The sequence below is a fragment of the Dreissena polymorpha genome, chromosome 8 (genome assembly GCF_020536995.1).
Source record: "Dreissena polymorpha isolate Duluth1 chromosome 8, UMN_Dpol_1.0, whole genome shotgun sequence".
NCBI lineage: Eukaryota > Metazoa > Mollusca > Bivalvia > Myida > Dreissenidae > Dreissena > Dreissena polymorpha.
Window position 1 is genome coordinate 86,693,206 of NC_068362.1, and position 72,089 is coordinate 86,765,294.

The 72,089-nt window shown below is 34.2% G+C and overlaps 3 protein-coding genes and 1 long non-coding RNA gene across 8 annotated transcripts in view; 2 read left to right on the plus strand and 2 right to left on the minus strand.

The window, feature by feature from the left end:
• Positions 1-8,614, minus strand: part of LOC127841570 (uracil-DNA glycosylase-like) — a 29,221-nt gene extending 20,607 nt beyond the window's left edge. For both annotated transcript variants that reach the window (XM_052370490.1, XM_052370489.1), the window contains exons 1-2: positions 8,449-8,614; positions 339-596 (exon numbers count right to left, since the gene is read on the minus strand). In XM_052370490.1, the coding sequence (XP_052226450.1) occupies positions 339-596; positions 8,449-8,562 (372 nt within the window). In that variant the 5' untranslated portion in view covers positions 8,563-8,614. The remainder of the gene's footprint in view (positions 1-338; positions 597-8,448) is intronic.
• A 19,513-nt stretch (positions 8,615-28,127) lies between these two features.
• LOC127842212 (uncharacterized) lies at positions 28,128-31,850 on the minus strand. The gene is made up of 3 exons (XR_008031512.1): positions 31,683-31,850; positions 30,063-30,180; positions 28,128-29,641 (listed from the first exon to the last, which is right to left on the minus strand). It is a non-coding gene; the product is annotated as an uncharacterized LOC127842212 (long non-coding RNA).
• A 184-nt stretch (positions 31,851-32,034) lies between these two features.
• LOC127842019 (zinc finger protein 502-like) lies at positions 32,035-45,307 on the plus strand. Of its 4 annotated transcripts, none has more exons than XM_052371330.1 (2): positions 32,035-32,105; positions 38,737-45,307. In XM_052371330.1, the coding sequence occupies exon 2, from the start codon at positions 38,738-38,740 to the stop codon at positions 41,696-41,698; it is 2,961 nt and encodes a 986-aa protein (XP_052227290.1). In that variant the 5' UTR covers positions 32,035-32,105; position 38,737; the 3' UTR covers positions 41,699-45,307. The 4 variants fall into 4 exon arrangements, with proteins under 4 accessions (XP_052227290.1, XP_052227287.1, XP_052227289.1 ...); XM_052371327.1 differs by having other exon boundaries at positions 32,040-32,112; XM_052371329.1 differs by lacking the exon at positions 32,035-32,105 and adding an exon at positions 32,142-32,268.
• A 22,483-nt stretch (positions 45,308-67,790) lies between these two features.
• Positions 67,791-72,089, plus strand: part of LOC127841383 (golgin subfamily A member 7-like) — a 23,009-nt gene continuing 18,710 nt past the window's right edge. Inside the window, exon 1 of the mRNA XM_052370191.1 lies at positions 67,791-67,936. Within this exon, the coding sequence (XP_052226151.1) occupies positions 67,933-67,936 (4 nt within the window). The 5' untranslated portion in view covers positions 67,791-67,932. The remainder of the gene's footprint in view (positions 67,937-72,089) is intronic.

Sequence of the window (72,089 nt, forward strand, 5' to 3'; positions counted from 1 at the left end):
GTTAAACCAATCGAATTTTATTGTTTTACAACTTACGGCAAGGTGTTTGTTCGCAAAATTGAAAAATAGATCTGCAAATATCAAGAACCGCTTACGATTTTTTTTTATAAACTGTCAATTGGCTTCAATAATTTACATGCCCGGTGGGCCACAAACGTGAATTTTTGTATGTGCCCGGCAGTAATTTTACTCGCCACGGGCGATCGGGCGTGTGCTAATTTCGAAGACTGACTTTGTTTTAAACATTACCCACAATAAAAAATAAAAGAAGTACCTTTCCACATAGTATGAAGAACTCTGCATGCAATAAAAACATGATAACATATCTACACATATACCTCTTCAAAATATGGTTTCCCAAATTCAGCTTCTAATGCACGTTTCCAGCTTTCACCAAAGTTGACAAGCAAACTTTGACTGGTTTCTAATTTCTTAGCCTGTAGTTTTTCAAATGCTTTCCGTTTGTTTTCTTCTATCCTCTGTTTTTGTTCTGGACTCAATTCCACACTGGTTTGAATCTCGATGTTTTCCTTTCCAGGGGATGCATCCTCTTGAACAACCTTTTGTCTCTTCACTGGATTGTTTTCTGTGTTTAACTGAAAACATCAACAGGGTTTTTTCACATCTTTTTCTTAAATTTCATTACATTTGTTGTTGTTTTTTTAATGTCACCTTATCCATAAAACATGTTTGTTTAAGGGGTGTTGCGGCAGTTTATTTAACCGAGGATATATTTATAGCAACACCGATGCTATTCTCACAACCCAATAGTTTTGTTATCAGAATCATCACAAATTAATGACCGAGTAGGTTCATAATAGGTACTCAGTGGTTCGATCCCAGGTGCAGTTACCTTTTTTTTCTTTCTTTTATTTCATTCTTGTTTTTTTTTCCTGGAGCTCTTAAGTCCTGTTGTTTACATTAATCAATTAAAAGCATTTAATCACAAACTTCAAAACATGCCGAAATTTGACAACAAGTCCCTGTTATTGATGATTAAGGTTGAGTTTGATACTGTATTGTCTTATGTTTGTGATTAAATATTGAATTAGTGTTGCGTTTTTTTTGTAAACTATTGTGATCCCAATTAAGATTGTAAACAATCAATAATGTTTATGCATATCTCTAACAGTCTATGTTCCAATACTTGTGTTTCGCCTAATTGCTGTATTTTATGAAATTTGACATAGATGGTAGGGATAGTTGAACAAAAAAATCTCTGTTAAAAGTGCGGTTACCCCCCTTTTTTATTTTTGTTTTATGATAACAATACGTAGATGAACATATTTGAGCAATTTCGCAAAATGTTATTAGATAGAACTTATTTTAATTCCATTTTTGTGGTTAAAATAGTAAAAAATTGACGTATTTTGGGGTGACATAAAAATTATAAAAAACTAAATTTCTTAAAATTTAACTTGTGTTCTCCATCTTTTTGGTAGTTTGTGGTTTAATAAAATGGTATATGATATATCTTAGCTTATATAATGTCTACATGTTGCCAATTTCATAGGTTATTAATCATTTTTATGCAATTAAAGATTTTTCAGTTTAAAATGAAAAAGTTCATGTTATATAATGGTGAATAAAATCAAAACAAGGCCGGTGACCCTATGTTTTTATTTCATTTTTCATTTAATATTAGTATGTATTACTCAAATATAAATTTAGAGCAAAAGTTATTAGATGGAAAAAAATCAGCAAAACTGCAGCAACACCCCTTAAATGTCATTGTTTATCTTAAAGGGATTGTCAACCACGACGACGAAGAAAAGAAAAGTTGTAAAATACCGTATTTTTTACAATTATAAATTAATATTGATTAAAATATCACGGCTGGTATATTACATTACTTGAAAAAAAGTTGTTAAGTTTTCATATTTTCAGTATATTCGGTAATAAATTTTACTGGGTATGTCTACCAGGTAACTACCAGTTAACTATAAATAACGCCAGTAGATTGATCATAATCATCACGTGGATAACCCAGGAATGCGAATTGTGCATGCGTAGTGAATTGAATATATTTTATATATAAAATGATCAATCTTCTTTCGTTTTATAGTGTGTATATCGTTATGTCACCTATTTTCGCGATGTACTTTCGATTTCACATAGCGAAATTTTATCACCCAATATACTGAAAATATGAACTTTTTTTCAAGTAATATAAGTTACACGGTTAGTAACTTATGGTGTATGGGATATACACCCTCAGTAATTTCATACCATACGAGAGCGAAGCTCCAGTATGGTATGACATTACTGAGGGTGTATATCCCATACATCATCAGTTACTAACAGTGTAACGATTATATCTCACCGACTGCCTTTAAAGTATATAATATATAATATAATATGTAATATATAATGTATTAAATATAATATATAATATAATATATATAATATAATATAAAATATAATATAATATACAATATTATATCTAATATTTTATATAATATGTAATATATAATATAATATATAATAAAATATACAATATAATATATCATATTTTATATATAATATAATATATATACTATATAATATATAACATTAAGTATATGATATATCATCTATCATATCTCATGTATAATATATGATATATCATGTATAATATATTATATATCATATAGAAACTATCATATATATATTTTATATTTATTATATATTATATATATTATATTATAAATATAATGTTATATATTATATACTATATAGTATACATTATAGAGAATGTATTATATATTAATAACAATACTTATCTAGCAGTTTATCGAACAGACGCCATTTTTTACGTTGATAGAAGTATGGAAATTACTCGGGTTGTATGGAAATTACTCGGGGTGTATGGAAAATACACCATGGGCACGTGACCGCTCTAAGCCAATCGGATAAGGTCATTTTTGTAGGAGGTGAGATATTGTTATATACCAGTCGTAATATTTTAATCAATATAAACTAATAATTGTAAAAAGATGCAGTATTTTAGAACTTTTCTTTTTTCGTCGTTCGTGGTTGATAGTCCCTTTAAAATGTAATTTAACACATTTTTTAATAAACCTCAACATTTTCAATGTTAAAGTGTTAAAAGAACATGTAAAATAGCTTAAAATTAAAATCACCAATTTCCCTATTTTAAGCCAATTTGCTCGTTCCAAAGGAGAAAGCCTTTTTTTTAACTTACCGGTACTCTCTCATTACTACATTTGTTCATGTTTGCACTATATTCATGGCCTTTATTATAATGTTGTATATTTGACACTCAAATTAGACTATAATGTAATGATGAATTATAAAGTAAATGTCAATATAACAAGAGCTTGTCACAGTAGTGCCAAATCCTCGCCAAAATATGTTTGCTTGTATGACAACATTTGTTTTAGAGAGTAGAATAATATTTGTAAAAACAAATAAAGGGAGATAATTCATTATGCTCCGGACAAAAATTTACTTTGAAATTAAATAAAGGGATATAATTCAAACTCTAAGGTAGATTGAGTTAAGGTTCTTAGTCACTGCACTTCCCCTACTTGCCATATGTTTAAGTTTCAAGTAAATCCCTTCAGTAGATTTCGAGTTATGCTCTGGACAAAAATTTACTTTAAAATTATATAAAAAGGGAGATATTTCAAAAACTAAGGTAGATAGAATTATGGTTCTTGGTCACTGCATTTCTCCTAGTTGCCATATGTTTATATTTCAAGTTTCAAGTAAATCCCTTTAGTAGATTTAGAGTTATGCTCCGGACAAAATGTACTTTAAAGTTATATAAAAGGGGAGATAATTCAAAAACTAAGGTAGATAGAGTTATGGTTCTTAGTCACTGCACTTTTCCTACTTGCCATCTGTTTATATTTCAAGTTTCAAGTAAATCCCTTCAGTAGATTTAGAGTTATGCTCTGGACAAAAATTTACTTTAAAATTATATAAAAGGGGAGATAAAACAAAAACTAAGGTAGATAGAGTTGTGGTTCTTGGTCACTGCACTTTTCCTAGTTGCCATCTGTTTATATTTCAAGTTTCAAGTAAATCCCTTTAGTATATTTGGAGTTATGCTCCAGACAAAAATTTACTTTAAAGTTATATAAAAGGGGAGATTATTCTAAGTTTAAAGTAAATCCATTTTATAGATTTGGAGTTATGCTCCGGACAAAGTTTCAGCCGGACGGACAGGACCAATTGGCAATTACTATATCCCCTCCGAATTTTTTTTCGGCGGGGATAATAAAGAGGTGAAATTGTCTGCATTTTGCACGGACTGTTGATCAAGTTTAACATGTTAAATCTCCATTGACTTGTCATCACAGTTATCTAAGTGGTGCCCTAGATGCTCTAACAGGAAGAGCCCCGAGCCCAAGCTTATGGTTCTATTAGTCTTTCTAGTTGCAATTTCTGATCAGAACAATGCAAAATATTATAAACCAGACCATCCGTAACACTGCATGTGTATTTGCCGTTTTATATAAATGTTAGAATGAACGTTGAAATTAATTAAAATCAACAAACCATATGGTATCTGAAAACGAATGCCCAAAGTCATATCCAGAAATGTTTTTTGCACATGAAATAAAATATGCAGATGGTTTGACTGCAGAAATTGAAAACCAGTAACCTAGCAAATACCCAATCAATATCTAATATGGTTAACATAATGTGTTACAATGATATTGCAGTGCTTTACTTTGCTAATCAGTTATTTAAAATATCAAGATGGCATACATTTGCACAATTTCCTAGAATTGTAAGATTTTCAAAAAGTAGCGAAGAGGTTTCGTCAGTTACCTTTCATGCCTGTGCCAGCTCTTTCTAATCGATCAGAAATTTCCTTAACCCCAAAAAGCTATTACAATAATCTTTCTCAAAAGATCCCACACTTAAGACTTAAACGGCATTCTGCAAATTTGCGCTTGGTACCAATAGAGTAACCCTGGGTTATATCTGACACCTCCAGGAAAAAGACAGCATAATCTTGATGACTCACTATTCGAATCAGAATGCTTTTGTTTTCTTGGTACAGTAGCTTTCATGCAACAGTATGGAATATCAAATCTATTTTAAACCTTTTAGTCAACCAATGAGATTGCACTTTATAAATATCGACTCATCAGGGTAAAACCGGATGTCCCAAGGCTTGTATCGGACACTAAAAAGGCTTAAATCAGACAGTTGTTGGTTGTATGAATTTCTGTTGTTTAGCTTAATCGTGATGATATTTAAAGTGATATTATGGGCATCTAACAGTATGTATGGGTCTATCGCAACCACTGTTAATTTTGGGTGTTTTCACCAGGGGTGTGATTTAAGAACCATTTAATGGGAGGAAAATGCCCTATCCCCCTTAAAGGATTTAGTTAAACTCTTCATTTTTATATAAATACAGCAAAGTTACAAACTACTGGTGAAATAAGTTTACGATTGAAAGGGAGGAAATCAGCTGAAAGGAGGAAAAATCACACCCCTGTTCACTTCATATACACTTATATTTGTTAATGCAGCATCAACATACTAAAACAATATCCCGGAAAGAGAAAAATAATCCGTTTGAATATCAACAGTACTTTTGTTTTGACAACTGTCGACAGAAATTACTTGATGTATGATGCGAGTCTAAATGTAGTTTTGATGCAGATTTGTTCATACGACACAAAGACAAAATTTTGTTTTAAGGATCATTTCGGCTTAGAGGACTGGGCGAGTCATGTAAAATATTGAAAATAATATATATTTTTTATAAATAACTGGTAGCAAGATGAGTTGAAGATGATTGGTCAGTTACCACATTTTAACTAATTCTTTTGACCTGACAATTCTTTTCAGCTCAATTCAACAGTGAAAAATACCCATATCACTTTATGCTGTGAAGTCTATAAATTGGTGAATTTGTATTTTGTAGTTATACTTTACGTATATATTTGTGAATATATGGTATATTTACATCGCATACCTTTTCCCTGTTTAGGCATATCTGAAAAGTGTGCATATACAAGATATACATTGTTATTTATTTGTATTTTAGATAATGGTCCGTTTCTTCCAATTTCTGTATTTTGCAACAAAGCCGATTTATTCCATCACCCAATCGGATGATTGGTTACATAATACTATGAAAACGTATTTATAGAATGTAAACAAAGCTCAAAAGGTTGAATGCGAGGTTGTTTTGTATGTAAATATTCGACTTTTTGTGGTTGCCTGATAAACACTGTGTGTCCTATTTAACCCAGGGTTACTCTGTTATGCGCTACGCTGTTTTATTGCTTTTTTTTCTAGGGGGAATCTTTCCAGCAGTAGGAGAAAAGGTTACTCTTTTTAGCCAAACAAATTGTTCTTGCTTACAATCAAGTACATGTAATTCTACTATTAGAAAGCTACAACTTTATTGATTGACAGAAATATGTGTACAAGCAAAGCATGCTGATGAGTAAGTTAACAAACATCTACAAACAGAAAACTTATTTGTTTTTCAATATCATGCAATGCGGTGCATTATGTGTATGGGTTTACAGTCAACTCATACCTAAGTCAACTCGCAGGTTGTATGGTGAACTCGCACCGAAGTCAACTCGTAACTTATGAAGTCAACTCCTACCTTATTCAAACTATTGATGTGTTAATGGGTTCTAGATGAGTATGCATAAACACAAATGAGAAACACTTTCAGAGTTAAGTTCAATACTTTTTATTGCAATATTTACACAAAATAACACATATTTTCTTTTACAAAATATTTATTTCCTTAGCGCAATTTTTGCCTCTTCACGTCAGACAGTAGACGTATGAGAAGGTACATGGGAGGGGCGGTCCCTGCTTTCCATTGAGACGTTTGTGCCAACCTTAAGTTAAATTTGAATGAAAGTTAATGTTTTGTCTGTACTTAGCAATGTATATGAACAATTACAAAATCCACCACAAACTCCTCTACCTCCATTTCTCGGCACAACATAAGGGCCAATTTTCTGAAGACAAAAGTAACACATGGCAGTATTTAGAAAATGTGGGCATTACTTACATTTTAAAGGGATCTTTTCACGGTTTGATAAATTGACAAAATTGAAAAAAGTTGTTTCAGATTCGAAAATTTTCGTTTTAGTTATATTTGTGAGGAAACAGTATTACTGAACATTTACCATAGTCCAATATAGCCATTATATGAATCTTTTGACGATTTGAAAACCTGAAAACTATAAAGCGTTGCAACGCGAAACGATTGAATAATTTGGAGAGTTCTGTTGTTGTCGTTTAAATTTACGAAACAACCAAGACTGCTTATTTAAGGTATAAAAAACTTTAACAGTGTATACCTGGCGGAATAGCCGAGAGGGCTAATGCGTTTTTACTTCAGACTAACTCCAAGACCCCGGGGGTCACTGGTTCAAGCCCTGGTACCGGCTACTTTTTTTTACTTTTTTTAAATTTTATTCTTGATTTTTTACTGGAGCTTTGAAGATCCAATGTTTACATTTATCGATATAAAGCATTTATTGACAAACTTCAAAATATGCCAAAATCTGTGAAAAGGCCCCTTTAAATTACGTTTTAATTTACTTCAATTTTCATCAAATTTCACATAATGTTTACACATACGAGGTGGGTCTGTTTGCCAGTCGCCTCACGCAAGCGTGCACACTCATCAAGTACAACTGATTATCATACCAATAAACTTTAATTGATTAATGTTTGGCCATTTTAATTATTGTTCATTGTATTTAACACCTTTCACACCTCTTACACACATACATATAACTGTGAAAAACACCAACCACAAATGTAAAAGAGATATTGTGACTACTGTATACTTAGATAATCAAACAAGAGCACCGCATATAACGGGTGCCACGCTCGGCTGCAGTTTTAATAAATGAAAGCTTGTCAGATTTTTTTTTTCAGTGGTCAGTGACCATGACCTTTGACCTAGTGATCCAAAAATGGGCCTGGCATTTAGAACTCATCAAGGTGCAGCTACATATTAAGTTTCAAAGTTGTAGGTTGAAGCACTTTGATTTAAGAGCCAATGTTCAAAACCTTGATGCGGACGACACGACGAGCTGGCTATGACAATACCTCGGGTTTTCACCGAAAACAGCAGAGCTAAAAAAAACAGCATAGCTATGATTTATACTTATTATCAACTGATCATATTATATCATACATCTATTTCTGAATATCATTTGGGGGTGCGAGCTGACTTCAAAAAGTGCAAATTGATAAAAAAAAAAAGACGTGCGAGTTGTCAAAAAACTAGTTGCAATAATCCAACTCCCAGCTATTGACCCTCCGGGTCCTGGGCTGTACGTATGTACTCATAAAAGCTCAGAGCATTCAAGAAGAACTAGTCAAAAAACGTGTTAGTTGGCTACCGTCGGTAGCACCGTGCGAGTTGACTTAGGTACGAGTTGACCGGCACCCTGTGACTGTGTATGCGATCAAAAGTTTAGAATGTAAAGTTACATTTTCAAGTTTATTCTTTCCCTTGGGTGTGAAAAAGGAAGAAATTTTGGCCTGTGCACTCATGTTTATGATGAAAACCTTGACGAAGTCGTGAACAATTCTTGCGGTCTGCATTAATTTACACGCTCTTTGATTGTAAACATGATTAAGCGTCTACCGACTGTGATTTTGCCGCGAAAGTGACGCACAGTTTTTACAATTCAACCTAGGTGAAACAAGTACCACGTAAAATAACAGTTAACGCTTTACATTGTGGGAATTTATGCAAGGAATCAGGCGTCTTTCTCCCAAAACTGTAGAGTGTTACCCTTAAGTCTGTCTGGGACTCACGAGTGTTGTGACAATTTTTGTTGTATAAATTCGATTCCTTCTTTTTATCAAATTTTGGTGTGGTCTTATGTTGCAGGGGTATGCAGGGGTATTTACCCATTGATGCCTAGTGGACTCTCCCATCCTTCTAAATTAGATCAATTTATTTCCAAAATTAGGGATGTCTAGTATATTATTGATATATTTATAATATTTCTTACATAAATTCCTTTGAGCATACAGCGCAGACCCTGATGAGACGCCGCTGGCTCTACGATGTTTGCCTTTTTTTGATGTTAGGCATAAATGGGTTAATTGTTGCTTCTGAACTGGTCACGTTGGCAAATCTTTATACATTTTTATATGAAATAAAAACGAATCAATTATAATCTTCGCATTCATTTATTGATTATTTCATCAAACACAAATAAACAAACACCGAGCATAGCTTCCTCAGCAAATAATTCAGTTACAAAATAATTGTATTTACAAGTCAAACATAATAATGATTTTTAAGGCCCTGGTTTTCTTTCAATTGCAAAATTTGTATAATTTACGTAAAAATGTTAAAATCAGTGGTTTCCCGATTTAGAAACCAAATTTCCTGATCGAGAAACTATCAGAATTGACTGAATTGCTGTTCATGCTTGTGGACTTTTGCTCTTTTATACGAAAGCCTATTAGTACCACTTAAATTTTAAATCAAAGAATGCAAAAACGTATTAACACGAAAAAAGGCGTTTCTACTCAACTAAACACGTAATATCGAAAAACCAACACATTATAACGCTAATAAACGTGTAATAACGCAAAATAAAGGCATAATACTGCGAAATAAAGGCGTACAAACGCTAAAACAGGCGTAATAACGCAAATTTAAAGGCGTACAAACGTTAAAAAAAAGTCGTAATAACGCCAAACTTAAAGGCGTACATACGCTAAAAAGGGACGTAAAAAGGCAAAGTAAAAGGCGTACAAATGCTAAAAAAGGCGTAATAACGCCAACCTTAAAGGCGTAAAAACGCTAAAAAAGGCATAATAACGCAAAATAAAAGGCGTACAAACGCTTTAAAAGGCGTAAAAACGCGGGACGATTTCCAGAAAGACTGAAATTGTCTTTACAAATTCAATAAACTCAACTGTATCCATAACGTTTTGGTTTGATTTAATGTCTTCAAAGATGCCATCACTTTATATTGTACAAAAAAATGGCGTTATTACGCCCCTATTAAGTGTTAGTACGCCTTTAAGTTTGCGTTATTACGCCTTTTTTAGCGTTTGTACGCCTTTTAGTTTGGCGTTATAACGCCTTTGTTAGCGTAATTACGTCATTTATAGCGTTATTACGTCTTTTAATAGTTTGTACGCCTTTCAGTTTGGCGTTATTATGCCTTTTTTAGCGTTATTACGCGTTTATTAGCGTTATAATGCGTTTGTTTGCGTTATTACGTGTTTGTTATCATAGTTACACCTTTATTTGCGTTATTACGTGTTTGTTATCGTAGTTATGCCTTTATTTGCGTTAATACGACTTCGAACTATCTTTTTTTTAATTCAGTGGTACTAATGGGCTTTTGTACTTTTCTGATGTTAGTTGTTTGGACAATTTTCTGATTAGGCTGAATTTTTCAGTATGAATGCATAGAACTAGTGCCACATTGTTTAGGAAAACGGCCACCTTCAACTTTTGATGCCATGTTTGTGTTTATGTCTAGAAATATTACATGTATAAATTAACTATGTGTACTTTTTCCTGATTAGGAAACTATGTTTCCCAATCAGGAAACATCTGAAACTGACAATTCCGATAGTTTCCCGATCAGGAAATTTGGTTTCTAATATGGGAAACCACTGATTTTACCATTTTTACGTAGATAATACAAATTTTGAAACTATATTGAAAGAAAACCAGGGCCTTAAAAATCATTTTGCACGGTAAACATTTAGATATGTGTTTCCTCTACAGAAAGGCAGTGTTGAAAACAGATTTTTTGTATATTAAAGTTTTTTCCCCAGCCCATTTTCTGAACCCACCATAAAATTGCTGTTTTATTTCCCGATCGGGTATAAAAATGCACATTTTGTCCATGAGTTTCCCGATCAGAAAACCAATATGGGGATTCCTCTAGTTTCCCGAACAGGAAGTTTCTTCCACTTTATGAGAAGGTGACGCGTTTCACCTTATCCTGATAATCTTAACCACGCATGTGCAGTAATGTGGTTTCACAGGATACCAGTAAACGCTTTTAATCCACAATGGCGACATGGTCTCGCTGGGAGAGAATGCGTTTGTGACTTTATCGCCGATGTGTATTAAAGATGTTTATTGTTGTGCTTATATTGATTATTCGTAATTAGTGAAAGTAAAATCAATATATTCGTTTCCTGTTGTTCATGTTTATCTTAAATTTACACTTTATTTGGAAAATTTAATAAAGAAATAGATCAGTTTCGGAAATATAGAGAGCATCACCGGAACAGTTTTATATAAAATCATTTATTTTAGTTCAGACTTTAGATTGATAGATTAATTTTAAAATTATACGTAATTACAAAAAACATACATAAAATTAAAGTTTAAGGCAAAGGCGGATATGAACTTTACAATAAAGAAGTCTGCCTCGGCCTGAAATCTTTCCTAGTTTCTGTCATGAATATCTTTGGAACTAGTTTAGTTAAAATCGCATTATTAATTTTCGGCTATAGATTTTATTTAACCTCTAAATCGATAAGAAAATTTTCATCGTCCTGATATGTTACAAAGTTTCGTTAATGAATATCTCCGGAACTATTTAGGTTTAAATAACAAAGTTTTAATATGGCTATGAAATTGTATAGTACCTTTAAAATGTTACTAAAATGACAAGTATTAATAAGAAATAATAAAGTTTTAGGAAACGGCAGATATATACTTGTACAAATTAAAAAGTTCCTCTATTTAATGTCTCTGGAATTATAAAAGTTAAGAGCATAAAGTTATAGACTAAAGATTTTGATATCACCTTTATACCTTTTCTTTATTCATTTATTTCCAAAAAGAAATAATTAAGTTTTAGGCAAAGGCGTATTATAAGGTGTCCGTTTAAGAAGGGAACTCTGCCTTAAATACTATATTGGTTCAGTGACACATATTTTCAAATGTTTTATGAAATATATGTATATCACTTTTATCATATCAACGATGTCATAAATATTGAAACTTTGTTACATGTTCCACTTGTTTTCAGTTCTACTGTACGAAGTCATAACATCTTGTTTAATGAATCAAGCGGGCGTGCACGCGTGATTACGCCAAATAAAGATAACACGATATTATTGATAGATCTTTGGACATCATACTGCTACCAGATATTCATTTGATCTCTGATATGTGATATAAGCGGACGTACACTTCTGGAAAAAAGCTGGTTATTAAAAAAAAATCCCCGGGAATATAGTGGATCTGGTTCTACCCAGAAATATAGACAATCCCAGAAATTGATAACTCCCGGATTACCGCCCCTGAATACTCGCGCGCGCCTCCAAAGCGGTACTGAAGAAAAAAACAGGGACATATATGTTTGTATAGGTTACAATATACTAAATCATTTTTGTGTTCAATGCTTTACCCTCTAAAGAATGGAACGTCATTTATTTGAAGACAAAATTCTCTGTATGGGCACATGCCATGACTTTATTTTTGAATATTTCTGTGTGCATGTGGTAGGGAAAACATTGTTGTATACTACAAATTCAGTGTTTTGCTTATAGTTTGGAGACTACATGAGATTTTGACAGATGGCGGGAAACACTCATCAACTGGAGATCAGCCGGTAAAAAGGTGGCCTTAAAACAGTGACCGTTGATTCGCGTCGAGTTCTTTCTTACATATTGGATGACCTATCTTTTTTATTGTGTAAATCCATTCGGCTTGGCATGCTCTTTAAGAAAAGGTATGGGTATTGGGGTGTCTACGCGCAAAAATTTGACTTTATTTTTCGTTGAAGTTGTCGGTTTTACATTGAATTTGTTAAGGAAATCTTTTGGTATATTGTGACCTATAGGTCCCTGAATAAAACAAGAAGGCGAAACGATTTTATCGAATATATTTGAAGATTTTAATAGTTTCTGTTATCGATCTGATTATCAAATAATAGTTGGTGTTTTTTAAGATCTGTTATTACGTAATTAGTAGAAAAAAGATTCATCTGCATTCATTTAGGAGTAATAAAACTCAGCATGAACAGGGACCTTTTTGAAAAGGTCCATGGCAAGAATAAGGTCTTGATTGTCGTTTAACATGTTATTTAAAGGCGACACGTGATATGTTATCTTAATTGCGGTACCTACACATATGCAGACATGTGGTGTCACGGGCATACCCATAAAGGCTTTTAATCAACACATCGCCTCCCATTGAGCGAATTCGTTCGCTCCTTTATGGCTGATGTTGTTTTTTTTCAAGACCTTTATCTTACTGAAATTAATCATCCGTAATAAACGAAGCAAAATCACTTATTTTTTCTTGTTTTTATTTTTTAATCGTAACTTTAGACTTTATTACGAACATTAAATAAAGGCACAAGTTTAGGAAATCTAGAGAACACACTTGGAACTATTCAAGTTTATTTAAGGCTCCATATTTTTCATGTTGAACATGTTTATCGTGAATTAAGATGTTATTAAGAAAATTTAATAAATAATGAAATCAGTAAAGAAAATATTGAGAACAGTCTAAAAAGTAGTTTTTTTCAGATTAAAAATTTTGATATAACATGTTAAACGTTATTTAAATAATAATATAAGAAAGTTATAGGCTATGTTCTGACATCTTACACCGTTTTGCAAATGAATAGCTCCGGTACTTGTTCAGTTAGAATCACAAAATTCATATCCGGCTAGTGATTTTTGTATTAGCTTGAGAGCGATTTTTAAATACAAGAAATTGCTAAAAAGCACTTTAGTTAAAGACTCAACCAGATACATACATTTAGTTAGAAAAATATTGCCTCTACCTGAAATCTTACAGAGGTTCGCTAATAAATATTTCCGGACCAATTTTAGAATCACAAACTTCATTTCGGCTATAGATTTTGATATTACCTTTAAAAGGACACTTACAAAGGAAATATTAATAAAGAAATGAAAATGTTTAGACAAACAAAAATATGTACTATTAAATAAAAAAGTCGGCCTCGGTCTTTAATCTTACACGGTTTCTTATTGAGTATCTCCGGAATTATAGAAGTACGGCATTTTATAAGAAATAATACAGGCTTAAACAAAGGCAGATATCTACTTTTCAATAAATTGTTCTACCTCGGTCTGAAATCTTTCAAAGTTTCGCCAATTAATATTTCCGGCACTATTTACGCTAAGATCACAACGTTTACTTCAGACTTTAGATATTTCTATAAACTTTATAATTGTCATTGAATAATGTTATTCCATAAAGAAACCATTAAATTTTATACAGAGGCATTTCTTAAAAAAGCAAACTTGGGGGATTACGTGTTGTCACTGAATATTGTTGCAGAGACACATATTTAATAAATCTATCGTATTTAAAATATTTTTATTTGACTTATATTGATTAACGATGTTTAAAAAATCGACACTTGGTTTCATGTTTGAATTGTTTTCAATACTACTGTGCGAAGTCATTAAGAACTGTTTATTGGAAAAAAGCGGGTGTACACTATCACGGTGATGAGGCGAATACCACAACTATTCCGCTCACCGTCAAAATTTTATATTTCTGACAAGAGCACCGTATCCTTCTGACGGAAAGAAACATGGCGGACGAAGCAATATCAGATAAGTGGGTGACAAATTGTTTTATTATAAGACAGTGCAAAATAATTGCCACTTGCGAAGAACTCTATCGAATTTCTGAACCAATATGTCGTCTATTAAAAAGTTTACCAGTCATGAATTTTAGCATGAGTTTGAAATAGTGTTTACAAAAAGTCGTGTTTCGCTCGACATCATTCGTACTTGTGAGAAAAATGTTATAATCAGATGATTGTCGATGTGTCAGACCTGATGTGACAAACTTAAATCACTGTATATATAAAAAGAACATGCCATGCGAACCTGTTCGTTTTAATATCTGTTAAAGGCCTAATTTTTTGGTGAAAACATGCATGACTTACATAAATATCGATGCACCGCGCAACACTGATTATAAACACCGTATTATATTCCGCGTCACTGAAATTCGTGGCACCGCTAACTTCTGCACATGGTTTTAAATATTAAGCTAGAACGAGCCATCGTGAGCTGAATTTACTAACGATTATCTTCCATTTATCAAAGTTACATGTCCCAGAATTGATCTTAAATATGATGGCATGCTTGCACCAAAAACGGTTCACCGGGATTGATTGTCTTGCTTTCAAGTACGTGGAGGGTAAAATACAATCATTAGTGATAATTATTATTAATTGATTTCAGATTCATTATCCGTAAAAAGATCTCCAGCTTCGATTATGGAAAGGTATAAGCAAATGTTGGTGTAAAACTAACCGAAGGAAATAATAAATTCAGTTATGTATAGAGTGTACAAAGTGATGTTGCATTTATTAAATTTACTGCAATATGAATTTGGTGTTTGTGGCCAAAACCAAAGATATATACCAAAGATGCTCTCGACTACTTATATCAGAAATAAAGGGGTTACAATTATTAAAAAAACTTTTTTGAGACTGTCTATAGAAGCTTGTGAGTGCATGTCTTAGATAGGACGTTACAGCGCGGTCCGTTTTAATGAGATGTAAAGGGGTTCGAATCATATATAGTTATTTCCGTCCAGTGTTAAAAAAATAAGTGAAAACCAAATATTTTCAAAGTACATTGTAATATTGCTGTGAAACCGTTTTTATTCTTGTTAACGTCTCTTCCTTCTGAAAGAAAAATATCAGAATAAAGCGGTGCCAAAAAATCATAAAGAAGCGGTGCTTTTACGGACATTGTTGAGCGGTGTTCATATTTCTATAATGTCAGTGTTGAGCGGTGCATACTTGCTAACACGTGTAAATGTAAAAATCGCAGTTATATTCAATAAAGCATGCCATAATGTGTTGTAAATTGATTCTTTTACCATAAAATACCGTTAAACAAAAAAATCTTTCATTTAAAATGTTTAAAATCTGCAAAAATACGATTTTTCGCGTCATGAAAGTCACTTCTTTCACGACATGCTCATATTGTTTTCACTATTTTGAAGCGAGTCAATTTTGATGCGGTAAACGGCAATTAGATGTAAAGTATATACTTCGTTCGATGGAATATCTTTTTATTACCAACTTGCCTTCTTTTCTCGTTTCTGTCTTTTATTTCTGGTCTCGCCAAAAGTTTGCGGCCATGTTTTTGACAGAAGGATACGGTGCTCTTGTCAGAAGTATAAAATTTCGCCGGTGAGCGGAAAAGTTGTGGTATTCGCCCTATCACCGTGACTATGATTACGCTGTGATCTGCCAAATTCTTCAGTACCGTCAGGATCAGCGGGTCACGTGAGAGCCAATATGGCGGCGGTAAATTAATCGATTCTGGATTGTCTATATGATGGATCTGGTTCAACCCAGATAATTATCTTAGTGGCTTTTTTCTGCTGGCCGAGACTTTAGGTTAAGTTGGTATCTACGCGGGAGAAGGATTAAATTTACACATACCACGGACTCTAGATGACATCAATATACGCTCCGTGCAAATACGTAGGACTTCATCTCTGTGTTTAAAAGGAGTAAAAACAAGTAAGTAAATAATTCAGTAATTATTAGTGCGGAAAGTTTTTTGCTGATTGGAAGGAGGAGCGCTCGCGCGGGTAAAGAAGTTAGTCCTAAATTATGTGTGTTAATTGCTCCTAAAAGAGCATGTTAAACATTATTTAAAACATTATAATTGGATTAGGATGTCGTTATTAAAAGAGCACACATTTTTATGATGACAGCTGCGGCAGTACTGCATGTTAGTAGACGGAAACGCAGACATAGGTACTGGACACGTGCCATCATAAGAAACCGTCAAACTTACGGCACATACTACCATCTTGTTAGAGAATTAGAGCTGAACGATGAAGAGTTCAGGACCAATTCTGTCTTAGTAGACGTCAGTTCGGCGATGTGCTGTCGGTTGTATTATTAATTAATGTCACTGATCCTGGTAATCACTGTTTAATCCCAAATAATGTATATTTTTGCACAAATATTTCTGTGTATATTTTTAGTAATAATTAGCATAATTATATTGATAAATATTACTGTTTTATTCGTATTAGACAGACTTCAAAACTTATATGTGAACGCGCATAGACAAAAAAAGAACATACAAATCTACTTCTTTTAGCGTTATTTCTTCTTTGAAATATATACTCTGTCTTTTGAAAAGCGATTATTGAGTGTACAATATGCAGACGATATATATTCGCATATTACTATTCTCACTTACCTGAAACGCCATCAATTGACATTTCGTTGGCTATGCTTTTCCATATGTTTGATGCAATGTCTTTATCTTTGAATTCTTTCATACGTTAGTTGTATATTTCAGGGTGATGCCTTACTAATTTTTTTTTCACTAATATCTATGCTTGAAAGTCGACCTTTCATGTTGACTGCCAACCGTGTACTGAGTCCGCGTCCGTCAAAAAATCTAGCGATTTTACACGGACGCAATATACGCGGATGAAAAATACGGACGCGGAACGTGGATACATGGAATAGCTCCAACAGAACTCAACCAGTTCGTTTTTTCGCGGACACGGACACGGAACGCGGTGACATGGAAACCCGGCCTTAGGCGAACTATGACGTTTCCCATTACATGTTATCTGTAAAGAGAGGGCTCTTAAATTCGGGTGTAAAAACATTATTCCGCCAAACTCACTTAAAAGATCTATGTATCCAAATCATTATTAAACAACGACTTCGAGATCAATACGTCAAGTCATGGTCTGATATAAATAAGTTTGCAAAGTAAATAAGATTATAATGTTAAATTAAAAAGGATAACGCATTTGAATAATACATGAAATGCGTTGATAATGCTTGTCACAGAAAAGCTATGACAATATTCAGACAAAGTTCTCACTCATAAGAAAATGAAATTGGTAGATACAATAATATTCTATGCATAGCAAAGTTCTATGCTGATAATAATTTCCCGCTTTTTATCAACCCTAGACATAAAATTGCTATTTAGTCCTATTAAACGTGAAGATAATGCTAATGCAAGCCTGAGAATGAGGGTGTGTAAATTGCATGGAGATAACCACAAAAGCGTCCTCTGTCCACAATGTAAATTGACGAACGCCTTCGAACATCTCTTCTTCCAATGTCCGGAACACACCGCGAAGCGCTTATAACTCATTGGTGGGGTAATAACAGCCTTCATAAAAATTTTATCATAGAAGTTATTGAGAGAAGGCGTTCAAACTTGGTACACTTACTTACTATCATGAGGGGACTGGGCAGGCAAAGTTAGATAACTCTGGCGTGCATTTTGACAGAATTATGTGCCCTTTTTATACTTAGAAAATTGAAAATTTGGTTAAGTTTTGTGTTTCGGTCCACTTTATTCCTAAAGTATCAAAGCTATTGATTTTAAAGTCACTGGTTAGTTTCTTCAGCTTAATCCAGTCAGCCTTTCTATAGTCATACACTATTCGACCCGGTTTCTTTTGTTGACACAAACAAACAGTCGTGATCACTCAAACCCAAAGGTGGACCGGTTGAGCAGCCGTTTATCAAGGTAGAATGAGATGTTACAAATAAGTCAAATGATTGATCTTCTCTTGTTGGTAAGGTGTTAGTTTGTACAAGATAGTGGGTATTGAAGACTGAGCACAGTTTTTCGCAATGTGATTTGCCTCTGGCACCTGTTATGGGATATCCGTATTCCCAGTTGATATCCCTCAAGTTGATATCCCTCAACGTGAGTATAGATCATAGAGAAAACACATCATACAATTAATACAGGCATTTCACTAATATATCAATTAAACGATTTTATAAAGAAGATGTATTACTAACATCGCAGATTTTAACCTTAGTCTTCGGAACCATATGTAGTCAAATCTTTGCGCGGAGGATTTTTTTGAAATCCCAATATCTGCCGTGATATGAGCAATTACGAGCATAGTTATAACCTATCTGTGCCCCCACGTAATGGTGGTCAATTACAATTTTGTTATTTTTTGTTTTATTAAAAGTATTTTTTTATTTTACCGTTTTGACTGCAAACCATGTGCAAAACTGTCTATATTATAGAAAATAACATAAGATACAAAGCCAAGATATCTTATTGCATACCAATTAAACAAACAACATAAGCACAATTCATTAGACGACACAAATATAATTAAAGCATGATTTTACTTGGTAATGCAGTGACAACCGCAAAACACAAAGGAGTGGTAACACTGCGAGGAGTTCGTTGTGATCCGTTTTATTTTGGCCGTCACTAAAACGCTTACGGATTATGCATACAATATAGATAACGTTGAAAACTGCATACGATATGAACAAAGAAGGAAATTGCATACGATATGGACAAAGAAGGAAAATGCAGACGGGCTTTAATAAAATGGATTTAAATCATTATTTACACGTCACTAAGATGCGCAACACTTGTAAATGTGATATTTTATTAAATATAGTAGCATTATTATCCATAGTACCGATAGTTTAATCAAAAAGAAAATATTTAAAACCGGTTGAAGTCCGTGGGTAATATGTTACGGGTGTAATTTTTCGGTGTTTTTTTTCTTTGCAATTTCATATACAATTAAAAAAGACAGGAAATGTGTAGGTATTTCTGCGTTTTTATATAAATGACACGCAGACGATATAGAGAACGCTGAAAACTAATATATATTTCCACTTTTTTTAAAGAATTAACGCACACAATCCATGTTCTAAGAAAAACAACACAAAACATCTAACTTAATAATTAATATCCGGTCACACGTGTCATATGGCTCCAACAGGTGTTAACATTTTCTATACTGGTCTCGAAAAATATCCACAATCCCCCTGCGCGACACCATAGCAGAAGTGTAGAATATACTTACTCTGCAGTACTTGTGTTTTTATAGCAAATTTTTTTTTCTCCACTTTTTGCCCTTTATACACAAGTTAAGTGTCAGCAGAGCTGGCAGGTGGACTCCATAGTATTCGAGTTAAAGGGGCCTTTTCACAGATTTTGGCATTTTTTAACTTATTCATTAAATGCTTTATATCGATAAATGTAAACATTGGATCGTAAAAGCTCCAGTAAAAAATCAAGAATAAAATTAAAAAAAGGAAAAGAACATTGCGCGGACCAGGTTTCGAACCAGTGACCCCTGGAGTCCTGCCAGAGTCCTGAAGTGAAACGCTTTAGCCTACTGAGCTATTCCGCAGAGTACACATGCCGAACGTATATTATACCTTATATAAGCAATCTTCGTAGTTTCACAAAATTTAACGACAAAAACAGAACTCTCCAAATTATTCAATTGTTTCGCGTTGCAACGCTTTATAATTTTTAGGTTTTAAAATCGTCAAAAGATGCATATAATGGCTCTATTAGACCATGGTAAATGTTCAGTATTACTGTTTCCTCACAAATATCATAACTAAAACGAAAATTTGCGAATCTGAAACAACTTTTTTCAATTTTGTCAAATTACCAAAGCGTGAAAAGATCCCTTTAAGACACCCCATGCTAATTAATATCCATCAATTTCCGCAACAATTATCAGTTTGATGTGACGATAATCTAGAATGTGTTACAAATGCTGTCGTTTTTTAACAACTCGATTTGTATCTAAGAACAGAGTTTAAATGTATAAATAACTGTAAATCATTGTATTTATTATTTAAATAAGAACATAAATTAATTTTGTATATTACTCGCCGACGGGAATAAGTTAGATGTACATTGCTTATACATCTTCTCATTATGTATACACACACAATAACATTTATCTGTCAACAAAATAATTGGTTAGATTTACAGCCACTAAAAATAAAATTTTAACACAAAAAGAGAAGTGCCGTCTGTTCGGAAGTGTGTAATGACCGTACAATATGATTTATTTTTTTAATAAAAAAAATATGTGGTAAGAATCCGAGCACCTAGGACTATAAAACAACAGAACAGCTACGAGAATTTAAATTCCAGTTAGAGCATAAAATGCTATATGTTATAAGATATATGTATAATATAATATAACATTTTTAGCAGTATAGTTCTTACCCCGCACATTTAAAACGACAGTCAATATATATTTATTTAATGAAACAATATTAGAACGTTGGAATAAAATACTAGAGACTCGATCTGTGAAAAGGGGTTTAATGTACATGTGCGTAAAGTGTCGTCCTAGAATAGATTGTGCTGTCCGCACAGGCTAATTAGGGACGACACTTTCCACATAAACTCGACTTTTGCTTAGAAGAGACTTTCGTTAAACGAAAAATGTCATAAAAGCGGAAAGTGTCGTCCCTGATTAGACTGTGCGGACTCCACAGACTAATCTGGGACGAATCTGTACGGACATGCATTTAATCTCATTTTCACAGAGCAGGGCTCATTATGTATTTGCTAATATTTATTTCAAATGTTTCGAATGTGCATTTTCCTGTTGCTCATATGGAATAATAAATATAATTCAAAGTTTTCAAAGTATATCGGCAAGCTGTTAGTTAACATGGTAACTAATTGAATAAGGGCATACTCGAAATGGTAATTTTTTTTCTTCATGTATCTACTTTAAAACGTTAAGCATTTGGTGTAAACTTTTATGTAAAAATGAGATAATTAAATAATAACTTGATAGAACAGTATCTTATTAGTGTTCACAGTTTACAAAACAATAAAAATTTGTAATAACTTGTGAGCTTACTTATAAGAGAATGTCACAAATATCAAACAAACAGTAGTCTATACGATAAATCATCGTATATTGTGAAAAAGAGTTGTTACATGAAAAATCTCCAGTATAGGGTAGGTAACATAAAGGTGGGATTATGATAGTGATAATGATAATACTAATAATGATGATTATATCAATCACGGTGATAATGATAGTGATGATTATACAGCTAGGAAGGGCAAATAGTATGATAACACTGAACATTAGGGGTGGTACCTAAGTCATAAGTCTACAAATTCAGTTTATTTTACACGCTATGGCATTTCCTATGTACAATACATACATGCACATGCACTTGTGTAGTGATTAAAAACTATTGCAATATCCGTTTCAAAATTGTAGTATGATTGAACGTACGTAGGTCCCCATACTATAAATAGGGTACTCGCCCATCGAAAGTTTGGGAAGGTAACCGTAGAGAAACTTTTAAGCGATTAAATAGTACGATTATACGTTTTATCGAATTCAGTTCATAAAATTGCTAAACGCTAATGTGTACAACTCTTTATGATAGAAAAAGTTTTATAAAATTAAACAAACATCTATATTATAGAACTATTCCGACAATTCGTAGAAATTCTGATGGGTATTTAGGCCAAACAATGTTATTAATTTCCACTTACATAGACAAAAAGTAGGAGAGATAGGTCGTTAGCTTGTTTTACTATTCAATTGAATAAGAATTATTTATTAATATACAAATGACATGAATTCAACTTTCAAATCTCTGTATAATCTCTTTCGTCACTTGTTGGCAAATTACAATTATTAAATTTAGGTAATATGATCGCAAAATATACAGCTGGTTAATTAAGTGTAATAAGCAAAAATGATGAAAACTTAACATGGAATACCAAAATAAACTTTGGGGTTCGTTGGGGAACCAGTAACTTGTTAACCTCTTATACTCCTCGTAAAATTAGTGATAATTGATGTTTTTTAGGGTTCACTAGAAATAATGTTTTATCTGTCTAATTTGCAAATGTAATACTTTATGTGTATTAAACTTATTATAAACGTAAATGTTACCATTTGATATATGTATATAAAGTTTTAGTGTGTAATAGTAAAAGTAATTACCAATAATTGTGGCAAAAGTAATTTTCATGTACCTTATTTTGATACAACCTTAAACGATATGTATCTAGTGTCTTGTATTATTTTAATACTATTTTAATACCCGATATGTATCAAAAATAGACACAGCGTTTTTAAAGAAGACAGATAAATAAGCAGGAGATCTATCAAATTCAACAACAACATTTATTTCAGCAATGAAGCTTACAATAAAGCTTCTAGCATACAATAGTAAATGTCTGTTTTTAGATATATTCCGTAATGGAAAAAAATACTGATTGATAATGCTACAAAAATCAAAAAGTAAACTCACTGATCGCCTTCCCTAAATAATTCTGTAATTGTTGTTTTGAGAAATAAAATTTTGTGAGCTAAATGCTGTTACAACTTATGTACTGTTTTATGTGGCCTGTGAAACAAATTAAAATATATTCTGTTCTGTTCTATAAATATACCTCTGGTTCAGTTGATTGTATTTATTATTTGATAAAGGAGTCAGCAAACTATTAAAATGAAATTGGTAGATTTTTGTATAAGCGTTTACACGCCAAATTCGATTTTTTAAATACACGGAATAAAATTCTCATTATATTATTCATTTGAAAATGAGCAAATAAAGAAATATAGAAATGTAATTATAATTGTATATTTGGTAAAGATATTTCATTCTCCATTTATGTAATACCACTTATGATGTTGTGGTTGTTGTTGTTATAAAACCACTTGTTTACAATGTATTTAATATAAGAGAGACGGACATACTTTATTTACTTATCGTGTTAATCAGTTTTCAAAAATACAATTTGAAGATCAGACGCAATGGTAATATCGATTCTTTAAGCATTCTTACGTGATTTACATATCGTCTACACTCTATAATCGCTTTTCAAAAGACACAGTATATATTTCAAACAAGATATAACGCTGTAAGAAGTCGCTATTTATGTTCTTTTTTGTCTATGCGGGTTCACATTCAAGTTTTAAAGTCTGTAATACGAATAATCAGTAATGTTTATCAATCTAACTATGCTAATTGTCATTAATTCAGCCTGTCCAGAGTGGCTTATCAGCTAGTTTCGGCTTTCTGTACTGTGGTGTTGGAGAAATTAGCTGATAGCGGTATGAAACATTGAGATATTTAGGATTTTTGTATACCTTGGGTTATAACAGTATTTAAATATTTTGTTAATAATTATTAATAACTTACCAAGGTCCTAAACTCTTCATCGTTCAGCTCTAAGTCTCTAATAAGATGGTAGTATGTACCGTAATTTTGACGGTTTCTTATGATGGCACGTGACAAGTACCTATGTCTGCGTTTCCGTCTACTAACTTGCAGTGCTGCCGCAGCATAAAAAATGTGTGCTCTTCTAATAACGACATCCTAATCCAAGTACCACCACGTTTGGAATGAGCTTTTTACACGGAAAGGCTTAAATAATAAGCGGATGCATGGAAACGATACTCCGTGTCCGTATACGGAACGCGGACACGGAACGCGGACCCGGAGCGCGGACACGGATGCATGGAAACCCGGCCTAATCCATCCGTCTGTTCATTCGTCAATTCGCTAATCCGTCCGTTCGTTCGTTCCTTCGTACGTCCGTCCCTTCGTTCCTTCGTCCGTCGGTCCGTACGTTCGTGCGGCCTTTCGTTCGTACATAACATAACATGAACTTTGTTCAGTCTGTGCGTCAATGTCACCTATCAGCCTTATCGTTACTGTCTCTCATAACGCCCCACTGTGGTGTGGTCTTATGTCAAATATATCTATCTTGGTCTGGTGTGCGGATGTAGTATCTTTAAATGCGGCACATGTAATACAATAATTAATTCAAGCACTAACACTTAACAAAAAAACACGATATTTCTTTATTTCCGTTATCAGTTTAAAAATGATGGTATTACTAAACAGTAAAACAGATTATTGCACTTGGCCGCTAGATGAATAATGTTATACAATTATTCTGGGCAAATTTATTATTTCAAAACATTTTTAGTTGGCAATGTTATTCACGTCCAATAAATATATCAGTTCTTCTTATCAACCAGATGCCTGTTGTCTGCTACTGTTTCTTATCATAATTGTATATATTACAATACACCATCAGCGGCCGAGCGCAGAATACTGCGCTTGGCCGCTAATTTTTGTTGTGTGGATTGCATCATATTAAAGGTCAAATTCCGATTAAGTGCGCGTGCCATTGAACGTTAAGTTAAGCGAGAGATGGGAATTAAATTACCGTACACATAATTAAGAGCTGAAACTATTCTGTCAGCTTGATTTATAAATCATTTTTCATCGCGCCAATATATTCATTATTTCAAAAATTGTGTATAAAAGCAAAACGATTGAAATTATGTCCGAAACCCAGCTTTTCACATAAAATGACCTTGAACATAACGCCAGCAGACCCGATTGAATACACCTCATTTATTCCAATCAGGTAAATAACAAATACAATAATAAAACAGGGGAAGTCTACACTGTGTATTAGCAACCTGCTGTGATGATCCCTATCTTGTCAGCTCAATACACAGGCACCTGGCTACCGTACTGGAAAAAAAGGATGAACTGCCAAAATAACTGATTTCATTTATTGCTAAACTGTTGTGTACATTTTAAATTAACAACGAGAATGGATCAATATCACCGTTGCACATATTAATTAATTTCACAGTAATCTGTTCTTTAAATAGTGATAGCCTAATGAAAGACGGCGCTAATAAAGAATAAAGTGTGAAGGTGGATATTAAGAAATAAGATCCATTTTCGCATGACACTGGCAGTATATAATGTAGTCTTATATAAATAAAACACATTTAAGACATGGATAAAAGATAAATATGACACATTTGAATCTCTCATTTCTTAAAAAAAATAAGCACGTAGTCACAAATAAATAAGATACGTTTAAGAAACAGAAAAAAATATATATAACATACATTTGCATATTTCATTTCTTAAAAAAAAGCTCGTGAATCTGAAGCAATACATTTATTTCTTACACATTATTCTAAAAGTCGACAGACAACATAAGTTCAACGAGGGAACCACAATTAAATAAGATCCATTTTCGCATGATACTGTTCTAACGAATTTTTCAAACATTCAATTAATAGAGAGCAATATCTGGCTGTCATCATCGAACCTAAATTTGGTTGCAATGGAAGTCAAAATTGATGTGTAATGTTTTGTTTTTCAACTTCTTGCTCCAGAAAATGTTTTTTATTTACTTTCTCCATGTACATTAGTTAGTCCGTTTTAGCGTTATGATTAACTCAACAATAATGGTGAATTGAGTGTTTTTATCAAAGTTGTAACATTATGCAGTTCATAAGGAAGACGTTATACGAAATCTAGCAAAATAACGGCGCACAGACATTTCACTTAACAAACGTAGTAGGTGTACGTTTCGGCGGCTACTGCGACTGACTGCACTAAAATAATTACGCTTTAATATCAAATGATCAATTATATTCAAGTCACATAGAAGCCGCTCATATCTTATTGAGACGCAAGGTAAAGGGTGTTATAAATGGGCTTCAGTTATCTGAATCCGTACCTATGTTGTCCGAAGATAAGAGTCACTGGAATGTGGAAAAATTAATGGAACCAGTAACACAGCCTGCTTGCCAAATTCACTACACCCATAATTACCATTGGGTCGTGTCGATTTTGCATGATAATCAAATATTTCTATTGGACAGCTTAGGTAACGATCGTTCTAGAGACAGATTAATACCACATGGCCTTCAAATACAACTTTCAGTATTATATGGTAAAGACAAAGAATACATTGATATCACAATTCCGACCGTGATGAAACAAAACAATAATGTTGATTGTGGAGTTAATGCCATTGCCTTTGCTACCCAGTATTGCCTCAATAAGCAATTGGAATTCGAAATAATTTTTGATTCTTCTAAAATGAGATCGCACTTGATGCACTGCTTCGAGCAAGAAGAGATATCTCTTTTTCCGGTCATCCAAAAAACGTTAAGTAAACGTAGTATGCTTCATGTGAAACGCGAACGGATAAATAACTACTGTTTGTGTAATCTTCCCGAATGCGTTGACAATATGATTCAATGCGACCGATGTCCTTCTTGGTATCATAGATCGTGTATAAAAATACCATTGGATGTGTCAATGAATGATAAAGTTTTTGTTTGCATTAAGTGCAATGAAACTGACTGCTCAACTGACATACCGACCGCCTCCAATTAATCTAATACCGACTAAATAATTGTCACCGTAAACATAAAAACATCATTTTAAAACGACCACATCAGTCTAGCGCCAGCAAATAAAAATACCAAAAAATCGCGCTATCTATATACTTATACAAAATATAAGTACAATCCTATCACATAGCAGGATTTTGGTGACCGGTTGCCTTCGGTATTATGCCGTACGCCGACTCGCCAACGTCCTGCACTATCTCTACAGGCTAGTGTACATAACATGTGACTTATAATTTAATAGTTGTGCAAAATAACTGTTAATGCATTTCCTTACTAACCTCTGTGTATCTATATCTATCCAGTAGTCGAACTCAAAATATCTAGAGTAGGGCGTACCAGTATGCATTTGTACATAATAAGGATGTTTCAAGTTATGTCAATATTGTTTCAGTATATTTTTATACTTAATTGTATCATGACATCAAGTTATACTGAAGTCGTAATTCTGCGTAAATTTCTTGTTCTGTACAGTTTTTGAAAATTGTTTTTTTTTCCATTAGACCATAGTAACGAAGTTAGTGGTTAGGAGAAATACAAACTTGTTAAAACACTGTCATTTGTTAGACTTGTACCCTCGCGTTTCTGTTATGTTTTGCAGTCAAACCCATGTGTTACTGTCGTGCCATTCCAGTGGTGTCACGAGATTTCGTCAAACTACAAGAATGCTACAGCACGAAGAAAATACCAGTACATTGTGCTCATAATTTTCATAAGACAATTAAATGATTTTCACTTTTTCCATTCACCTATATTTATACTCGAACTGTTATTGTTATTGTTGATGTTTGCTTACAGTTTATACTTAACGATTGTTAGTAGCATATATTACAATATATGTTTGTACTGACCGTATATTTTAATAAGACTAATACTTAAATCCCATAAACTGTTGCTTGTTGTTTTAACAGCTTATTATTAAGTTATCTTTATTGTCGATAATGAGCCTTTGCACACACTTTTTCGAGCCAATGTTTGAAACTTAAACGGAAAAAAGTAAGATCAACAAATAATACCCACTGTAAGAACGTGACCGTCGCGTTTAAACGTGAATTCAACGAACGTTTCTATTGTGGTTCGCGAACGTTATCTACATCGTATGCGTTAAAACAATTTCTATCAATAACTGCATTAACCAAAATTAAAGTAATATTTTCATAAAATTATAATAGTTGATGACTTATTATGCATTTTTCAAAGAACAGAATTTAAAACAAAGTACATGCATTTTTCAAAGAACAGAATTTAAAACAAAGTACATTAAAAAAATCTTCGTTTATATGTTGCTTTGAACCAAAACAAGAATCATTTGTGGCTCGGCACGAGATAAGGACACCACCATCTTGTCAAGAGATGACTTCTTCATTATAAAAGTGCAAAATCTGACAAATTAAAATCAGAAATTTTAGCTCTGATTTCTCAATAGGGACGAATTTGTGACACTTTTTATGTTTACTATTTAACACCGATTTTGATTAAAAGCAAAACAAGTATCATGTGTGGCTTGGAACGAGATCAGGACATCACCATCTTGTCAAGAGATGACTTCTTCATTATACAAGTGTAAAATCTGACACATTATAATCTGAAATTTGCGCTCTGAATTCCCAGGTGGGGACGAAGTTGCGACACTTGTGATGTTTAGTCTTTAACACCGTTTTCGCAAATTTTGTCAATAAAAGCCAAACGATTTTATGATATGCAGTGCATGTAATGACCAACCTTATGACTGTTAGCCTCGCCACAAATGCCGTTGTAAATGGTTAAACTGCTTAACACGTACATTGGGCCGCAAAATGTAACAGGCAAAAAAACATAATGATATCATGGATGAAATGAAAAGACAAATCCAGCGTATTTCATAAAAAAATAAGATGATTGAAAGGCCATTACATAACATAACAAGGTGTGTGTTTGTAAAACACAATACACAATGTCCCTTTTTGAACGATTTTGACCCATATATTTGACCTTTGACCTTGAAGGATGACCTTGACCTTTCACCACTCAAAATGTGCAGCTCCATGAGGTACACATGCATGCCAAATATCAAGTTGCTATCTTCAATATTGCAAAAGTTATGATTTTGACCCATATATTTTACCTTTGACCTTGATGTTTTTGTAAAAAAAGTGTGACATGTGCATAATACACCCCATTTAAAATCAATGGATGCAATGTAAAAAAGTACATTATTCACAGGGAGCTAGAGACAGACAGATTTGGAAACTAAAACAAGCAAATTCATTGACAATGTGTAAACAGTGCTGAGTGAACATAGAATTTCTTGTATTCAAAAGCTTGTGCAGAAACAACATAACATTTCTACATTATATTCCCTTAAAATACTTTATCATGCTTAATATTCATAATTATGGATGAAAGGCTGATTAAAAAACAGACACAAGATATACATCAATGCCATTATAACCACATATTCACCCTTACAAAAAAAACTGTATTTTTAAATTCTTTGATGAAAACTGACCTCTTAAGTCTTCAATTAAATACTTGATATGTTAAAAAGGTCCATCACAAGACAATTACTGGGCAATACATGTATATAGTCCGTGTTACCACCCACACACAGCTCAAACTGACGGTTAGATGTAAACATGGTAAGGTAAGGTTGCACCAGGATCTGCCAGGTTCATTTGTGAAGATCTGCAATGAAAATATATAACAATGACTGATAATTTATGACTGCAACGTTCCACAAACACATCAATAATACATCAATACAGTGGTAACCACATGTTATTTTTCCCTTCATTGTTGTTTTTCTTATTGAACTTAATATTTGTAAAAATAACACAACACATTATTAATCAAATGATACACTGTTATCAACATGAACATAAGATTTTTGTTTTGTACATAATTTATTTCTGTTTCCTCCAGATATGCATAGTGAAAAGAGCTAAGGCATTTTTGTTTAATAAATTCTGTTAGTTTTTATCTAAACATCCGCATACCATGGATAAGATAATCAATAAATCATATGTTGTTTTTCCTAATGGAAAAAAATAGAATAAATAGTAAACACAAATGAGGTAAACAATACATGGTGTGAGTCATACCATACCTGCTAATTACAGTATAAGCACATCTTTTGGTACTATGTCATTATTCCCAATCAGTATGTTATGATGTGGATCAGCTTTGGACACATGCCCCTACATGTATATCATTGGAGTTCTTCACTGAAACAACAAGATACAGGCCTTAACAAAATTATTGCAAAATATATATGTGTGGTTTTAATTATATTTAAACATAATACATTACAAATAAAAAAAAATGCCTGCACAAGTATTGAATCTGGTAACAATCTTACCAATATTCCAAAACATATGAGCAGACAACCTTTAAATTGTCTAAAACTGGAAACTATAGTCTCTAAAGTGACTTCCAAATTTGTGTTGTTCTACATTTTTTATTTCTTTTTTGTTTTAACGAATCATTATCTTTGCGCATCACTGCTTTAATTTCAACTTGATCATGAACACTTAATTGACATTGATAACGCATTCATTAATCCTTTCAGTGCGGGAACCAAATTTTGAAGGCCTTTGCAAACAGTTTGGATCCAGATGAGACGCCACAGAACGTGGCGTCTCATCTGGATCCAAACTGTTTGCTATTCTGATAGTATTTTTTGAAAAAAAATCAAAGAAATGCTAATTGTAGAAATTCAGCAGACGACATTTTAGCAGACGACAAATTTCCCAGCATGTAAAGGGTTAATTCTGGTGTTACAAATAGAATTGCGATTGCTTACAGTCCATTACAGGATTGCACACAGATTTTTAACACAAATTTTATAATACATGTACAGCCAAGTTACCATTACCGGATATGTAGCGTAATAAAGTTGTTCTGGTGAAAATCAATAAATGTTTTGAGACTTCTTTTACATCAGTTTGATTAAATATTACCTTTGCTCGCTGATTCAGCATATAGTCTTATTTTTAAACGCAGGCAAAATGTATTTGTGATACCTTTTTTTCGCTGCAGAATTCATGCATTAACAGATCAGTTGTAGCCATAACGGATCACGTGATCGAAACCACTCAGGGGGCTTCTACCACGCTATTTGAACTGTCGAAACATGAACTGTGTTGTTTACAATGCCCAAATTACATTGCCAGTTGTAAATTATATTCATTTGTTTTTGTTATAATTGTTTTCTATATGTGATTGAAAATGTTGTGTTCAAAATATCATCCAAAACTGACAACTATTTATCGGGAAGCGCATTCTTGAACATGAAAGTGATCCTCTATGGGTAATGATCCGGTAATGGTAACTTGACTGTATCTACTACAACCTAATTCCATATTCATTTGACAGTCTTTCAGCTATCAATTGATCAACAGTTATACAATCATCTTAAAAATAAATAAAGTGAAAGTAGAAAACTTTGAGAAGCATATAAGCACTAAAATGTATCAAAGATGTGTTACTACAGTTGATGTCATTTTAAGATCGTATAATAAGAAATGATTTGACAGATAAATGGTGAAGCGTTTTAGATTTTGACAACTGTGTAACAGACAGAAATATCCGCTAAAATCGTCATTATGAGAGCCAATACGTCTCATAAACACGTTATGATTGATGAAATATATTCTTTTTACAGGAAATGTTTTTCCACATACTACTTCTTGAAGAAAACAAACTGAAAATCTATGAAAAAATATACCTTGGCAAAATCCAGAAAGTTTATCCGAAAATTAACAATGTTGATCTGCCATTCCATGCCCTACTGTTTTGATTGTTATATTAACTTAGGTTAATCTACACCATAAAATATCAAAATAAAAAAGGTAAACATCAATATTTAAGTATCCATCGTGTATTTTTAACATCAAAAAATAAAATTAAAATAACTAAACCATAATAAACACCATAATAACGGACAGCGATTACCGTCTGCAATTTCCTTCTTTGTTCATATCGTATGCAGTTTTCAACGTTATCTATATTGTATGCAAATTCCGTAAGCGTTTTAGTGAGACCCTTTTATTTTTCATGAACCGTTTTGACCAAAATATTCTCAACAACAACAACAACAACAGTGTGTATTTTGCAAAAGCATTTTTTCTACGTTGAGAATCCTGTTATGGTGAATAGTGAGGAATTTATTTTGTTTATTAATATGCTAATAGGTGATTCATCATTTACGCACAAAAGTTTAAGGACATATCTTTTTCTGAAATGATCAGAAGCGGGTGGGGTAATGTAAAAGAATAATTCCCGATATCTGCTATATTCTTGTGGAGACTTGGGTAATATTTCATACAGATGCTACATCACATATATTTTATAAATATATGATCATGAATCATTATAAACATACTTATTTAAGTTTTTAATCTTTGGTCTTTATATTTGTTTATATTTGTTCAAATGTTTATCGTCTGTAAACATCAAAATAATCGATTGTGTTGATGGTGCCAAACTGCAATCTTGAAAATAATGGTTCTGGTTGATCCTTTGATTCTGATTGGCAGCCCAAATTTCAAGATGTGCGTTCTATAAATGGCCGCAAAACTGACATTGCAGGGAAGGTTAATTTCTTGTGAAAAAAATGCCAACAGACATGTACAGGCTTCCTGAAAAGGCTGGACCGCCGGTCTTGTCCGGCAAAATTCTTTATGGTCCGGCAAAGATTCTAATATCGCCGTTCCTTGTGACAGGTAAAAAATTTATGACTTAATACTGAAAAGTCAAATACTTGCCAAAAGAACGAAAAATTCCCTCATTAAAATCACTATTTTCGTGAATTTCTAGCCTTTTTGTCATTAAAAACACTAACGCGTCACTAGTTCGTAAGAGTGCTCTCCCTTTGTTGTTTTTTCGACAACATTAATTTCATTGGTCTGATATATTACTGTGCCATATCAGCGATTTTCCTCCTTCTTTATAAAGTACCGGTAAACGGCACTTTCCCAATTACGAAAAAATACAAATTTCCCAATTGCTGTCATTAAATTCCCAATTAAAGGTAAAAAAAAAAAAAAAAATTTTTTTTTTTTTTTTTTTTTTTAAGCAACATTTAGTTAGTTTCCCTTTGCAGCTCTATAGCTTGAACCTAGGTTTATATAATATTGACAGCTTGAAAACACTTGGTTATCAATTTTAAAGTATTTGGGAGAAAAAAATCAAATACACCAATTTCCCAATTTGAGGTTTTCACGACTCGATTTTTCCCAATTTTGAGGTTTTTACGACTCAATTTTTCCCAATTGGACCGGTACAGGTACTTTTCCCAATTGGACAAGGAAAATCGCTGCATATCAAAACAATCAATATGAAGCGAAACTGTAAACATTTAAGCGGGATTATGGAAACATCACAGTTAACTTCGGAACCAAGAATGCACATGAGCAGAGACTTATTGAAATCTGCGAGTTAAACATGTGAGTTCAACACGATTCTTTTCAATCCCCTGAAAATCTTCGTAAATTAAGCATTTTCAATCCACTGAAAATCTTAGTAAATTAAGCATGTTGATGTGAGGCCTTCTTGTCCCCAGACATAAATCTTATAAAATAGCCTATTAAATGCATCGGATCCCTATAAAAATATATATTTTCCTTTGAGTCTGACTAGAATTTAAAGCTGTTGTCCATCATACACTGTAATCACTAGAACACGCAAGTGTTTTGTTTTACTTTATCAAGTGTACTTATACCCAGGCTGCACATTGCAATAAATATGAGTTAAACTTTACTTAATTATTCAATTATAAACTCATGCTGTTCGGTCAGGTGAATTTTTGTCCACACAGGCTAACTTTTTCATCAGCCTGTCCGGTTGACAGGCGTTTTGGGGAACTTTTCAGGAAGCCTGCATGTATGATGGAAAATACTCGTAAATAAACAATTTTTTGTTACTTAGAAACACTATATCATATGAACAATACAAATAGGAGTAAATATTTGATAAGAATATATAAAGTTTGATGAATTTCAATATTAAAGGTACCTGTTTTGTCCCATTTTTTATCAGCAAAATGATGGTGACTGTGTCAAAACGTAACGAAATGCATCATGTGCAAAATGTTCTTGGGATTTCACACGCTCTCTATACCATTACTCAACAATAACCCGCGACTCAACCAGAACCTACATACATGCCATACGTCCCGGATCATCCGGGACAGTCCCGGAAATGCATACCCTGTCCCGCAGTCCCGGAAATTTGTCAAATGTCCCGGATTTCAGTAAAACCTGTATGTTCCTTATATTAGCATGCAAATCTGTACTTGCCACTGATATTGCGTCATCTCCAAAGCAATGCCTGACCGATTAGGCAAAAACGCTACGTGTCAAAATCGATCAATTAACGGGGGGTCCTATTATCTTGTCGATTGTCTCGTAATCACAGTCAAGCAAATGGGGTTAATTCGTTGTGACTTGGCTTGCTAAAATTTGATGGCTGTGTAGTTTTAACGGATTACGCGATGCACATTCATGAATAAATCCAGTTTCACCCGGATTTTCGCGGTGTCAGATTCATTCACACTCATATTGCGACGAACAACACGACTTTACGCTCAGCGCATACAATGTTAGTTGTAACAGTTTGACGTCATAGCTTACACCGCGCGCGCCACCCATGACAACGTCTGAATTCATCACCCGTGTTACACGCAGTCCACGTTTTAAGTGTATACAGTGACTGAAAATTAAATCAGCACTGAACTATCTCATGTTTATATACATGTGCTCTTTTCAAACACGCAAAACACATGGCTTGTATCTAGTAACGGATGTAGAAATGTTTAATTTGTCGATTGTTTAAAAGCAATTTACGATGTTAATTATAATTTATTCTTCTTGTTTAAATAACGTTTTCTGTGCATTGATCTTAAATGGATGTTAAATTTGTTTATTCCAGGTAAGTTACATAAGTAATTTAACTAATTGGATATCGCGAAAAAATGCGTACCAAAAATACATGTATGACTTCATATATCGCTATTTGTATACATGTCCCGGAAAATCGGCAAATGTCCCGGAAATTTTATCACAATGTCCAGGAATCGGTCTGAAAATTTATGGCATGTATGAGAACCTACCATAAGCATTTTATATTAAGTTTTGAACAATATGCACAACTAACATACACTGTTACCAGTCTGTAACACATACTTCAGTGAAACATGAACCAGTTCTAATGAAATCTTTCAAAGAGAGTAAATAATCAAATTTTTAAACCTTATAAACCACTTTTTTCTTTAGAGTAATAAGTCCTTATTTTATTTACAAAACCACAGACAACAGCTGGAACTTATACCACTGAAGAAGATAATGTTAGAGTATGATTAAATATTACACTCTAGAAACACTGCAAAAATGATTCTCTTTTGTAAGAACAAAATGTAAACAATTTGAGTTTAAAAATAGTTTTCTTGAAAAAGTATGTCGGGCCAGAAATTATAATTTTTAAAACATATATGAAAGATACAGAAATATTGAAAAAACTCCAATAAATGCCTTTATAATTCATGAGTATGTTAATGATATATAAATAATGATATAAATTTGTTTGTTAAAGTGGTGTTTTACACTGTTTCCAAAATGTTTCATTCAAACGTGTATTTGTCATTTCTGTCCCACCATACTTTTAATGCCCCTGTTAGGGTGGCATATGGCATTTGAACTGTCCGTCCATCCGTCCGTCTGTCAGTCCGTCCGAAATAAATCTTTAACATTGGCCATAACTTTTGCAATATTGTATCTCATGGAGCTGCACATTTTGAGTGGTGAAAGGTCAAGGTCAAGATCATTCTTCAAGGTCAAAGGTCAAATATGTGGCTTCAAAGCGGCACAGAAGGGGGCATTGTGTTTCTGACAAACACATCTTGTGTTATGCCTTGGGTAGGGTGGCACATAGCAGTTCAACTGTCCGTCTGTCTGTCTGTCCGTCCGAAAACATTAACATTGGTCATAACTTTTTTATGTCCCCCCACCACTATAGGGGGGGACATATTGTTTTTGCCCTGTCTGTTGGTCTGTTTGGTCAAACTTTAACATTTGCCATAACTTTTGCAATATTTGGCATGCATGTGTATCTCATGGAGCTGCACACTTTGAGTGGTGGAAGGTCAAGGTCATCCTTCAAGGTCAAAGTTTAAAAAAACAAAATCCAAGGGAAGTAACAAGTTTTCAAGCGAGATATTTTCCATACCTGCCAAACGATAAATAGAAATTGTATTTTAAAGCGGCGCAGGAGGGGGAATTGTGTTTCTGACAAACACATCTCTTGTTTTTTACCCACCTGAGCACAACGTGCTCATGGTGAGCTTTTGTGATCGCCTTTTGTCCGTTGTCCGTCGTCTGTTGTGCGAATTCAACATTTGCCTTGTTCACTCTCTAGAGGCCACATTTATTGTCCAATCTAAATGAAAGATTGGTTTCAATGATATCTTGGATGAGTTCGAAAATGGTTACGTTTGCTTGAAAAACATGGCTGCCAAGGGGCGGGGCATTTTTCTTTATATGGTTAAATATGGCTGTAGCAAAATCTTGTTAACACTTTAGAGGCCACATTTATTGTCCGATCCTCATAAAACGAAGTCAGAAGATTCATCCAAAAAATATCTTGGACGAGTTCGAAAATGATGTCGGTTGGTTGAAAAACATGGCCGCCAGGGGGCGGGACATTTTTCCTCAAATGGCTATAGTAAAATCTTGTTAACACTCTAGAGGCCACATTTATTTTCCGATCTTCAAGAAACTTGCTCAGAAGGGTTGTCCCAATGATATCTTGGATGAGTTAAGAAATGGTTACCTTTGCTTGAAAAACATGGCTGTTAAGGGGCGGGGCATTTTTCCTTATATGGCTTTATATGGCTATAGTAAAATCTTGTTAACACTCTAGAGGCCACATTTATCATCCAATCTTCATGTAACTTGGTCAGAAGATTCAGCCCAATTATATCTTAGACGAGTTCATAAATGATGCCCTTTGGTTGAAAAACATGGCCGCCAGGGGGCGGGGCATTTTTCCTTATATGGCTATAGTAAAACCTTGTCAACACTCTAGAGGCCACATTTATGGTCCAATCTTCATGAAATTTGGTCAGAAGATTGGTCCCAATGATAGCTTGGATGAGTTCGCAAATAATTATGTTTGCTTGAAAAACATGGCTTCCAAGGGGCGGTCTTCATGAAACATGGTCAGAAGAAATGTCCCAATAATATCTTGTTATCTCAGGTGAGCGACTTTGGGCCTTTCAGGCCCTCTTGTTTATACCCTGGTAGGGTGGCATATAGCAGTCGGACTGTCCGTTCATCTGTCTGTCAGTAAGTCCGTCTGACATTCTCTATCTGGAGTTGTTTTCCTAAAACCGAGATATATACCTGATTTTTGATGTGTGAGTCTACCTGCACAACCACACATATCAAGTTAGAGTTTTGTTCTTGTCCATTGGTTTTTGGCAAAGTTACCGGCCTTGAATTTTTGCTTTTGAATAACTGTTTTCCAGACCTTTTTTTCCTAAATGCTTGCAGATATTTACCTGATTTTTAGCTCGGCTGTTTTCGAAGATAGCCAGCTCGTCTTGTCCGTCGTCGTACGCGTCGTGCTAAAACCTTAACATTTTGTCAAGGTTTCGAACATTGGCTCTAAAATCAAAGTGCTTCAACCTACAACTTTGAAACTTCATATGTAGCTGCACCTTGATGAGTTCTACATGCCACACCCATGTTTGGGTTATTAGGTCAAAGCAAATTCTGACAAGCTTTCATCTATTCAAAACTGCACCTGAAGCCGAGCGTGGCACCTGTTATGCTCTGCTTTAGCTATATGACTTATAGATCACGTTTGCGTTTCGTTCTTGTCCATAGATTTTTGACGAAGTTACAGGCCTTGGACTTTTTCTAGATTTTTCTAAAATAACACTTTTCTTTATTTTTTTTCCAAAACACTTTCAGATACCTGATTTTGGGTGTCTGAGTCTACCTGCATGACTTTAGATCAAGGCCGTGTTTTTAACCAGGTTTTCCAAAGGAAAAAAATTGTTATTAGATTGGCGAATGTCGGCTGTCGGGCGGGCGGAACAAGCTTGTCTGGGCCATAACTTTGTCTTTCATTGTGTGATTTTAAAATCATTTGGCAAATTTGTTCACCATCATTGGACGGTGTGTCGCGCGTAAGAATTAAGTCGATATCTCCAAGGTCAAGGTCACACTTTGAGTTCAAAGGTAAAAAATGGCCATAAATGAGCTTTTCCAGGCCATAACTATGTCGTTCATTGTGAGATTTAAAAATCATTTGGCACATTTGTTCACCATCATTGGACGGTGTGTCGCGCGAAAGAATTATGTCGATATTTCCATGGTCAAGTTCGCCACCATTAAAATAGATTGATTTTGAAACAAGGCGGTAACTATGAACAATCAGTAATAATACACATTTTGAATTTCCTCCCTTTATCAGACTTTTTTTGCTTATTGAAATCAAGGTTGCCACGAGTAAAAATATATTGAATTTGAAACAAGGGGGGTAACAATGCACATTTTGAATTGTCTCCCTGTATCAGACTTTTTTAAAATTGAAAACCTGGTTTTGCGACAGTTTTGTGACTTTTGTCCCTTGTTACATATGTGGAGTTTTGAGACATTAGTGAGATGAGGGGGCATCGGTGCCCTATGGACTCATCTCTTGTTAACGTATATATCTGCCTTGCTATGCTGTGTCTGTCAGCCTATCTATAAACATGTTTATATGTGATTCATTTCCAGAATGAAATGTACACGGGACAGCTCTCTTCAGACGGCCTCCAACTACAACAAAAGAAGGAAACAAGAGACAAAGTGCAGTGACATGGAAAGTGGCAAGGAAAGGGAGACTGCAATAAGAACAGAATTTTATTCTACCATGCAAACTGACGTAAACTCTATGTCGGTTCGGGTGGTTCAAGAAACTTTAAGCTCAGACAGAACACCAGAGGACTTGAACTCTGATTGTGTCAAAATTGAGACGGATGAATGGCATAATGTGGCTGATGTTTTTTATTCTGCATGTGCCAAATCAGAACAGGTCCTACGGGAAGAGATACATCAAAATCACAACGAGCAAGATGGCCTCAATTTTGTATATGAACAATCTGAACAGATAGGATGTCTAGTGATGGATCAAGATCTCACCAAACAAGATGGCTTCAACTTGGCCAATGTGGAATTAGAACAAAGAGAATGTGAAGTTATGCATCAAGATCTCACCAAACAAGATGGCATTAAATTGGCCAGTGTGAAATTAGAACAAACAGAATGTGAAGTTATGCATCAATATCTCACCAAACAAGATTGCTTCAATTTGGCCAGTGTAAGATTAGATCAAACAGAATGTGAAGTTGAGCATCAAGATCTCACCAAACAAGATGATTACAACTTAGCCAGTTTGCGATTAGAGCAAACAGACTGTGACGTTAGGCATCAAGATCTCACCAAACAAGATGGCCTTAAATTGGCCAGTGTGAAAGTAGAACATACAGAATGTGAAGTTATGCATCAATATCTCACAAAACAAGATCGTTTCAACTTGGCTAGTGTAATATTAGAACAAACAGAATGCAAAGTTATGCATCAATATCTCACCAAACAAGATGGCTTCAACTTGGCCAGTGTGAAATTAGAACAAAGAGAATGTGAAATTATACATCAAGATCTCACCAAACAGGATGGCTTCAACCTGAACAATGTGAAATTAGAACAAAGAGAATGTGAAGGTATGCATCAAGATCTCACCAAACAAGATGGCTTAACATTGGCCAGTTTGAAATTAGAACGAACAGAATTTGAAGTTATGCATCAAAATCTCGACAAACAAGATCGCTTCAACTTGGCCAGTGTAAGATTAGAACAAACAGAATGTAAAGTTATGCATCAAGATCTCACCAAACAAGATTGCTTACAATTGGCCAGTGTGGAAATAGAACAAACAGAATGTGAAGTTACGCATCAAGATCTCATCAAACAAGATGGCTTCAACATGGCCAATGTTAAATTAGAACAAAAGCTCACTAGTGCAATACAAAAGACAAACTTAGAAAAAACTGAGGAAAGGAACTGCAAGTGTGAAGTGTGTGATTATGAATGTAAAGATCGTTCTGGTTTGGACATACACATGAGGATACATAAGGGTATAAGACTGTACAGGTGTGAGGTATGTGGTTATGAATGTAACTATTTTGGTCACTTAAAGAGTCACATGATGATACATACAGGAGAAAGACCGTTCAAGTGTGAGGTGTGTGGTTATGGATTTATCTGGAAAGGTGGCTTGAAGAGACACATGAGGAATCATATAGGAGAAAGACTGTTTAAGTGTGAGTTATGTGGTTATGAATGTAACCGCCCTGGTACTTTGAAGACACACATGAAGATACATACAGGAGAAAGAGTGTACAAGTGTGAGGTATGTGGTTATGAATGTAACCGTCCTGGTACTATGAAGACACACATGCTGATACATACAGGAGAAAGACTGTACAAGTGTGAAGTGTGTGGTTATGAATGTAACAAGCCTGGTAACTTGAAGACACACATGAGGATACATACAGGAGAGAAACAATACAAGTGTGAGGTATGTGGTTATGCATATAAACTGAGAGGTAATTTAAAGAGACATATGAAGATGCATACTGTAAGGAGAGAACCGTTCAATTGTGTGATGTGTGGCTATTCATGTAAACAAAGTAGTCACTTGAAAACACACATGAAGATACATGTAGGAGAGAGAGAGAGTACAAGTGTGAGGTGTGTGGTTATGGATCAAGATCTCACCAAACAAGATGGCTTCAACTTGGCAAATGTTAAATTAGAACAAACAGAATTTGAAGTTATGCATCAAAATTTCACCAAACAAGATCGCTTCAACATGGCCAGTGTAAGATTAGAACAAACAGAATGTAAAGTTATGCATCAAGATCTCACCAAACAAGATTGCTTACAATTGGCCAATGTGGAAATAGAACAAACAGAATGTGAAGTTATGCATCAAAATCTCATCAAACAAGATGGCTTCAACATGGCAAATGTTAAATTAGAACAAAAGGTCACTATTGCAATACAAAAGACCAACTTGCCAAAACCTGAGGAAAGGAACTGCAAATGTGAAGTGTGTGATTATGAATGTAAAGATCTTTCTGGCTTGGACATACACATGAGGATACATACGGGTATAAGACTGTACAGATGTGAGGTATGTGGTTATGAATGTAACTATTTTGGTACCTTTAAGAGACACATGATGATACATACAGGAGAAAGACCGTTCAAGTGTGAGGTGTGTGGTTATGGATGTATCCATAAAGGTGGCTTGAAGAGACACATGAGGATACATAAAGTGGAAGGACCGTTCAAGTGTGAGGTGTGTGGTTTTGGATGTACCGTGAAAGGTATCTTGACCAGACACATGATGATACATATAGGAAAAAGACTGTTAAAGTGTGAGGTATGTGGTTATGAATGTAAACGTCTTGGTACTATGAACACACACATGAAGATACATACAGAAGAAAGACTGTACAAGTGTGATGTTTGTGGTTTTGCGAGTAAGCGGAGAAGTTATTTAAAGAAACACATGAAGATACATACTATCGAGAGAGAAACCGTTCAATTGTGTGATGTAAGTGGATTGAAGGTTCCGAAAAGAACACCAAATATTTTGCGAAAAACCGGGAAAAAAACGAGCAGAAGCTGAAACTATACAACGACTAAAACAATTAATAATAATACCGTTATACGTGATCAAGAAGACATGCTAAATCAAACTGCACACTTTTATATAATCTTTATAAAAAAGACACCAATATAGATGTAAACAATTCTGAACGTTTCTATACTAACAATTGCAATAAAATAAGTCCAGAACAAACCAGGCCTGGAACAAACGCAAAATGAACAAAAGTATTTATCATAGCATGGATGCGCAAAAGCATTGCTAGACATGAAAAACAATTAAAGTCCAGGATCAGATGCACGGTGTAGATGCATATCGATGACCTCTCTGTCAAAATGCTGCCTCTGAGTCAGCAACACAGACCTCACTTGATGTAGTACTTTCTGTAGCTTTGCTCACTTGCACTGCCTTAGAACATTTTTTTAAGATGAGTTTTTAGTCTTTCAACTTCGGCACTGACTTTACATGAACATGCTACACACTTTTGTTTTAGCCTTATTTCCTTCTGTGATTTTATATAAAAAAATCCCCAAATAGGATCTCAAGGTTTCATGTTTGTGCAGATTACAAAAGAATTGCAATAACAGTCATTAAACTTTAAAGTCAGAATTGATAATGAGGGATCATTGAAGAAATACTTTTTTATATTGAAACACAATTAACAGGAATCTGTCTGTTACTGTAGCAATCAAAGCATGTTTTCACAGTTTATGAGAGGGCCCTAATTTGCACTAGTCTGTGTATCTTTTATGGCCCCTAATAAACAGTTAGAGGGCCTTTGTCTGGCCCTAATAGGGCCCTTATGTGGCCCAATTTCCCCCAAATAGGTCCAATGTTTATCTAAGTGGCCCAGTGTTATTGTTAGTTGTACAAACCGTGTGAGTGTCAAAAATGATGACACAAAACTGTGTCAATAATTTAAAACACTAAATTGGGGCATGAGTCTTAATGCAACATTAGATCAACTAAATTATTTGAATTATTTGAATGATAACAAACAGATATATTAGATGTATAATTCATCATGTCTCTACCCATTTCCCTTTTCCTTCATAAATACCATTCTGTTACATATCATATCATATTTTTAGAAAAATAATGTTATTATCATTATGCAAGTTGTGCTGTTGTATAATTGTGTAATATCTTCGATACCCAAGTAATGCCCATCCAAACAGACAAAGAAAAAGAATTTCCATTTTCATGAAAATGAGAAGGAATTATGAATATGTTTTCACATGAATTAGAAGTTGAAAATGTAACTAATAGTTAAAAATTGGTTATAGATATGTTCTTTAAATATGTACAAACTCATTATTATCCTATAAGTTGTACACTTCAATATCTTTATTACCCAGTATTGCCCACTATTTCCCAGTAAAACCCGGGTTTTCCCAGTATTACCCGCCCGTACCGGTCAATACTATAAAACCCGGGTTTTATGCCAACCCTGATCTTCACCAAATTTGGTCAGATGTTGTATCTAGATGATGTCTAGATCAAGTTCGAATATGTGTCATTCCGGGTCAAAAATGAGGTCACGGGGTCACTAAGTACGTTTTAAACATTGAGTATAAAGTGTCCGCTCTCTAATTCAAGTTGTTTCCATCTGATCTTCACCAAACTTGGTCAGATGTTGTATCTAGACGATGTCTAGGTTATGTTTGAATATGGGCCATGCCGGCTTGCCGGGTCAAAAATGAGGTCACGGGGACACTTAGTGCGTTTTAAACATTGAGCATGGTGTCCGCTCTCTAGTTCAAGTAGTTTTCATCAGAGCTTCACCAAACTTGGTCAGAAGTTGTATCTAGATGATATGTAGGTCAAGTTCGAACATGGGAAAACTAGGTCACGCGGTCACTTAGTGCGTTTTTAACATTAAGCATGGTGTCCGTTGTTTTTTGTGAAGACAACATGCAAAATATTCTGTGTCAATGCGGAATTTGTGGGTATTCGTCACGTCTGTGACAAACTCTAGTTGAATTATTGGATGAAACTAACGAAACCAGTCTCATATTTTTATACGCCCGTATAAAATACGGGACGTATTATGTGAAACCCCTTGGCGGGCGGGCGGGCGGCGGGCGGAAGGCATCACTTTGTCCGGACTCTAATTCAAATTGTATTCATCCGATCTTCACCAAACTTGGTCAGCAGTTGCATCTAGTTGATATCTAGGCGAAGTTCGAATATGGGTCATGCCGGGTCAAAAACTAGGTCATAGGGTCAATAAGTGCATTTTCAAAGGGGCCACTTTGTCCGGACTCTATTTCAAATTGTATTCATCCGATCTTCACCAAACTTGGTCAGCAGTTGCATCTAGTTGATATATAGGCCAAGTTCGAATATGGGTCATGCCGGGTCAAAAACTAGGTCATAGGGTCAATTAGTGCATTTTCAACGGCGCCACTTTGTCCGGACTCTAATTCAAATTGTATTCATCCGATCTTCACCAAACTTGGTCAGTAGTTGCATCTAGTTGATATCTAGGTCAAGTCCGAATATGGGTCATGCTGGGTCAAAAACTAGGTCAAAGGGTCAATTAGTGCATTTTACTTTGTCCGGACTCTAATTCAAATTGTATAAATCTTATCTTCACCAAACTTGGTCAGTAGTTGCATCTAGTTGATATCTAGGCCAAGTTCGAATATGGGTCATGCCAGGTAAAAAACTAGGTCATAGGGTCAATTAGTCCATTTTCAACAGCGCCACTTTGTCCGGACTCTTATTCAAATTGTATTCATCCGATCTTTACCAAACTTGGTCAGTAGTTGCATCTAGTTGATATCTAGGTCAAGTTCGAATATGGGTCATGTCGGGTCAAGAACTAGGTCATAGGGTCAATTAGTGCATTTTCAACGGCGCCACTTTGTCCGGACTCTAATTCAAATTGTATTCATCCGAAACTTTTAAACAACTTTTTATCCTGCGTCAAAGTGGTATGGGGGTATAAGTCACATTCAGTGACAAAGCTCTAGTTCAAGTTGATATCAATGCATATATATGAATATATCAGTTATATAAGTTGTTGTTGTTTTTTTTGCTTATTTCCAAAACAAATACATCAATCATCAGTGTATCATCTCCAATGGCACACGAATCGGGCGTATATTGCTCCGTCATGCGGCGCTCTTGTTTGTGATTTTAATAAAGCCTTCGACAGCCTTGACCATGAAATTATGTTTAAATGCCTCCGCCATTTTGGTTCGAATGAATTTATCTTTAAATGCAAAACAGGAAAAATGACACCACAAATAGATGCTTTTGTGTCATATTTAAATAAAATAATTAAACTCGAAAAACTAATCGCGACTCCACAAAATAAATTGCATATTTTTTATTCTCGCTGGACGCCTTTTATGCACAATTAGTACGCCTACCCCATAAAAGACACTTTATATATACCTTGTAACATAGGTACACCTACCTTAAAGCATCTAACACTTTTCCCCATTTTTTTCATGTTTTTTAACCATATCTTTATGTACTTTTGTAATGATACATCATATTAGTTAACCTGTAAATCATGTTTGAAATTGACACTGTTTTAAACATATTTTATTCTCATCAACCATAGACTTCATATCGAAAACATATAGGTTACTAGGTCAAATTAAAGAAAAAACTTTTTTACACTCTAAAAATAACATATATTGTCCGATCTTGATGAAACTTGGTCAGAACAGTTGTTCGAATGATATCTCGGCTGAGTTCGGAAATGGTTGTGGTCTGTTGAAATCATGGCCACCAGGGGGGCGGGGCAGTTTTCCTAATATGGCTACAGTGAAACCTTTTAATAAGAAGTCTCATTTAAGTCCAATCTTTATGAAACTTAGTTAGGATTGTGTTAGAATGATGTCTCAGCGGAGTTCAAAAACGGTTTCGGTTCGTTGAAAAACATGGCAACCAGGAGGCGGGCAGTTTTAGTTATATAGCTTTAGTGAAACCTTGTAAACACTTTAGAATTAACACTTTTAGTTGTATCTTCTTGAAACTTGGTTATATAGAGCGAATATTAACACGAAATAAACGCTAGTAACTTTCTTGCTGAAATGCCTTGAAAGTGAGCGACAGTACAAAATTATAATATAAGTAATAAGATGTATAAAACGGCGAAATATACCTGTCTCGGCATGGACAACGCCATCTTTACTATGGCGTGATTACCCCCTCTTTTATAACTTAGTAAGTAAAAATATTAATACCAGTGTAAGGCTTTGTGATTTATTTTTTGTTGTTGAAAACGATCCTCACTAAGTCCACCTACAATTATATACGAAAAGAAGAAGTCCACTTGCAAACAAACTTAAAGCACAATACTTCATTCCAAACTAAAGTTATCATTCGGAAACTTTTGCTATTTTTAGAAACTGTGACCTTGATCCCAGTGGCCAGGTGTAATCTCGCTTGATCCGTCTGTAACCTTCCTAAGCACACACTTTTAGCACAATGTCTCTATCCTAACTGAAGACGTGCTATCTATTTTAATCAAAATTGACCTTAGCCCAAATTTCCCTTAATACAAACCCATGCAGATAAGCATGTCAGCAATAGATTGGAGTTGTTGGACGACAATGTTTAGTTAAATTTCCTAAACACAGATCGAATTGTGGCCTTAATCTTTTACCTCGTATAATAATCACAAAAGCGTGAGTGAAGTTTCAACTGAATATCCGTAGTAATTACAGAGATATGTACTTGTTGCACGCAAACTTTACCTGGAATAAAAACTCGCACGCATACCTTTACCTGACAAACGGGGGCATAATTATGGTATAAGGTTAGTCAGTTATAAGTCCTGGTCAGTCAATGTTTATGAAGAACCTGAACACATGTGTAACCTTTTATTTAAATGTCTGTAGTAAATATAGAGATATGGAGTAGTTTCACGAAAACAAAAGTACAGAAAAATCGATTTTAATATTATAAATATATAAATATATATAATATTATAAAAGGTGCTACCAAATTTACGGTTAAAAACTTATTTATGTTTGTTCAAGACAACATGGGTAATATCCTAGAAAACATTTCATATCGGTCCGATATCTATTCCAATATCGGCCCGACATCGGTATTCATATCGGCCCGAGATCGGATGTGTAACACGGCTCGATGTCGGCCCGATATCGGAGATATCGTTATTGAGCCAGCATGGTGCCGACATACTTTTAACCATTCACCAGTCCCTGTTTAGCCGTAATTATTTGTAAAAGTTGTTGGTAGTGTTAAGGGCCTACCATTAAACCAGTTCCTTAAATAAATGAAAGAAAACTTTCTTCAAACTAAATTCATTTTTACATTCTATTCAACCAAACTCGAACAAAATATTTGTTAATAATAGTTATACTACTGACTTAACGGAAAATGTAAAATAATGTACTCATGTAATACTGATTCCAACATTTTTATTCTAACGGTGTTAAACGTATTAATATATACAATTACTAACAACAAATGTAAAACAAATTATTTAAACAGTCTGTACAGCTATTAAGGTAATACAGGCTATGCATATTCAACGAACAGTTGTGTAAAATCATTAATTACAAGTTTAAAGAAACCTTAACATAATAAATGATTCCTTAATTCACAGTTTAAACACACAAGTTATAATAAATTGCGTCGCTTCAACACGTTTCTTGACCGCCCTTGCTTTTCTGCCACCGTCACGATCACAGGGTATTTGAAACCACTGTCTGCACTCAATTTCTACTTCTGCATATGTTCATTTCAAGGAACACATGACAGCTTCTGAAAATGGTTAATCAACATAGGCTCATTTTATTAGGATATTTATCCTATGTTCAAACAGGGTTGCAACAATTAACGATACTGGACAGTTTAACAAATAGCATTTCTTTTTACATCACAATGAAGCCTATTTCTGAAAAAGGGATATAAGTCGGATGTAATTTTGTATATATAAATATTATGAACTGTAACCTAGTCTATTTGCATACACTGTGACAATTTACTCTGCACAGCAACAGACAATCGAAGTTTTCCAAAAGCTGCCTTTCGTTTCTTTTCATGCCAGTAATACTGCTTGGCGACCTTATTTGACATGCAATGAAAGTAAACAAACTTTAGAGAGTCGCGAAAACATTTCAAATCGAATGACAGATAATATTTCAGAAAAACGGCATTAACAGAAATGGGCAAATGTGGTGGATAAACAATTAAAATTGATTCCTAACCTAAATAGCTAAAAGGTTCAGGGAATAGTGTTTTACCTTGATAATTTCGATATAATTTAATGCACTTTTTTCCCGCATATTTTTATGTACATACAGGACTGAATATGTTTTAAAGTAAAATATTTCAAATTTAAAGAAATAACAATATAACAAGAGCTGTCACCATATGATGGCATATGCCCCCTGTAAAAAAACGCTTCGATATTAGTTATGAGCATTTTTCGAAACCTAAACGGAGATTTCGAAACTTAAACGCGGACCCTCAGTTCAAGGTCAAGGTCACAGGGGTCAAAATTTGTGTGCGTATGGAAAGGCCTTGTCTCTATACACATGCATACCAAATATGAAAGTTACATCTGAAGCGACAAAGAAGTTATGAGCATTTTTCGAAACCTAAACGCAAAGTGTGACGGACAGACAGACAGTGCGATCACTATATGCCCTCCTTATTGGGGGGCATACAAATATATTTAATAAATGAAAGGTATTTTAAAATATTATGTTATATAAATTAAGATGGTTTACATACATTATTTTGGGTAATTTCAACGTTTACTGGTCCCCCGTTGAATATAACCGTTGACTCCGTTGACTATAATATACAACAGGTACAGTCTAATGTATTGGCGATTTGAATTGGATAACGCGAAGACCAATCGGTAGCGCTATTCGTGTTGTGACGTTAAATGTTATGGTTCGCGCGCGGCGTTTCTCAGATTGTTTTTTTAATCTCTCTATCATTCCGTTGATAACTAGATCAAATACAAAGATTCACATGCTCACAAATCAGGAATTTCCGCTTTTAAATAACGCGAGGATATTATGTATCATGTAGTATTCAAGTTGCATATGTATTATTCTAACACGGCACGCGACTTGTTTTCTAAAGACAAAGAAGGAAATCAAGTGTGGTTATTCTGCAATAACTTATGGGCGGAGCTTAATGTTTCGAATAAATGAATAAAATATTGCCGAAAAAAGCACGTGCTAAACCCCGCTCTAAAAGAAATGTAATAAATGTAGCATGTATATAAATGTAATGAAACAACACATTGTATATTTGGTGATAAGTGGCATAACCACGCCTACAAAGAATGTTATTTGTTAGGACACGTAATTCAAAAAACATTTATAGCATGTCAGCCTTTCAGTAGCATCAATAAACGTGACGTCATTTAGGTAACGTTTTCAATGAAAGTGACGTCATTTGCAAAATATTTATGAATGAAAATGACGTCATATGTTTGTTCAATTCAATGACGTCAATAAATAGTGAACTGTGTACTAAGAAGGGCGGAGTATTGAAAAATATAGTTCACGTCCTAAAGCTTGAACTTAATCAGAATCGTGTAAGAATCGAAATAATATTTTTCTATGATGGTTTGTTGTCGAATAACCCACAGTAAGTTGTATAGATGCGTGCTATCAAATCACTCGTGCTTCGCACTCGTGATTTAATTTCTACGCATCTATACTCCTTACTGTGGGTTATTCGACAACAAACCATAATAAAAAAGTATTATTTCTTAATGAATCTTATTTGACTAGAACGAGCGGAGGAACGAGCTTTTATTCTTACCAGTCAGCTGTAAAAAAAAATCGGGAAAATAAACCGGAAATGGTACACGGATTACTTCTCCTGAACCTCGAATAATCTCGCGATATGTTTATAAAAATAACCGGTCCAATTTTGTACCGGTATAGTTAGCTCGTACCGATCCCTTTTTAGCGAGTATGCGATATATAAGGGGAGGTAACCAATCTACTTTCAACGCCGGGACAGGTTCACTGCACAAATGCAAAGGAAACAACAATAGTGGGGTCATATGGTGAAATGATTGTTCACTTTTTGATAAAAGCAACAAACTTGGCACATTTGTAGATTTAAGTATTTTATTCAATTTTAGCTATGGACCCATCTCCAATTTTCAAGATGGCCGCCATTTTCAAGATGGCCGCCAAGATGGCCGCCAAACTTTAGGAAATTTCATGTTACTGCCATATTTGATTAAAAGATTCTGTTTTTGGCATTAAAATTAGCTGTTTTATGTCATTAATTAATTAAAATATGTTTCTACATGAAAAAAAAAATGATTTAAATATTGCATATAAGTCAAAATGGCTTCCAAAATGGCCGCCTAAAGTACCAAAAATAGGATTTTGCACCTCAAATCTATAATTTCATAACTCATTGAATGTAAGTTATGTAAGCAAGTGTTTTTCTTTTTTTTTGTATTTACGGATACCTTCATTTGTATAATATTCTCAACATATTTGTTTCAGTTTTAAAATAAAGAAATAACTGCATTCAACGAGTTCACTCTTCCAGACCTTAAAGCTGCCTTAAAATCTAACCGCGGTCACATCCTCCACCACATATGGTGCTTGAACTCAGTGGAATTGTTCACTTTTTGATAAAAGCAACACACTTTGATCATTGGTAGTTTAAAGTATTTAAGACAAATAGGCTATGGACCCAATTCATATTTTTCAAAATGGCCGCCATTTTCAAAATGGCCGCCAACCTATCAAAAAAGGAGAAAATATCGAGGTGCTGATTTTGTGTTGCGATCTTTTACAAATCAAATGAAATATTACAATACTTTATTACTAATTATGCTGATAATCAAAAATCTTTGCAAGAAACACATTTATTATAAGTATTTTGTTAATTTTGTACCTTTTGTAAGGTGAAAAGGTCATTTTTTTTGGGGGGGGGGAAATTATGCTTTTTACTATTTAGAAAATTATTTCAGTTAAGTAAAAATTCGAGGAACTATATATGCGAGCAATATTTGATTATTATAATGATCACATGTCTTCTAAATCTAATTAAATCAAATGATTCCAGAAATCAACAGTTGTGTGTATGATTTATTCATTTCCACCCAAAATCACTAATAGATGTTGATAAAAAAAGTCGTTGTTGGAACGAAACAAGGAGACCATATGTGTGTTTATAAAACACTGATAAGACAAATATGTTGGAAATTGTTAACTTGGTAAAAGATTTCGCAGAATTTAAATTTGAAAAATGGTCAAATTTTCAAAAATAAAATGCAAAATTTGGTGGTTTTTCCCTTAAAAAAATTACATGGAAAATTATTTGTTTTACTGAATTATCAGAAAGGTTTCTGATACCTATTTAATACCCCAAAACTGAAACCCTGGGTAAATTCCCATGACTGAAAATGTCTATTTATTTAATTGTTCCAGAAATCAGAGGAACAAACTTTAGATTTTGAGTGATTTTACCCAAAAAAATCATTGATATGCACGGCTGTGACACTTAAGAAATGGGTTTTCTGGAAGGATATAAAATTCTCTTTTCAAATTGACACAAAAATTCTTGGCCTCAAAACTTGCAATAAACACCTGCGCTCTCAGACCATGATAATCTGCTTTATGGATGTATTTATTATTAAAGTAAATGAATATTTGCCTAAAAAGCATAATTCCCCCCCCCCAAAAAAAAGACCTTTTCACATTACAAAAAGTACAAAATACTTATAATAAATGTGTTTCTTGCAAAGATTTTTGATTATCAGCATAATTAGTAATAAAGTATTGTAATATTTCATTTGATTTGTAAAAGATCGCAACACAAAATCAGCACCTCGATATTTTCTCCTTTTTTGATAGGTTGGCGGCCATTTTGAAAATGGCGGCCATTTTGAAAAATATGAATTGGGTCCATAGCCTATTTTGTCTTAAATACTTTAAACTACCAATGAGCAAAGTGTGTTGCTTTTATCAAAAAGTGAACAATTCCGTGAATACAAGCACCATATGTGGTGGAGGATGTGACCGCGGTTAGATTTTAAGGCAGCTTTAAGGTCTGGAAGAGTGAACTCTTGAATGCAGTTATTTCTTTATTTAAGGACTGACACAATATGTTGAGCATATTATACAAATGAAGATATCTGCAAATACAAAAAAGGAAAACACTTGCTTATATGACATACGTTCGTTGAATATTGAAATTATAGATTGGAGTAGGAAAATCCTATTTTTGGTACTTAAGGCGGCCATTTTGGAAGCCATTTTGACTTATATGCAATATTTAAATCTTTTTTTTTTTCATGTAGAAACATATTTTAATTAATTAATGACATAAAACAGCTAATTTCAATGCCAAAAACAGAATATTTTAATCAAATATGGCAGTAACATGTAATTTCCTAAATTTTGGCGGCCATCTTGGCGGCCATCTTGAAAATGGCGGCCATCTTGAAAATTGGAGATGGGTCCATAGCTAAATATGAATAAAATACTTTAATCTACAAATGTGCCAAGTTTGTTGCTTTTATCAAAAAGTGAACAATTCCACTGAATTCAAGCACCATATGATCCCGCTACAAGGGTAATTCATATTGACAACTATTACTCCTCCTGGACACACCATTATACTTTTATTTTATACTAAGTATCATTCACGGTTTTTTAAAAGAGACATAGACAATAAAATTTAATCAAACGAGTAATTAAAAAGAAAATACATGTTATCAATGTTACCTTTTCTAATGGGCCGATATCGTACTTTAAACTGTTGAGTTATAAGTATTTTTATAACAACGGGCCGACATTGTCCTATACATATCGAGTTTTATAATATGCTACATATTCAAATCAAACGTTATTAAACCAGACGGATTCACTTAAATAGAACATTCAAAAATGGTCTTATCTCTAAACAAAATATTTTTTGTTTTACATAAATGTCGGTCCGATGAGGGCCCAACATCGGCAAACCTCTGCCGATATGCCGTCATTTAGCCAATATCGGGCCGATGTGGGCATGTTGTTGGGTTAACATCTACATTTTGATGAAGACATAAATCATTAAGACACATTGGGTTATTTAGACTAGCAAGGAGAATGGTTATAATTTAGATTAATTGGTTTTATAATCTTAACACAATCAAAGTAAAGGAAGTAAAAGGGCATAAGAATAGCTTAAACGATTATTGATTTTACAATATAAAAAGTATTATGATTAAATGTTTGATCCACAAGTGGGTTGCGCTCATGGATATTCATGCGATCCATAATGTTTTTATAATTAATGTTATGTTTTTATGGTGTAACAAACCACCTTAAATGACATTACAATAAATTTAGAATTATTTCGCGTTCCATCATTTCCACGTGCACAACAATCCTACCCCACGTGCTCAAGCGTCCGATCGTCGCGAATGAAATATTTTATAGTGAGCTTGCATTGAATGTAGTCAAATGATCACATGCATTTTTTTAATCAAAATAATTACTCACGGCTGAGATGTTCATGTTTGAAAAGTGTTGCGTTATGAAAGTCCCCAAGTGTATTGACCTCACCTTAAGCTTAAGGTATTAATTGTCGAACCGCATAAATCTAAATTCTTTTCTTGGAAGACCATCAAAGACTTCTACTTTCATTGAAACGAAAACAACATGAAGACTCATAAGGGGTTGTTCAGGAAACAGCCTTTATTTATGGTCGGATGCCTGTATTAAATATCGATCAACATCGGACAAAAAAGATATTGTTACAATAGAACATAACATATCAAAGAGATTAGTCTTGTTCTTAAACCCAACCATATAATGCAAATTAATTAATACGATTAGTAATACATGAGTAGCCACTTTATAGTTTGTATCAAGAAAGGTCATCGCCTTTCATAGTCTCTTTTTTAAATGTTTTAAGTTAAAAATGCACAAAAGGCGTGAGCTACCAGTGTATATAAAAGACTAACAACAAAAAACTTTACCCACTAGCATATAAACCTATGTTTTAGAAGAACACAGAGTTCCTATCTAGGACATAGAAGTCACACTGTTTGTATTATATTAAGATTGTATCAGATGATGGCTGATTTGAAAGTCATATTTCTGTTTTTGCTATGGAAGGTTCAACTTTCTCTTGCTGATCACCGCGAGGCGTTGCTAAAAAAGCATCACACAACTGGATCTCAAAATGTGCCCGACTTCTGCGTAAGGCGATGTTCTCCAAGTGCAGTTGACCTGCAGGTGGCCGTCGTTAGAGTGTCTGGAAACCCATGCAAGTGTAAAGCATTTGGCATTGACCGGCTCCTAGATGGCATTCCGGACGATGGTCACGTGTACCTGACGAAACAGAAGAACATTCATAAATTTATTCCTGATGTAAGTACTTACTTGCAATACAAGCATTTGCCAAATACACGTATTTATAAACTTTAATATTATTAGTATTTATAAACTATTATTATTATTAGTTATTATTAGTATTTATAAACTATAAGTTAATATTTATAAACTTTATTAAAGTCTGCACACCCGACTAATAAACATTTGTTTGGTATACTTAATTGATATATTTATTTGACAGATAAATTCAGATACTTCTTGTTTGTACTTTTGTTTATTTTAACGCATTAGATTTGTAATTTGTTCACGTGCTGAACGGTGCCCTAATTTATTTTCAATATGCATTATTTTGATTATTGATATAATCATTCGTTATTGTCAATTTGGAATTTGTGACAGCATGCTTTGAAGTGTTCTTCGTTTAAATTTAACACGAAGCCGTATCAAATATATCCCATGGAATGTTTTATAAACATTTTAGGCACAGTAACTGTACACTTGGTTCAAGATGGACACTATACATTAATATCATTAGTATGTAAATTTCTAAGATAATGCGATTAACAAAGACCTTTTCACAGATTTTGGCATGTATTGACGTTTTTCATGAATTGCTTTATATTGATAAATGTAAAAATTGGATCTAAAAAGCTCAAATTAAACAAAAACTAAACAAAGACAAAAAGTGACCCTCAACTGGGCTGGAACCACTGACCCCTGGAGTAAAAGTCTAACGCTAAGTCATCCGTGCTCATACAATCAGTGATGTATTTTATACTTTATATAAGCAATCCTCATAGTGTCACAAAATAAATCGACAGCAACATAACTCTCTAAATTATTCAGTCTATTCGCGTAGCAACGCTTTATAATGTTTATGTTTTTAAATCGTCAAAAGAAGCATATAATGGCTATTTTAGAGCATGGTAAATGTTTAGTATTACGGTTACCTCACAAATATAATAACTACAACGAAAATTTGCGAATCTAAAACATTTTTTTTATGTTGTCGATTTTCCAAAACGTGGAAAGGCCCCTGTGAACGAATAGATGGTTAGTTAAATTGGATTTCAGACAACAAATTTGGCGTTCACTACCTCAATTCCGATGACGATGTCCCAGACGCAAGTTACTCTTACTGTCACCGGGCCTGAAGAGCTGATATGGTAAAGCATGCACATTATTTCCCCATAAACATATTATTATTTTTATTATTTAGAATGTACAGTTGGGGTATGAGTATGGGGGAGTAGATTGAAACCTGTGTTTTGCAACTGCTTTTACAGACGCATTTTTTTGTCTCGATTCTTCGAACAATCAATTTATGAATGCTATCATTCGATAGTTGACAAACAGCCAGCCAAATTCGTCAAATAATTTGAATAGCAAAATGCCTATTTTCAATATACACATGTATGGGAATGAACCAATTTAATTGGTCTCAAAGGCTACCGCCTTATTAAACTCAGACATCCTGACTATTAAATGCATGTGTGCATTTATATATTATTTAAGCGATATATGTGTTGAAGCATAGTTTAACTAAGCGAACAGATATTTTCCCATTTGAAACGCATAATAGATTTGTCGATTTAAAATGTGGATAACTCATGAAGAAAAAAACAATTTTGGTACGACTCTAAGTCATTAAGCATGATGTTTCTCCCTGGTCATTTAGTTTTACGTTCTGAACTAAAGACTTTTAGCCATTTTAAAAATCCGCAAACATGTCACTTAAACGTAATCGTTTTTTGGGGTCAATATTTAAAAAAAAATCTTTTGGAATGTGCAGTTATTTATATATGTTTTTGGCAAATAACCAACTTGCAGCATTAAGATTCCTGTTTAATATTTTTGCATGAAAAAAGATACTAATTTTTTGCAATTAAAGGTTATAATACAGTGTGACGGTAAATTCAATAATGAAAATCGAAAGCTTTTACTTATCAACTGTAAATCAATAATAATGCTATCAAGTGTTCACAGGATGATGGTTCAGTTTGACAACAATAACGATAGTGTCCCATTGAGTGCTGCTTTAATGTTTGACGAAAACATGGTATACCTTCACGTCATGGATAATGGACACTGGGGTCAGTTCAGGGAGGCGATACCTTTTAATGGAAGCATTCCAAAATACAGCAGAATTAGCACAAACGTCGATCAAACTGGGTTATTTATGGCGAGTATATAACCGCTATATAGCGGTCATATAGATGTTGTTGTTTTTTTTCAATAAGTTGCCACTATATGTATATAATAACGTGTAGCCTCAACATTAATAAGAATTGGAATTGAGTCAAAAAAATTGACATACATAGGCCATGTCGTGATTATGTTTGATGTTATTGAAAGTTCATATAGAATGACCAAAGTCCTGCATAAGTTTGTTGTTTCGTGTTCTTCTAAAATGTAAGAACAAACTAACAGTTTGTTCGTGTACGGTTTCGTCCAATCAATACTGGATGTAATGTCTAATTAATAAGATGAATACATGTTAATTAATTAATGGATAAGATGTCCAAATAATGCAACATATTCATTTTATTGATTACTTGCATTGATATTCAATCAATGTGTTGCATAAATGTTATTTAATACGGAATTTGATGTCAAATAGATGCGATGAATTGATTTCTTTATTACTGGATATGATGTTCAATCAATGCGATGTGTTAATATTCTGTATTACAGGATAAGATGTAAACTACGCATACGACTTTAAGACTAAACATTTTAAATGCATTCAAAGACAGAGTTCGGCGTGGTTATATTCAACTTTTGTTTTCCAGCTTTCAATCGGCGATGTGGCTGTCAAGGAGGGGATTAAACATCCAAATGTGTCGATTCTCATGGCAACAAAATTATGGATACTTTGCCACCCATCTTGCAATTTGAAAGAAATAAAATTTTCCAAACAGTAACTTTAAACGATTATGAAAGGCAGCATAATTCCAGTGACGAAAAGGTTCATTTGAGGAATCCTGAAACAAAGCGTTAAAGCCTCTATAACGCTCAAAATCAACGAAAATTTCGTTAAGTTTTTCGTACAATAAAGTTAACACCTGAACAATCAGTGTTCTTTATAGCAATAGCCACAATTTCAACGCTAGATGTAGAATGATTACATAGATTTTTGTAGATACAAAATGCTCGTTTTTATTTATTTGTGACACAATTAATTCCATTTGAATTTCCCGCGAATATATCTATTCATACCACACAAGAACACCATGTTAGTGTTCATGTGTCGTATGAATAGATATCGTTGCGGGAAATTCAAATGGAATTTAATATGCAAAACAATAACAAAAAAACGAGCATTTTGTATCTACAAACATCTATTTTAGCAGAACACATCTGGCGTTGAAATTTAGGCAATTGCCATAAGGAACGCTGAATTTTAATTTGTTAAGTTTATTTTACGAAAAAATATACGAAATTTTCGTTGCTTTTGAGTAGTAATGTTGCTTTAAATTGCAAGTGTAAGACATTGTTTTATTCTATTCTTTATCGGACTGGTGCACTTTCAGAAGCCTGCGCGAGTACTGCATCAACGGTTTCGAAATCTTGGTTAGGGGGGGGATTATTTTATGTTTGTTTGTGTGTTTACTATATTTCTTTAATTTGTTAATGAGGAACTACTTAAATAAGCAGTTGAAATATATTGTGTATAAAATTATCATATTAAATTTACACATACCTGGTTAAGAAACATGCAACAGAAAACACTAAGCTCGACACTATAAAATTATAGTGTAAAGGAAACATGTTCGCAAAATGCGGAATAATGAATATTTTGCAGTCTCAAGATTTTAAGAATTGCACCTGGCTATGTCACAGTATTTAAACAAACTTTCCGATCTGGTAAATAACGAGTGGCACCCAGGTATAAATAATTGCAGTAAATGCAGTTTTAAATATTGTATAAAGATACATTTGGGCCCGAATCTTATATTGTTAAAACTCCAGATAAATTTCTAAAATATTATATGATACAACTTCGTACAAGAAATAACATGTTATCTGTCGAAACTGGACGTTTGCATTTAATAGAACCATTTTGGCGATGATATCCATTATTTACTTGAATGTAATGCCATGTAAGCTCTACGAAGTCTGTTTAATGATAAAATATATTATACGATACCAAATATTATAAATTTTTAATCGTTACTGCCCATCGATTCTCATAATAACAGTACTTACAGGAAACTATTTGTGGTTTGAAAGAAATATTAAAACTGTTTAATGTACAATATGTTGTTCGTTGTTGTTTCTCTATAAATTTAAATATTTTCCTTTTTGTCAATTGTTCAACTAGTGTTCACATGTGTTGTAAGTAATATATTCCTTTAAATGAAAAACCTGTGTAATATATATCCTTTCAAATATGTGTGTACCTATTTATTTTGTGGTGTTTTGTCTCATACTGTCATGTTATGAAAGATCCTAGCTTTAAATAAATAATATTTAAACTTCAAAATACACTCGATACTTTTTTTCATCTTAGTTGAGATTTATGAGGCCACCGACCCATCAGTAATAATAATATTTTTAAATAATAATAGACATAATAAAGATGATTATACCAGTCCGTGCGCCATGTAAGGTTTTATTGATTTTGAGAGGCACCACTTTTGTCGCGCACCATATCATCCTCTTTTATTTTAATATTTTATCAAGTACATGTCGGCCATCAAACTAATCTGGGGGTTAAAACAAAGCTGACCCATTTTAAATCCGATCCAAGTTATGCTCAAATTATAGCGATACGACATCAACAGCCATTGTTTTAACGCAATTTCTGTTGGTGCATACAATACGTACTATTTGTTTGTAACCTCAGTTATATAATATATTTTTGGTTAAATGTCGCAAAAGAAACACGAGTTAGTTGGTTTAGGTTCTGAATTCTATATATTTTTAGTACTCGGAGTTCAAGAATTCAATACTGTGGTAACACACTATCACCAGAACTTATGGGTCTCAGGTTCGATATCCAGCTCAAACTATATATATATAGAAATCAAAACCTAAACTAACTAACACTTAATTGTTTCTTATGCGACATTTAACCATGGTGCAGTGTAATATGTGATATACACCGGGCACTTGGAAGTCTGGAACGGAAACTCTCGTGGTAACTCGCATTATTGTCTCTAACCGAACACATAACTTTCCTCTGGCGATAGCCTCCGATGAGAACTTGGCGATACAATCTCATACACATCCTATATTCAAATATGATTTCGCCATATAACGTTGTTTTTCGTAAATTCTGATCGCTCATATAACTATTATAGAATCAATCCCCAGCTTCATAATTTAATCATTCATGTCTAACTTGTCCGCACTGGTATAAATGTATCATCTGTTGTAAGTAACTTACATAAAATTGGTGATCGAATGATATGATAGTAAAACACATGATGTTCTTCCTACCGATACATGAATTTGAAATTTTTAAAAGTACATTATATATCACTTTCTGATTCCAATACAAAGGAATTAATTTCCATGTTCACTATTGCGTATAGTGGTTGTTTGTCTGAAATTATTAACCATCATATCGAATCCAGTTTTGAATGCAACTTTGACATTTTTGAGAATTTTAACAACTACCAGTTTTTCATTGTACCAAACAGAACATCCGCACAGGCTAATCAGGGACGACTCTTTCCGCATTTACTGATTTTTTTTAAGAAGAGACTTCCTTTAATCGAAAAATTGCATTTAAGCGGAAAGTGTCCAACCTCATTAGCCTTGCATGTACATGCATTATGACCCGTTTTTCCAGACTGCGGCTCATATATATTTCACTTCATTATCAAGTAACGTTTGTACAATTTGTATCAGACGATTTTGAAGTAGAACCTTATTTGCAAGCAATCCATGTTGTTCATATCACGGGTGTATCAAGGGTGTAAACCCAATCCACAGCTTCATAGCCCAACCATTAGTTTCACTTTGATTTACATTTGCATACGGCTACTATTGATGTCGATATTTAACAGAAACCGATGGATCTGATGATATGGTTGTAACATGTGTTCGCATAATGAAGTTAAATTTTTCTACTGTGCATGTGTCAATCTACATAAAATATCAATTTTTAAATTCATAGCTCTTTGTACTCTGTACGTTTTCTGATGCGCACATTAAGTTACTTTTGCAGTTCTTGAAATCATATCGTCCCGTTGGTGCATAAAGGTACCATGCGTCTTCTAATTTCAATCTAACATGGTACCTTTTTGCGCCAAGGGGGCGATATGGAGTCGTGTTCTGCTCAAGAAATAAAAACAGAGGAACTAAAAACGTGTCATTTTTTACTGGACGAAAAACATGTACTGTTTTCATTGTTCTCTATCATTACTTGAAGTGTCGGTTGGATCCCGTCAATACTACTCGGACAAAAGTCGGGATAAGACAGTTCAAACGAAGATGAACACGGGTAATACTGATACTTATTTTTCCTTTTGTTAATACTTTTTCGTATTTCGAATATCATATATGTGTATGTTAATAAATTTTATGGCAGCTTAAAAAAAATACGGAGGTCCGTGAACAAGTCAAGTAAAAATATGCCTTCATGAATTGCCTTTAGACCTTTATCTTGGATTATCAATACTAGGGATACACTTGAATCAAATATTTTTTTAATCTATTTGACTTTTTAAATGTCAGGTGTAATATGGCGTACCGGTAATTCATATATAATACATGATATAACTTTGCTTAGTTAGGTGTCACAATATAACGCTTTGTGCCAGTCGGGTCTGCTAGCATGGGTAAAATCAAAGTACTGACAGTACTGGTGTGACGATGCTTTTGAAGAGGATGGATATAAAACATCAATTTAAGTCTATCTATATCACCACAATTGTGTATGTTGATACGAACATTTGGGTACGATAAAAAATTTGGGTACGAAAATTTTGGGTACGAAAAAAATTTGGTACGAAAAAAATTTGCGTACGAAACATTTTTGGTACGAAAAAAAGTTCAGGGGTACGGGGAAGTAGTACCCGTGGGTAACTTGACCCATTGAGCGAAACTGGGAGGCGGGTCGCATTCTTGTTCATTAAGTATGGCAATACCTTCATGATGATTCTCGAAAGTAGGTATGAGCACATAGCCGGACCATGTGAGCTCAATCGTATGAGCACTTGACTATCCGAGTTCGCCCACGAACATATGGATAAGTTAACTAATAGCGAAATGACCTTATACATGTATATGCTGAAATCTAACAATCGAACGAAATATCAAACATGCTATGTACACTTCGGTGGTTGTGTTATTTCTGTTACAATATCGTATTCAATATGTAAATTTTAAATGATTGTGCCCGCACTTGAGTTTGTTGCCTTGTTTGAGTCTATACGCGCCTAGGCTGCACCCAGTCTGTGTATTTGTGTTTTTCCAAGGTAATTAGTTACCACCGCGCTGAGGCTGCATAATGTTGGGACCCGGAGTGTGTCCAGCACTCCTACCTAATAAGATTAGATTGACGACAGTTGGGACGAATTTTGAATGATAGCTGCAATTTCCAGCTATTTGTTTTGTACTGAGATACTTTTTAATTTTTTATATGGTCAAATGCTGCGGGGGGGGATGAGATTATCCGGAAAAAAACACCTGTCCGGAATGGTGACCACAAAACAGACAAAATTTAACATTGCGCCGGGAGCGGGAATCGAACCGGTGTCGTAAAGGTGAAAAAGCGAACGTCCTTACCACTGCGCTAGCGGGACGGACAATTACGCAAAAAATGTTGTTATATCTATATATATTATAGCAGTGCAGCGTTTACAATTTGCAGGTTCAAAATTGTTTGCATTCTTTAGTTTTGTAATCACGTAAAAAGTTAATATTACATGTTTTTATTCGCAATTTATTTACTAAATCGAGAACAAATATCAAACAAAATAGAGAAAATATATAGTTGTTTCATTGGTCCATAAAAATAAAATGGATGTAAAATTACTAATTTTAAATTAACGTTCTGATACACTTATTGAATCTGTTTCCCCATGATATGCTGTTCTATTAATATTTACCTTTATCAACACGAACAACAACTCGCTAGGAGAATGTTATCAATGAAAATCAACGAGCAATCTCCTACGCAGTGGCGAATGCCAAGGGAAGTAACTGAAAAATCGAGTTATCTCAATCGGACTGGCTCGGTTTTTTACATAGGTCCCCATTGTGAAGAATTTTTTTACATGTTATCAAACCTTAGACGACGCTGTTCCAGCATCGTCAAAAAGCTGCCATACACACACATGAAATATTGCGAGATCATGTGCATCATACTGGAGCAACTGTCATAAATTGGACCATCCATTTTTCCATGGACTCTAGATGAGACAATATATGCTCTGTGATCTTTCTTGACAACCTTCAATTTTCAACTGATTGTACACACCTGAAGAATACCGTTACGGTACAGATGAGGTCATTGTGTATGCCATTATACTAATAAGCATGCTATTCATATCATCGCAACATCCGGGCACTTGCGTCAGTTAGAGTTACGCGCCCCTTGACGACGGTGAAAACAATATTTAGCGCTGCGCTATTTTATTTGCATTGAGAAATAGAGCGTGGTCGTTATTTATATATTTAAACGATTAAATTAAGATTTTTTTCAACATGCAAACAAGTTGTTCTACTTTACTGAAACAAATTAGATTAAAAACAAACAATAAATATATCAATTTCAAATATACAACATATATATACATTAACCATATAGGTATTTAACTGGGAAAACAAACACGTTGACACCTTAAATTTAATTAAATTAAATGCAATATTTTTGATTTGATTGTTTGCATCAATCTTAAAATTGTGTAAGCCTTTGTATTCCGGTGTTAAATTGCCCCTTTGTTCTGCATAAACCGATTATCTCGTCTTGATCAGATATTATCCAGACTAAACTAACAGCATGGTGTCATAAACCACACTGGGTGGTAGATGACAGCGCCATTAAACACGATTGATGATGCCAACATGTCTTCTTCTCTTTCTGTGTGTATTAAGCAGTAATTTTGTTGAATAATTAACGCCGACATACTTATATTAACAGTTGCTTAAATTAGATATATTACATATTGTACAAATTAAAAGTCATGTCCAATTAAGATTATCAGAAATTGTACACCGTAAAGATACTAGCCCGATTAATTTATAAAAAAAATAAAGCATTTAATAATTATAAAATTTACGTAAAACTCAAATAACGTATCTAGCGTGAATCGGTTTATTCAAACGACGTCATTCCGAATCCCGGACAATCGCTCCTACGGACCGTATTAAAATTAAATATTACGGCAACAAACGAACGACATCATAAAAACAAGAAATTACATTTGACAGCAACAGGGGTAAATAATTAAAAAAAAATGTACATAGATGTGTGTTTTAAAAATCTTATATATTTGTCACTCATGCTCATAACAATCAACTGGTTTATACAACACATGTCAGGGACGAGAAGTGATATATAACAGGATTGAGTATTGCAGTTTTAGTATTGACTTCCTATATACTTACAGCTCTTATGCATTTGCCATTCGAGAAAGTGCTAACTTACAGGTTAGATCTATTTATTTGTTTTAATTTGATTTAATCAAAAATGTAAAAGCGATAGACAATAATAAGTAAGTCACGTTTATTTAACCAATCTTGGGTCGTAATGAATGGCATGTAAATCACAATGTAAACGGATAAGGCGTAACAAAAATAATTGTTTGTTTCCGGTGGCCCGACCCTACCTAATTTTTGCCGCCGGTCCTAATCTTTTTTTAGCCCAAAATTCAAAAATAATCGGACCGCGTATTTTTCGGCGACGCTCAATAAACTTGTCTACGTTATCCGCATATTATTTGTATTGTTATTGGAGCGCACGTGGTAGCTGGCCAATCAGCATTGAGTTTGCTCACACATAATATTGGGTTATTCATGCGCAGACACTGTACACTTGGAATACACAGTCAGTTGATCTTGTCGTCTGCTAACAATATAGCGGCCGATGGCAAACGTCGTATTTAAAGATTGACAAATCAAAAGAAGCGTACCAATAACCAATACTGATTACTTAACACCTTTCTCCTGACTATCGATCTGAATTAAAGGATGATAATTAAATAATTAGTTCTATTTCGACGATGTAACACCTTTCTGCCGATTATTGTTTGAAATTAAAAGGTGATTCAATTATGTAATTAAGTTGTTTTTTACCCACAAAAATGCTATTGTAAAGTAATTTTGTCAACCGAATTGTATATTTGCTAGGTTTTGCAATGTCTGCAGTCAAACGATATGCACATTTTATTTAATGTGGAAAACGCGTACAACTTTTCGGACTGTCGTTTTCGGATACATTATTTTTCGTCGATTATAATTTATTTTCGAAGTTCTTTATAGAAGAAATAGAACGACAAATGAACATGCGGTGATACGGACGGTGTGGTTTATAATAGTTTAAATTGTATTCACCTGAAAATACAATTGGAAAGACTATAAAAAAGAAAAATTAGTAAGGGCTCTGGATGGGGTGGGGGATCTGCCTTTCGTCCTGTTTGGTTCATGCGGTTGCGGTTCCAAGACCCCGGCCTAATTTTCAGGATTTCACATTTGGAACAATCGACACCCCTATTAAATGTACATCTATAAAATAACTTATGTTTGTAATTTGACAAGTACCATACTAATTATTTCTATATTAAAAAATGTATGTTACATTATGATATGTGATATGCCCTTGTTGTCATTAAAAGAAATATAAACAAGTTGATAGTAAATGTATATATAATTATTTCAAAACCAGTTTTCGCTCATCGAAAAACAAAAACCTGGTTGGCTTAAAGAAATTTTGGGACAGCGCTAGCCCTGGTAGATAGACCCCACGACACCAGTACATAATATAATCTGAAAATGTGGTCCTTTGGAAGCATAAACTGCATCCAAGAAATATAATAGCACACCCAGTTTGATTGGGTCTGTTCATGGTGATAATGCTACATGCAACACCACTCGCGTTCCCCTAGCATGGCTTTTGGGCTATTTAATATATTATAAATAATATAGTAATATAGTATATACTCCATGATCCCAAAGGAACAGAAAGTATAACAGCACTGAATCCCTATAGACACTGAGGGTCAAGCTTACTGCGACTTTAGTTATGCCTTTTATTGGTCATAAAATGGACTATTAAAGCCGTTGCCAGAAGTCAACATTAAACTCGGAAATAAGGAAAGCAACAAATGCAAAATTAATGAACAGCAAGTTTTTATTTCATAAAAGCATTTAAATAAAGCCATATAGCATTACACACATCATCAAATTTATTGTACATACAGTTGTACACTCAAAAATGAGAAGAAGATGCGCCATGTACGACATTTTCTAAAAAAAAAATATTTTTAAAAATAAAATTATTTTCCTACCTACCTACCCTATTTTTTTAGGCCATGTCAGTGGAAACAAACATATTTTTTTTTTAGGCCTAATGCACCAAAATAAAAGAAATACTATAAATCAGATCAGTATAAAGTAAATAAAGCTTGATTTTGATAACACAACTTAGGCTTGCAGTAGGTGTACCAGAATTTCGTACTAATTTTCCAGCTTCACGTTATTATTATGAATTGACATAGTAGAAATATACAATGTACGAATATGAATGAACTCTAAAAGAACGACAATATTAATTACATCAACATCTACAATGATACTCCCATTATAAGAGAATAAACTTATTTACCTAGTGACTCAATGAGAAAGAAATGAATGTCGCCGTACTCGAACATTGGCCATTTGGTCGGGTCATTTTTCCAACATCCCGTATGTAATTTCTACGGATATTTTATTTAGTCAAAATATTTTAATTTTCTGGTCGTATTGTGCTTTCGAAGCGCAATCTAACCATTTATAACAGTCAAAAGACATTTCAATTACCAATTACAGCACATTTAATTACTTATCGACTTTCAAATAGGAATGCAATTTGCGAAATGCCAGCAGAGATAGCTCAATCAGCGTTGTTAATCGACCGTATCTAGGGCATTGTTTTCACCGTCGCTAAGGTACTGCCCCATGTGTGACGTCAGCGCGATAACAAGAATAATAACGGGATAAAACAAATTTATCCCACTTTTACAGCGAAATCGGTTGATTAAAGCCCCGTTGATTAAATTTCATCTATAATCAACGGCAGGGCTATAATCAATGGCACGAAATGACGTCATCAACTGCCGAACCGGGACTACTTTTTCCCACGCACCTCGTCACCTGTATTTGCCAAGTGCATCAATAATAAAAACAATCTCAAATGTTTGTCAATCTTAATGACCTTAAAACAAAGGAAAGTAGCAAAAAACGAGTTTTTTGTCATTTATTGTCATTAAAACCTAGTATTAGGTAAATTTAACACTATGCAAATAGGTTCTGTTGTTGTTGCTCCCCTTTGAAGAAGTCAGTTCGAGTTGCTCCCCTTTGACCGTAGAAAACAATCGTCTGGACCAAGAAATCCTGTGTTCATTTACAAGATGTTCTCGGATATGCGTCCATCTGATTTTTCTTTAAAGCATCTTTTCTACCTGGCAATACGCACAAATGACACTGCATCCCGGTGATTCTTGCGTCAACAATTGGGTGTCAACAAGTTAGGTCAGATGCTGAAGGCCATGGCAAAAGACGCCGGCTTTCTCAAGCACAAGAGAATAACGAACCACTCAGTTCGCAAATTCCTGGTCCAAAAACTTCGAAATGCAAACATTCCACCCACTGAAACCATGGCCATAACAGGGCACAAACATGTCCAGTCCATAACCAATTATTCCAACATATCTGTTGAACAGCAGCAAAAGTGTTCATTCTTGCTCAGTCCAGTAAATGTAACAATCCAACAGATTCCTCTTGTTCACCTTCACGCACTGAAACTATGGCCGAAATGCAGCCTAGACAACCGATGTCTACCGTCGAACAAGTTGATCTTGATGTTCGCCCCACCCAGTCACTTCACTTGCAAATGTCTTTCTCTAGTTCGAACAACTTTGCCTCACAATTCTTTGGTGCCACTTTCAACATTCAAAATGTTAATGTATATAATTAGCTTAAATCCAAGTAATCTTTGTTATTTTGTCACGAAATAACCACATATTATAACAAAGAAGGAAATATTGTGCACCTCGTGATCGACTCGATAGTTTGATATCGAAAGTGAATTGTGTGTGGTGTTAGGCTACGTTGTAAACAAATGTAGTTCCTTGTATATAACAACTTAATGCCATATTGATATCATAAAACTTAAAGATTTGCAATTCAATATGATTAAAATTGTAATAAATAACGCTCGACACTTTGTTACAGAACGATATTCTGATTAAAAAAAATGATTATTTGATCAGCGGTTATTTTTGGAACGCGGAGTAATACACTGACCTTGGTTACACTACAGTCATTATCAAAGTACGACAAACACTCATGAAAACTTATTTTGTTTAAATAAAAATAGTTTACTGAATAAAAAGTGGGATAAATAGAATAATAGGTTAGTGTTGATTATAGATCAGGTTTATCATGCTCGGCACGAAAACGAAAAAGCACTCGCCAAGGCTCGTGCTTTTTGTTTTCTAAGCCTCGCATGATAAACCTGATCTATAATCAACACTAACCTATTATTCTCTATATATGTTACTTCGTTTATAGAGATCTTAATAAAACTCTTGCGCTTAACAAGTTTTAGATACGTATTTAACAATTTACGCGTTCATTCTAAAATAAAACAGTTACGACCAATAGTCGTATAGTTTGTAAAAACGTCATTGCAGCCAATCGTGTACGTTGTTACATATGCATTATCATATTCAAGAACCCGGATATTGAATATCGAAGTGTAATGGTGTAACTCCATGTAAATATTGTCAAATGGGTAAGATTTGTGGCGTTTTTGTTCGAGAAATGTTATTCGATGTTCATGGTTTTGGACAAAAAAAAAAGCAGTTAACCTATTTATGTAGATTATTAAGATAATTTCTACAAAACTGATTGGTTAGGTAATATTTTGCGTTGTAATCTGAATCATAAGAATAACAGGCTAGATTGAACTTTACCGGTACGCAATTGTTTACCACTATCGACAAAGCAGGGGTTTGTGGGCGGTTGCCACCGATATTAAGGAAATATATAGGATAAAAAGGATTATTAGGTGTTGCATTAGTTGTTATGGGTAAGGGTTAGGGTACGCCGTTTGATGTTAAGTGTTGCGTACCGGTAAAGTTCAATCGTCCCAGTATCGCACAGTTCCCTCATATCGAACGTCTCCTTGTATCGATCAGAGCTCCAGATAAGGGCCATACAGCCGTATATACGGCTTTTCCATGAAGGTTTACGCATTTTTTTTTATAAACTGGACGTTCAATTACGACTTAAATATCCCTTTTACGCATCTACGAAAAAAATCTGGCCGTACCAATTCGTCCGCGTCAGCCCAGCGTGATTTGTTGGTCTCTAACCTAACGGCACTTAGCATTAATTTATAATTACCAAAAATTGTAGACTGGGTTCAGGTATTATTGTCTATTCTGTCGGGTGATTTCCGGTAACTTGTTAACCCGTCAAAAACAATAAGTATGCGCGCAAGGAAGGCCGGTAAACCAAAAGCGGTTTAAAAAACACACTTTGTTGTCATATAATGGCTACATACGGTCGTCTAACCATCCTGACATTCAATCTGTAACCCAAAAAAATACATTGTCGCCCTGATATTAAACGAGTTGATTGCATCGGTGGCTAAAAACATTAGAAAACACGATGGTAAACAGATGAGACAGTGACATTTCTGATTATTTACTTATTTAGTCATGAGTTTTAATGTGTAGTTGTATTTGCATCATACTTAAGAATGGAAAACCGAATAAAGTAACTATTCAAGAAGCTAAATATATTTATTATAATTGCTGCAAATTTTCTGTTATACACCTTTCAACATCCAAGAACACGGGTCATACAGTACTACCTGTATATTGGGATGTGGTAGTACATGTACTAATTGATTTTCAGCGTTACTCCTTTTCTTTCTGTCAGTGGCAGTACTGTTCCTAATTTCACAAATCCTTATCTGGAGCTCTGATCGATCATTCAGTTCACATTAAGATCGAGTGTCACGTGATGACGTCAAACGCATGGGCTGAGAACGCATGGGCTGAGAGTAATTGCATAGAAACTGAGTTTCTAAATAATACAAAATACTGATTCATCCTGGGTCCGACATCTACAAGCGAATGTAAACAAAAACATTTTGTATCCTCCAATTACCTTGAGTTGAGCATGACCCAAAGTCGATCACTTTGTTTACATTGAAAACACAGCTCTAGTGATGACGTCACACGCATGCGCTCTGAGTATTTTGTTTGACTAACATAGCTACGCTTGAAAATAATTATAGACACAACTAAAATAAGGAAAAAAACAGTTTAATTGCATTTATAAATCTTACTTCAACTGAAATAATCAAAATTTATGCCTATTGCGTGCATTTTGTTCGGTACTCTTCATTAAAGATGCACATAAATTGCAGACCACTGCGCAAGAGTCAACTCATAATTTCATGTATTTGATTTATTTTAAAGAAAATTCTTTTACCCTTTCACGATTCCCAGAAAATGTTGCATGAAACAATCTGTGCGTGCTCATCGCGAAAATAGGTGACATGCCGATATTTACATGTTCAGTGGGTTTACCTTGTCCTGATTGGATGATAACTCTTTTAATAGTAACATGTATGCCGAAGTTTTATTTATTTTTTCGTGTCAATGTTGCTCAAAAGAAGATCGACCGATAAAACGGAAACTTGTTAAATGGTAAATAGAAGTAATAAAAAAAAGTTAAATAAATCTTTCAATCACTCTTAATTTGTTCAGTGAATCGAATATTCGAAGTTTTGGTGACCTCATGCCTATTGCAAACGAGTACTCTCGCTTTTTGGATGTGACCTCTTTGACTCAAGGTTAACAAAGCGCGTAGCCGTAGTGTATGTCAGTGCGGGTGTGTATGGAACTATTGGCTTTGTGTGGTTGAACACGCTGTAAATAAACACTTGACATGGATCTTACGGGAATGAAATAAATCTTTTTAGGTACATCGTTTATTGTGGGATTGTTTGAATTAATTCAGAAATTATTTTAGCTGTTTCCTTATCGGCTCGACTCAAGGTAATTGGAGGATATGTATGTGCATGTATGAAGGCTGTATATGGGGTCTTTAAATATTGAAAGATTTGCTGGGCGTCTAGGGGGCTGATATGGCCCCGTTGGTTGCAGGGTCCAGGGGGGAAGCCCGCGGAAGCTCCATGATGTTAGTGAATTTGAAGGCTTTGACAACCACTTCTCGAGCATGTCACGCCTTATGTACTTTCATCAATGTACCTTTTTATAATGCACAAAATTGCGTAGTTTATACGTAACACAGATGGATATAGTCGGAAGAAATGCTATAAATAAGAACATACTAACAGTTATCAGGCTAGTGGTGAATACAGCAGGGAGAGGGAGAGCATGAAAACAATTTTTGTATTTACAGCAAGATAATGACAAAAAAAAGACAAGATTTTATTTAACTGATTTGTTAAAGATCTATCACTCAATTGCACAGAGTATAAAACATAGCCCGAAACTCTCTAACAGTCTCACAGTCAGCTAAAACTTGCTTTGATTTCATTTCAATCTCACTTAACTGTCCCAACCGTGGGTTTAGCAACAGCACCCTACTAGGGTGTATTTTCGCATATATGTAAATAACCTCATTGATATCTATGTCAATATTCTTATGTAGGATACATTAAGCGATTGTCTGTGATTAGTGGGAAATTTTGTGTACCGGTACGAAAAAAAAGAAAAATGAGTTTAAATAGGTGTTAAAGATCTAGTTAAGTGTGAAACATCAAATGAATTGACTTTTCGTTGGCGATTTAATATTGTCAATCATTTAAAACATTTCTTATAGACCAGGGCTTCCCCTGGCCCAAAAATTTATGTTTTAGCCAAATGGAATTTTTTGTAGCCAAATTTTATAAACCGTAGCCAAAGTTTTAGCAAAGCATTCGGAACTGCCTGTTGTAAGTCTGCACTAAGGGGTGTAAAAGAAGAAACTACAAAACAAAGCTTTAATATGTTTATTACTATAATCATCATGTGTGCATAACAAAAAAACAGATAACAACAAACCATTTATAGATGTACATACATCATAACTCAAGCACATGTTTATAAAATAAGCACATGATAAATATATATTACTTGAGCACACATTATGATAAATATCCTGAACATACATTTTAGCAGAAGGCCATCATCTGCATCACGTGTGCATAACAAAAAACAACAAATAAATAAATAGAATCAATAAAATGTTTGTTCTGGTCTAAGACAAGAACAAATATTTAATTGATTCTATTTATTAACCAGGTTTTCCGAAGGAAAAAACTGGTTTTTAGTTTGGCGAATCCTGGCGGGCTGGCTGGCTGGCTGGCTGGCGGGCGGGCTGGCGGAATAAGCTTGTCCGGGCCATAACTATGTCGTTCATTGTCAGATTTTAAAATCATTTGGCACATTTGTTCACCATCATTGGACGGTGTGTCGCGCGAAATAATTACGTCGATATCTCCAAGGTCAAGGTCACACTTTGAGTTCAAAGGTCAAAAATGGCCATAAATGAGCTTGTCCGAGCCATAACTATGTTGTTCATCGTCAGATTTTAAAATCATTTGGCACATTTGTTCACCATCATTGGACGGTGTGTCGCGCGAAATAATTACGTCGATATCTCCAAGGTCAAGGTCACACTTTGAGTTCAAAGGTCAAAAATGGCCATAAATGAGCTTGTCCTGGCCATAACTATGTCATTCATTGTGAGATTTTAAAATCATTTGGCACATTTGTTCACCATCATGGGACGGTGTGTCCCACGAAAGAATCACGTCAATATCTCCAATGTCAAGGTCGCCACGACTAAAAATAGATTAAAAAAAAAAAAAAAACTTACAAAGGGGGTTAATTTTTTTTGTTCATTTCAAAAGTTCAGTCTGA

Excerpts from the sequence above, each read along its gene's own strand:
- LOC127842019 (XM_052371326.1), top strand. The coding sequence starts at position 34,860 with ATGGATGTTAAATTTGTTTATTCCAG. Across the intron at positions 34,886-38,736 it reads GTTAAATTTGTTTATTCCAG|AATGAAATGTACACGGGACA; the intron begins GTAAGTTACATA and ends ATTCATTTCCAG.